This window comes from Calidris pugnax, unplaced genomic scaffold (genome assembly GCF_001431845.1).
Source record: "Calidris pugnax isolate Ruff unplaced genomic scaffold, ASM143184v1 scaffold183, whole genome shotgun sequence".
In the NCBI taxonomy this organism is placed as follows: Eukaryota; Metazoa; Chordata; class Aves; order Charadriiformes; family Scolopacidae; genus Calidris; species Calidris pugnax.
Window position 1 is genome coordinate 920156 of NW_015090930.1, and position 72089 is coordinate 992244.

The following is a 72089-nucleotide window of genomic DNA, read 5'->3' on the forward strand; positions in this document are numbered from 1 at the left end:
TGCAGCATCCCAGCCTGTCTCACGGCTGTAGTTAACGGTGTCGTGCGTTAATTCTGCCCAAGTGGGAAGTCGTCTGGGGGGGAATTGCCCTGTGCATTAAATTCGGTATCTCTTCTAATCTCATCCTGTTTTTCGACTTGTCGGAATTTAAGAACTGCGGGGGCTCTTTTAATTAATGGTTTTAATATTTCAAAATTTACTGTAGCAGAGAGTAGAATATCATGTTGTCCTTTTTCATGCATGGCTTGTATGCAAGCAGCTTTTGTGATAGCTGTGGGTAACTCACTTAAAGATTCAATGGGGATTAGGGAGGGCTCACCCCGCTCCAGAATGTCAACTCCTCCAGCCCAATAAGCTACTCGGCTGGTGATAGAATGGGGTGTATCTGCCAGCCCTAGATTTAAGATAACTCCCTTATCTTTTCCATCCTTTGTATGGCCTCTAACTTCTTTTAAATGCTCTTCAACAACTTTCCAATTCTACCAATTATCACGAGCCCATTCCTTTGAGAATTTGGGACTTGGGTTTACTCCATGCCTCCATGAATAATCAGTGATAAGGTCTGACATCCTGCCAACTACAACAAGTGTCACGGGCGGAGTGATTAACTTCACTAGTTAGAGTGAAGCAGTGAAATATTTATTAAGGTGAAACAGTGATTTAACAAAACCAGCAGTAAGTGCGATAAAACCAGTAGTAAATGCGATAGTGTTTTATGAGATTTGATGTCAAGGCACACTCTATTACTTACTGCATAGAGGACAGGGTCAGAGAAGCTGTCAGGGTCTTACTTCTTTCCCTTCTTGAAAATTGAGGCAATGTTTGCCAGTGTCCAGTTGACTGGGACCTCTCGGGATTCCCCAGACCACTAAAAAATAATGGAGAGAGGTCCCACCATAACATTAGCCAGCTCTTTCAGTACCCTGAGATGAATCCCATGCAGCCCCGTAGACTTGTAGGCATTCAGCTGGAGCAGCAAGGCTCAAACAATTTCGGCGTTTGCTGCGAGTTACAATCCCCCCCAGTCACAGTCTTCCAACACAGGGTTCTGGGGGTACCAGGGCTTATCATCAGTTGTTAAAGACAGAGGCGAAGAAGCCACTGAAAACCCATTCTTTGTCTGTGTCCCTGTTTGAGAGGTGACCAGCCTCATCAAATAACAGACCAACGTTATCTCTGATCCTCTTTTTGCTGTTAACATACTTATATAAGCCTTTTTTGTTACCTTCACAATGCTGTCCAGTTTGAACTCTAATCTTTGGCCCCATGAATTTGCTCCCTACAGTGGCAAACATCATCTCCCATGTCACTTGTCCTTGTTTCCAATGTCCATATATTTTTCTTTTTAGAAGATGATCCCTGCTCAGTCAAGCCAACCTTCTGTCCCACTTGCTTGACTTCTGATACTTTGGAATTACATGCTCCTGCATTCTTAGAAGCTGGCTCCTAACAAGCGACCAGCCTTCGTGGATGCCAATACCTTCAAAAGCAGATTCCCAGGGGACCTCACTAGCTAGCTCCTTCAGCAGCCATAAGTCTGCCCTCCCCATATCCAGGCTCACAGGTTTTCTGACAGTTTTTCTCCTATTGCCAATGATTTGAAACCCAGCTACTTTATGGTCACTGTGACCAAGATAGCCATCAATCACATCATTTGCTTTCCCCTTAATCCCCTTAAGTTAGCTCTCCCTAAGGGTTTCTTTTATCAGTGTAGGGGCTCATCAGCCACTCTTGTGCAAGCTGTGGGCTCCGGGCAGGTGTCACCTGGCGGGTGTCAACCCAGTTTGGGTGCCACCAAAACATTTGAATGTCTTCAGGTTGCTTTCCAGTCAGAAGCTGTAATCCAAAGTGAGTTAGTGGGGAACCTGCTCCAACACCTGGATATGAACAAGTCTATGGGGCCAGATGCGATCCACCCGAGGGTGCTGAGGAAGTTGGTAGAAGCGCTCACTCAGCCACTTTCCAGCATTTACCAGCAGTTCTGGCAAACTGGGGAGGTCCCAGCTGACTGGTGTCCAGCAAATGTGATGCCCATCCATAAGAAGGGACAGCTGATAGTAGTAGTGAATTGAGTTAAATCCTGTCAACAGCTGACCAGTCAGGAGTGGTGTTCCCCAGCACTTGGTATTTGGGTTGGTTCTCTTTAGTATCTTTATAAATAATCTGGACAAGGGGATGGAGTGCACCCTCAGTAAGTTTGCAGACAACACCCAAGTTGGGTGGAAGTGTTGCCCTGCTGGAGGGTAGAAAGGCTTTGCAGAGGGATCTGGACAGGCTGGATGGATTGGCCCAGGCCCATGCGATGAGGTTCAACAAGGCCAAGTGCTGGGTCCTGCCCTTGGGTCCCACCAACCCCCTGCAGCGCTCCAGGCTGGGGGCAGAGTGGCTGGAGCTGCCTGGCAGAAAAGGCCCTGGGGGTGTTGGTGGCCTGTGGGCTGAACATGAGCCAGCAGTGTGCCCAGGTGGCCAAGAAGGGCAATGGCATCTTGGCCTGTATCAGGAACAGTGTGGGGAGTAGGACTCGGGAAGTGACTGTCCTCCTGTACTCAGCACTGGTACTGGTGAGACTCCACTGCTTTCATCACTGGCTGCTACACTGAGCAGACTGTCCGGAGGATGATGTTGCCACTCTTGGCGTTCCCTTGCCTCGTGTCCCGTGCAGCAGCCTCTCCAGCCTCACGCTCTCTTTGGGACTCTCTCTCTTTGGCCACCTCGTGCCAAGTCCGATAAGACAGACTTCTGCCTACTTCATGGTCACAAATGGCCACCTTCACTGCCAAGATCAGCTCAACATAGAGGAATGTCCCAACGCTGTTGGTCAGCCTGAACTTGCAGAACTGTGTGGAGGGCAACACAGTGAGTCTGCACGGGATGTCCTCAAAGAGATCAATGCTGGCTGCTGTCATCAGCCCCTGGAGCCAGAAGGCAGTTTTCTGCATGTCAAAGTACGAGCCGCAGAGGGTTTGAAGGAGGTTGGCTTCCTGCCTGGTCATCAGCTCGTCCTCAGGGTGGTGGAGGAAGCAGAGCATGTCCTCCAGCCGCCGATGCCTTAGGCACGTGCACTCCAGTGTGACGCGCAGGCAGCTGTCCCTCACCAGCTTGTCCCCTTTGCTGCCCCGCTCGAGGTGGAAGGAGTGCCCAGGGGGTGGCTTTAGGGGCACAAGCAGGCGGTAGACAAAGTCTTCACTGGGAGCCTGGGCTCCTGCAAAGCCACCCATGCTGACAGCTGGCTTCATGAAGCTGTTGCTGGAGAGGATACGGCAGACACAGAGGAGGTCATTCAAGAGTTCTTCCACCATCGTGCCTTCTCCTTCTTCCCTGTCTGGCTGGGACCACAATGGGTGCTCATCCAGAAACCTGTAAATCTGTAGTGGCTCGGCCCAGGCCATTGCCCCAAGGCAGGAGCATGGGCAGGAGGGGGAGCCTCATCTACAGAATCCGAGAAACCAGAGCCCACCACCTCAGCTCTTCAGCAAACACTCCCCGACTCCGGGGCAGCTGAGCAGTCAGCACCCCATGCCTGCCTTCCCCAAAAAGCTGATGCAGACACTCGCCCTTTGTTCAAACAAAGACAGTTTATTAACAACTTTGCACAAAGGGAAGCTCCCAGAAGGAGTGGACTCTCTTGAAGACGCGGGGCAGCCGAGGGGACACAGGCACGGCTCTGTCCATGAAGACCTCTTTCAGACTCCATAGAAGAGCAGTCTTCTGAGCTGAGCTTGCACTTCCTCAAGCTCACGCAGTGCCTTGGCGTGGGCAGCTGGATCCTGCACCAGGCACTGGAAGAGGTTGAGGGGCTCAGCCGCCTGGAAGGCTGGGGGCAAGGCGATGTCCTCGGGCATGTTCTCATTGCCAAGGAAGAAGTGGTCGAGGCGTTTCTCCTCCAAGCACTGGCGCAGGTCCCACATGATATCCTGCATCCGCGAGACGAATTCCCTCCTTGTCCAGCTTGCCGGGGGCAGGGTGTTGAGGAGGTGCATCCCAACGGTCTTCAAGGTGCCGGTGGAAAAGCTTGTGCTCTCCAGGATGCCGGCGCAGAGCTGCAGGCATGTGAGGTGGAAGCTGTCCTGCGGGGCCTGCTTGGCCATGTGCCTGAAGAACTTGGCCTCGGCCACGGCATAGCTCTCTGCCCACGTTGTGCCCGGGATGAAGCAGCCGGGGTGCTCTGCAACCTGGCTGCTCAGGAAGATGTCCGAGTCGCCTTGCTGCACCCCGAACATCAGCTCCACAAAGAGGGATCTCCCGCAGGCATTCGTCAGCTGCAGCTTGCAGGAGCGGCGGGAAGGCAGCACCTTCATGCTGTAGTGATGCCACTGAGCCATCTCCCCCCAGGCTGAGCTCACCAAGGTCTGGAACCAGCGGGCAATTTTCTGCACGTCCAGGTAGAAGCCTGGACGTGCAGCGCTGGTGCAGAGGTCGTTTAGGAGGTTGGAATCCTGAGTTGTCCTCAGCGCCTCCTGGGGCTGGTGCACGAAGCAGAGCATGTTCTCCACACCTTGGCCCCTCATGCAGGTGCATTCCAGCTGAACGCGGATGCAGTTCTTTGCCGGCATCTTCTCCGCAGAGGCCTGCTCCAGATGGAACGTGTGCCCACGGGGAGGCTTCAGGGGCACAAGCAGGCGGTAGACCGCATCATGCCCCCGGGGATTCCAACCTTCAAAGGCGCTGCCCACCCCGATGGCTGGCTCCAGCACGGGGAAGAAACTGTTGGCCAAGCGCGCTTGGAAGACGCCAAGGAGGTCGCTCACCAGATCTTCCGCCACCCGGCGCTTGTAGGCCACGCTCTTCATTGCCCCACGGACGCGCTTTGCCAAAATCCTGACCAGACGCCCCTCATCGTCAGAGTCCTCTCCTTCGCCTGCTTCTTCCTCGTCCTCTCGGCTGCCGCAGGAGGTGATCTCCTCTTCCCAGCTGCTCTCTGGCTGCTGGCTCCTTTTCCTCAGCCACCAGCAGAGCCCAAGGAGCAGCACTAGGACTCCAGCGACCGCCCAGAACTGCCAGTGCTGCAAGGCAGCCAAGAGCAGGGCTCCCGGGGCAGAGGTGCTCTGCTCCAGCTCCTCCATCAGCTGAGTCATCTCCTGATTGAGATGCTCCTCCCGGAGCCACATGTGCTCGTGCGTGGCCTCCTCCAGCTCTTTGCCGACCATCGGCAGGCGCAGGAAGAAGCTCAGCAGAAGCAAGATGCGGACCGTCGTCAAAGCCATGGCCTTGAAGCGCACTCGCCGGTGGCCCAGGCCGTACTGGGGCAGCTGCCTGCTGGCGCCCTTTATAAAGCCGCCCCCATTGTGACGCGTCCCCTGGGGTGTCCCAGGCGATGGAGGGCATCACGGGCATGCGGCAACCGGCCATGCCCTTCGGCCTCCCCCTGGCTCAGCCAGAGCCTTTGAGAGAGTGTTCTGAGAAGATGTGATGGCAAGGTGCCCTTGGTTAGTCACTGCCTGGAGGACAGGGTCAGGCAGAAGTGTCCGGGACACCTTTTCCCATGGAGTCACGAGGGTCAGAGAGGACCACCTTGCTTTCTACGCTCCTTCCCAGAGAGGAGTCTCGGGGCGGCTGGAGCCAATCCTAGTGCCAGACTTGGTCGAGGCTTTGTGTCTGAAGGATTAGATCTGTGCAATCTATCCTTGTAGCGTATGAAGGCACGGACCCCGGTTGGTGATACAACCAGAATCGTTTATGATAACCAACAGGCAGCTTATATAGTACCAGTGTGTATTCTTTCCCAACTGACACACCCCTGCAACCCCCCAACTGCCAGGCGGGTGGAATTCCCCTCCATCAGTCAGGGGCGCCAGGCATTGTTTACAGGTCCTGTTTACAGGTCCGGAGATGCTTATGGGCCATCTTCTGCCATTGTTCCTGCTTCTTCTCCTGGTCTCTGCTTCTTCCACAGTCCTGTTAAGCCCTTGTTCTCCCACAAATCCTCTCTGTCACTGAGCTGAGGTTTCACAGTATAACACGCTCTTAGTCTTCTAAGACTAAGAGCGTGAATCTTGAGAAGGAATCTCTGAATCTTGAGAAGGAATCTGGAGGGGCGTCCCTGCTCAAGGTAGCTCGCTGCTGCTGCTGCTGGAGAGCTCCCAGGGCTCTTGGGCTGTTGACTGTTTAGAGGGGTAAGATGGTTGACTTCTAGTCATATTTGCATATTGACCACAGTGGCAGCATTGCTCAAGTTCAGATCAATGATGGCTCTTGGCCAATTCTGAGGCAGCATAGAAGGTGAAGGAAGACCAGGCTGTAGCACACCCGTGGGCTCATTCACACCAATATGATTTAAATTGCCTGCTAAGTTATCCAATGCGTTAGCAGTCGCGAGATCACGGTACTCAGTCATGAATACAGCATGTTGCATAGCCAACAAAATCATACGCAAACAACAGTTTCCAATCATGAGGAGTCACAACATATCCATCACCAAGAGCTGTTAATAAGTTCATGGTATATCCTGATTGGAGACCATCATCTTTTACCGATTTCCTCAACTCTTTTAACATGGTCATAATCCAAAGCCTCCCACGCTCCGGGTCGATTTCCGCGATCAATAGCAGGAAACGCTTGCAAAATGTCTGTGTCACCCTTAGCTAAGGCTTCTTTTCGACATTTGTCCCACACACGGTGACAACCATTCAAAAGGGTTAGGTTATTCCCCACTGCCTCTGCCTTTTCATTATCCAAAGGAGGTAGATTAGGTTCTGGGTCTGGGTCTGTTGGCTCAGGATGGAAGGAGTCTCCTGAGAGACTCTCCTCTGCACCGCAGGTGTTGTCTGCGGGTGGTGGTGGCAGGGCAGAAGGACTCGTTAGGCTCTCCTCAGAGGTCTTTTCTGTCTCTTTGCGGAGCTCCGCTGGGGCTTCAGATACCAGCCGCCACACTGCTAAGTGTTGAGCTGCAGCTTGATCTGTCCCTGCTGCAGCGTCCCAAAGCTTTTCACCAATTTGCTCCCACACCTCTTTGTCAAGGGTACCGGTCTTAGGATAGCCCGGAACATTTTTTCGTACCCAGTCTAAGAAAGTTATTAAGGACAGGGTAGGTACAGATCGGTTTTGAGCTTTTAATACTTCTTGGTCCCTTTGCTGCTCTGTGGGCAGTGTGCTGCCCTGCTCCTCTCTCAGCAGAGTGTTCCCCATAGTTCCCCATCGCTCACCTCTGTCCTGCAGAAGGCGATGAGCCGGCGGTGAAGAAATCCTCGAGGTAATCCCTGGTTCGATCGGGCTACGCTACCGCTCCGGACGGCTTGTCCGTCTCCTGATTAATGCCCAACATTGGGCACCATTTGTAGCGTATGAAGGCACGGACCCCGGTTGGTGATACAACCAGAATCGTTTATTATAACCAACAGGCAGCTTATATAGTACCAGTGTGTATTCTTTCCCAACTGACACTCCCCTGCAACCCCCAACTGCCAGGCGGGTGGAATTCCCCTCCATCAGTCAGGGGCGCCAGGCATTGTTTACAGGTCCTGTTTACAGGTCCGGAGATTCTTATGGGCCATCTTCTGCCATTGTTCCTGCTTCTTCTCCTGGTCTCTGCTTCTTCCACAGTCCTGTTAACCCCTTGTTCTCCCACAAATCCTCTCTGTCACTGGGCTGAGGTTTCACAGTATAACATGCTATTAGTCACTGGCTGAGGGTCTGTTGCGCCAAGGAATCTCTGAATCTTGAGAAGGAATCTGGAGGGGCGTCCCTGCTCAAGGTAGCCCACTGTTGCTGGAGAGCTCCCAGGGCTCTTGGGCTGTTGACTATTTAGGGGGGTAAGATGGTTGACTTCTAGTCCTATTTGCATATTGACCACAGTAGCAGCATTGCTCAAGTTCCCCCTTGGGTGATGTGTCGTTAGCTGATTCCCAAAACCGCCTTGGAGCTCCAGATGCCGCCCTCAGGACCAGATGCACCCCTTGTGACCCGCCACGGGTGGTTATGGCTTGGGCAGGGATAGGGGAGATAAAGGTCAGGTTGGTACCTCAGGGGGAGCACAGCATCACAGCAGCACCCCCAAACCTCACCAAACATAAAAGGGGGCCTTGTGGCCCGTGGATGCTTTGTTGCTCCTTGAGGTCCCACCCCGTGGGATGGAATCGGCTGCCTTGGCGCTGGCCTCAGAGCTTGTGGTCGTGGGTGTACTTGGTGCCTTCATGATGTAGATGGGTGGGTGGTGGTGTCTATCCTGGCGGGCGGATGGGGCCTGTCCACGGCAGGGTCTCTGCTCCGGCCGTTCCACTGCCAGAGGACATTGCTTCCAAGGAGACATTTCCCAAGGGTAGTGCTGGAGATGCAGGTGGAGATTGCCCAATGGACAACCACCTTGCTTTATAAACCCTTCCCAAGAGGAGTCCAAGGTCTGGAACAAGCGGGCAATTTTCTGCACATCCAGGTAGAAGCCAGTGCAGAGGTCACTTAGGGAGGCTGGAATCCTGATTTCTCCTCAGCGCCTCCTCGGGCCGCGGCAAGAGGCACAGCATGTGGGATGAGTCGCCTTGACCTGTGCAGATGGTCACAGGACAACGCCTGCTCGCTGGGCTGTGTGGCCTTCAGGGCTCCCACTTGGCCAGTGGAATGCCCCTCCTTCCAAGAGCTGCCCTTCCATGCCCTGTTGGCCCGCACTCCCCTGGCTGCTTTCTGTAGGCGTGGGGCTGTCACTGTTGCTCTTCACTGTCACCATCTCAACTTCAACCCCCCCCTGGACATCGGCTGCAAAAGCAGCACAGCCAACTGCAAGCAGTCCTGGTGCAGGCGATGGAGAGCCTGACCGGAGGAGAGGCCTAAACCCCAGCAAGGTAAACTTTCGGGTGTTCAAGGCGCTAGTGCACGGGATCCCTGGGGAAACTGCCCACAGAGGGGAAGGAGAGAAGAAGAGCTGGGGGATACTTAAAGACATTGTTCTTAGGGCACAAGAGCTCTCACTCCCAATGTGCAAGAAGTGGGGCAGGGGAGGCAGGAGGCCAGCTGGGCTAAGTCAAGACCTCTTAGCCCAACTCGAACACAAAAGCAAAATGCACAGGCTGCGGAGGCAGGGATAGACATCCTGGGGAGATTATAGGCATGTGGCTGGTGAGTGCAGGGAGGGGGTCAGGGAAGCGAACGCACAGCTGGAGCTAAACTTGGATGTGGATGTGAAAAATAACAGGAAAGGTTTCTTCAGGTACATAGGATAAGAAAGGTAGATGAAAAAAACTGTACCCCTCCTGAGGGGTACACTCTCTCAAGGGAGAATGTTCTAACGCACCTTTTTCCTCTGTTCTCCCCTCTGACTTGCAACGTGACAGCACTAATATTGGATAATTTGCAAGAAGATGGAGGTGTGGAAAAGGTCGCACATTCCTTGAGACATTACCATTTCACCTGCTCCAAATGCTCCAAGATTTACCACATTTCTTTAAAAATGGTAGGTTGTTTTACAGTTTCATTCTACTTCTAGACATGAGAACCTCAGCATGTTTTTAACAGCATGCATAAGGAAAAGTCTGGGCTGCTTCCTCTCTCTCTCTCTCTCTCTCTCTTTCTTGTTTGTTTGTTGTTGCTTTAGGTTTCTGGGGGGTTGTGGTGTTTGTCTTTTAAATCCATGTCAACTGGCACTCCTGCGTGAACCAAGCTTGCTCACCTCTGAGAACATCCCATAATTGCTGCATAATTTCTTCCAGTAGAAACTGCCACCTCTGGCCAGGTCCCAGCTCAGCAGAAGCTGCTGAGGAAAGCAGTGAAGGAAAAACCATAAATCAGCCCCGCTCTCCTCAGGGCCTCCCACCCCTTACAGCTCCTCAGCACTCAAGTCTTTCGTGCTGAAACTGGAAAAGCCCCCCCGTCCCCGGGATGTGGTCCACAGCAGGAACACATCATCTGAGAGAGGCTGTAGGATACAGACCCACGATAAACCCAACACTTCTCTCAGGAGACCAAGGTGCCCTCGGCCAGTCGTTTTGTCACACAGCACCCTGTTTATAATCTGTGCTGTTTTAGGGATGTGCACCTTCTCCTGACCCAGATACCAACCCAGCCACATTAATCCAGAGACTTGACAGCTATTGGCTTTTGCCCGTTTTAAAACACTAGGAGTAACTTTTAATAAAATTATGTTCAACAGGACAAAAAAATCTGATAAATCACATAATTTTCCTAGTTGCACTGTGGTAGCAACAGCAAATATGAATCACACACGTGGCACAAGTATCATCCTTTCACAAAGTCAATCCATTCAGAAATTAATTTTACAATTTATACCCACTCTTTCCCTTTTGGTTTTTAAGAGGCTTGTTTTCAGGATTACACATAAATTCAGCACTTCTAAAACAAACCAACCAAAAAAAAAACAACCCAAACATTTCTTTGAAAAACTGTATTAAACAGAAAGATTACACATGATAAGGAAAATTAGAAAACAATACAACAGGCATTGAGGCCAGAAGGTGATCAAGCCCAACAAACACTGAAACATATCTGTTTTACAGCAAAACTTCCCCCCAGAATTAAAGTACCAAAGAATTCCAGACTCTACTCACATTTTTTCCCTTTTTTATAGTGAATATTACGCTTATTTAAAGGGCACTGCCATATTACAAGTTTTTAAAAACAATAAAAATGTAGCTAGTAAAAATTTAGACCAGCAGCAGCATCCGGTATAACACCGGATCAAAACAAGACAATAGATTTGTGTAACTCACTGAAAACTCTTAATGCTCCTCCTGTAAAAAACATTGTCCTTGGCTTTGAAAAAACACCAAGATGAAAAGGTTTGATGAATTATTCAAACTATGCAAATGATATACTAATCAAAGTCCCTAATCCAGAAAACATATTGGCTCAAGACAGCCTTTAGGTGTGATCCCAATTAAACTTCACCAGACCTGAAATGCCCAGAACATACATGTATTATATTTAACCACATCCATTTAGAGTGATTCTAGCTCATGTCAAACTGCAACACTGGCAGCTGCCAGCAGCAGTGACACCATCCCACTTGTCGCTGAGGTCATTGCTCAGGCTATTTCCTCTGGTTTTTGGTTTTGTTTTTTTTTTTCCTAAGTGCAGCTTAAACACATGCAGAAATCAGCACGACAAGGCGGGGGGGGGTGGTGGTTAAACCCACATCTTCAGTGAAATTCAAATGAGTCATGGAATGTGCAACGCAAAGGAAGTGCCAGAACCATCATTCCCCTGCTCTTTGAGGGATCCTGTACAAGATAAGGAAACCACAGCATAAGGTGCCAGGCGTTTTGGAAGCAGGCAAGCAGCAGAGGCGAGGGCAGCAGGCACAAACAGGTCCCAGCTTTGGTTCCCTGCAAGGCGGGCGCAAGAGGTTTCGGCTTTGGGGGGACCTAATTCCACACACGAGTCAAAAGGGGTGGGAAGATGGTTTGTTTTTAAGCTGATTTCACATGCCCTGATTAGCAGCTCATATTCAAATGCACACAGTTAATATTCACAGAGAGCCACCTCTTGTACCTAAATATTATAATAGATTTAACATCATTAATAAATATATAAAACAACATGTAAATCTCACAGACAAAACACATTTCAAAGGTCAGCATTGAGTGAAATATCTAGGCATTTTGGTCATTGTTTAAAGCACTGAAGAATTATATATAGATAATAACGTGAGTGTTAAGAACAGGCTCACAAAATACAAACTTAAGCTCGGTTTAACGTTTCTGAAGAAGCTCTGAACCAGCCCTAGAAGCTGTTCCCAATGGCCTTCAAATAGCGGCTCTTGCAGCCATTGCATATTTAAGAATAAACCCCTTGACACTGGACACGTCTCGGCACTTCAGAACAGCTGCCAAGCAGGTATTCCCCAGGGACCAGCACACACGGGTAAGTGGATCTGTCCCAAACCACCCTGCTCCACATTTCATACAATCTCCCGCCGAAAGAGGAGATGTCCAGTCAGCGCTTAAAAGCCTTGGTCTGAGAGACGGGGACCTCAATACTGACTCCTACCCTGACACAGACTTCTTCTGTCATCTCAAACTAGGCTCTTTTCTCTCTGTCTCGGTTCACCTGCCCCTCAAAAAGGAGAGGCAGTAATTCCCCCTCTCCCAGTACTGTTCCGAGGCTTGGTTTCATAAGGTGCTTTTGAAGAGTCTCAGAAAAGGCACTACAGAAGTGCGGCGGTTACAACGTCAGGAGCACGGACAGAGGGTGTGCATCCCACAAGCCTTTCCCGAGATGCTGACGTGCAAATGCAGGAGAGAGGAGGGCTTGCACACCAGGCCACACTTCAGCAGCCCCATCACAGTAGCTTTGTTTTCTCCCGTAACTTTGAACGACCTTCACATTCCAACTGAATTACTGGGATGCCCCGTGCCGCAGCGCGTCTCCGCTCTCCCTTTGTTCTAGTGGGCCAAATTCGGGATGTGCCACCGGGGACTTCCGTTGGCCTCGCAGGGTGTGCGCGTTCAGCATCTCCAGCAGCAAGTCATACACCGGGACCACGTTTTTACACTTCATGCTCAGGAGGTGCTCCATCCCCTTGTTACTGTGAAGGAGAACAGAAAACAAGTCAGCAACCTGGATCTGACAACGCAGAGAAGAAAAACACACTAATGGCTTCAAGAGACTCCTTTTTTTATTAGGAGTTAAGGGGGTTTAGCTGCCGTAGCCCCTGAGATCACCCACCACTATCAACAGTTAACAGCATCCCAATACTTTAAAGCTGAATGTTTTACTATTTAGAGAAGCAAGACTTGTGTTTTGCACCGCACAAAATTCAGAAAATACTGCAGATGTACCAACCGCATTGAAAACAAAGAGAAAAACCTCTGATGCTGTAAGAGCAGAGGCCCACACGCTGCAGCTTCATACCAAAGGTGAATTTACAGTGGGTAGCTCTAGTGACTGCCTACCTCTCCTGCCTGGTTGAGTAGGAACACCAAATTACCCTGGCTAACTCCAAGCAGTTTGTTTCCTCTCTGCTTGTCCAGTGTCAGATCTTGCAGTTGGCTACAGACTTGAATAGCATTTTTTTTCATTATGCAGTAAGATAACGATGACACCTTGTTATTTTGGGTGCTCAGTGGCTGTATCGTGGTTTGGTAGGACAAACAGGAGAGAGCTGTTGCAGCTACAGTTGCACATAGGTATAAGTCAGATGCATTCAAGTTTTTGGGGGTTGAAATCTAAAGCGGGCTTGCTCAACACCCAATTTATCACAGTGGAAATAGCAGCAGCCAGCCAACACAGAGATGACTTGGTGGATTGGACTGGGAGGGGGCAATGCTTCCAGAAAAATGAGGTTCTGCTACAATCTAAGAGTTATGAATATGTTAATGGCAAAGAAGAAATTGTGGCCCCCGCCTCCTACACCCGGCTCTTTAGAGTCCTGCATCATTTGGTAATCAAGGCTGAGAGCATCAATTATTGTCAGAACAAACTCTAATTGACTGACCAGCACTAAGCAACGTAAAGGAGACGGGTCACAAGGAGCCTCCAGACTTCGGCTGAGGCGCAGCATAAAAACTCTTGTTTCAATAAGAAAATGTAAAAATTTTGCAAAGATTCATAGTGTTTATTCATGCTATGCCAGAAGAAGAGCTCCTGTGATGCTGGGATGCAGTGTCACACTGCAGTGGGAAACCCAGGTGACAGCAGGGCATTAGAGCCAGGAGTCTGCTGTACTGCAGCCAAGGATGAGCAGCTCAAGGAGGTCCAGAAACTGGGAGGGAGCAGAGGAGCTGCTTCCCACGGGGAAAGCGAGAGCGTGGCATCGCTGTAGCATCAGTCACTTGGTAAAAATGCTGTGGGTCCAAAGAAAGACAACAAATTTGGTCTGGGAGAATACACGGCACCCACTTTGCTCCGCCAAAGCCCGCGCTGCAGATCAGTCTTGAAAGAGACTTTTGTATTGAATTGATGAGTTTTCATGACTGGGTGGGGTTTTGTTTGAAAGGCTGAATTTGTGTTATTATTGTTAAACATTTCAGGCAGATAGCATAATGAACAATTTAATGTAACCCAGTTAAGACAACATTTTACTATCAACACAAAATTTTTGAGTGCCAGCAAGCACTTGAGTGTGTCGCCTGTTTAGTTCTGCTGGGAAAGCAAGCCTTACAAGGAACAGAGATGAAAAGCAGCATCAGGATCCCCTCAGGAGTGCTCTGGAGTTCAAGCCTTGCTTTGTTGCTAGAATAAAAATATAATACGAACACCTTATGCGTTACCCACATTCTATAAAATTTACCTTGCGTGTCTGACGTGAGAGAGGAGCATCAACAAATTGGCCAGACGGGTTGTCTGCTGCTGCGAGGGGATCCCGCTCTTGGCAATAACCCACACTAAAGCATCTGTCACGATATTCAGCAGGTGATGCAGTTTCCTGTTGCTTTCAGGTTCTTCTGCTGACAAGGGAAACATGCCTAGCCAGAGGAGAGAAAGAAATAACTCCCTGTCCATGAGGAAGGGGAAAAAAAAAAAAAAGAAAGCTGCAACTGTGGATTTTTTTCTGATGTAATATTTTACCAGGATTAGAGAAGATACATTTCCTGACAGCCCCCGCCTCAAGACTGTACAAACAACGCCCCATGTGCTACACCAAGCTCCAACTTGCATTCCTTTGCCAAAATTTGATGGCCACATCATTTGCAAATTGAGTGATTGTCCCAAATCCTACAAGGAGAAACGTTGAAATGAGGAAGGGGAAAAAAAAAAAAGAAAGCTGCAACTGTGGATTTTTTTCTGATGTAATATTTTACCAGGATTAGAGAAGATACATTTCCTGACAGCCCCCGCCTCAAGACTGTACAAACAACGCCCCATGTGCTACACCAAGCTCCAACTTGCATTCCTTTGCCAAAATTTGATGGCCACATCATTTGCAAATTGAGTGATTGTCCCAAATCCTACAAGGAGAAACGTTGAATATAGGCCCTCGAGTCCAGAGAAGGGACATCCTCTCCATTCTCCATTAGATTTTCCTTTGATTCACTCTATACCTTGCCATTCAGTAACTATTATGAATTACAGCATTACACTTGCTCTAATACCTTCTCGCTGAAAAAAAGACACCCTTTTTTTTCCTAAGTACGTCCTAGGGAAGGAGGAGAACGTGGTGAGAGGCACTGCTCATAGATCCAGCCTGCCAAGGTCTCCCTACAGCTCACTAAGTCTGCCATAATACAGCATTACCTGGGGGGAGAAATCTTAAAAGTCAGCCAAAGTGAAAAAAGGGGACTGGTGGCATGGAGAGGGAGGAGAAGAAATCACCACTAGGAAGGTCTGAAGACACTCAATAACGTTATCGATAGAGCAGAAGAGACCTGGAAAAAAAAAATCCTCCCAAAGATACTTATGGAAGGACAGAGCTCTAGAACACCTTGAAAATTAGAAGTAAAAGATTAACTTTGACAAAAAAGGAGAGCAGGGAGAGGTGAAAGGAGAGATTTTTATGAGAGCTGAGGCTTTGAAAAAAATAGGGCTGATGAACATGGGTCTTTGTTGGGTTTTTGTTGGTTAGTTATTGTTGTGGTGGGTTTTTGCAAGAAAAAAAGAACAGCTTTGGTTGTCTGTTGAAATAAACGTGGGATAACAGCTGGACTATTCTTCAGCACTGGGCTGAGAATTACGCAGCAGCTTCTTGCTGAAAACAGGAGATGTAAATAGTTAAATGTTATTTTTTTGTTGGTTTTTTTTTTGACAAGATTAATTACAGTTTGTCCTGGGGAATGAAATTATTTTACTGCAGACTACCCTAAACTAGCAAACACACACTCCTATTTGCCTTGTGTAAAAGGCTGCAAAGCAAAGCTCCTGTACTGAAATTCACCTTGCAGAACCATTGACTACTTATAATCATTTCTACCAGTTAATTATCATAAAATAGGAACATTAAAGCCCAATTAATCGTAACTCAGTTAACTAGTTTTACTAAAATTAAGAATTGACAGGTTTGTAGAGCTGTACAGCAACTTTACACGTGACCAGGATCCACAGAGATACGAGGAAAAGGACATTGAAAAGGACATCCCCACAGCCTGGGCCATCAGCCCCACCTTGTGAGAAGCTTTTAGACTTTGGGTCTTTCTTACAACCCTTACAACAGGACACAGACCTTAAATCCAGCAAATGGTACAGTTTAGAAGTTTCTTGAGAAAAATCCTTGCAATCTGATGGTTAGAAGTCCTTTCCTAATTGTTCTCTTTCAACAGCTTTATCTCATTCAATACTTCAGCCATTTTCAGAGGCTGATCTCCCAGCCTACCCCCTGTGGGTGAACAGCATTGTGGAAGAAGCAGAAACCAGAAAAAGAAATAGAAGAAGCAGGAACACTGTCAGGGGAAGGCCCGTGATCAGGTCCTAATGACTCATAAACAGTACCTAACGACCCTACAGTTGGGGGTTGTGGGGGTGTGTGGGTTGGGAAAGAAGATCCTTTAGTACTATATAACCTGCCTGTTTATTAGAGTAAAGAATTCTGGTTGCATCTCCGACCAGGGCCGTGCCTTCATAAGCTACAACCCCAAAAATAAAAAGTACCATTTGGTGAGAATCAGAGTCAACTGTGTACTCACTGGAATTGAGGAGGATCATTGCCTTGACACAAAGATACTCCTTGTGCTGCAGTTTCAGCTCTCGGAACCTCGAGGTCATGGCCAGGAGCATATCAAAGATCTCCAAAATTCCCTCTACGCATTTTCCCTCATCCCTATGGAAACACATTTAAAATGTTACTGAAAAAGTGGAATTAAGGAACTCTGACTCAGCCAGATACAAGTCAGAGCACAAAGTAGGCTGGAAAAGGCCTGTCCATCTCATCTTCAGGAGCATTCCAAAGGTTCCATCACGAAATCTAAATTGAAAATTACGCTGCTATAAAAGGTCAGCACCTCTAAGAAACTGATTTTCTCTTCAAAGCGCGTGCAGGACTGACCGCAGGTAAGTGTGACCAAATTTCTGTAAGAGGCTGCATCCTTGCAGCCAGTATAATTCTGCATCATCAGTTTGAAACTCTGCAGAGCAGGGCACAGACCACCTTGAATCACCTTCCAGATTTGTTTCACATGGAGTTAATACCACGACCAGAGACATCCCTATTTGTACCTGACCGAGGCCTCAGGACTTGGCAAGTAAGAAAGATTCCCTAAAATAAGTTTCTTGGAAAAATTAAGACATTTTTTAATAGTAAAACAACCTCTACCCCCAACCCCCAGCAGCTTTTTCTTTGATGGTGTTTAAACGTAAATAGATTTTTGGTTTTTTAGCTGGTTTGTGGTTTGGTCATTTTTATGCTTGCAAGTGTTTGCTGAATACAACTTTCTCTGTTTTGGATATTAGAAATAGTCCCAGTTTCTGATCTGAAAAAAACAACAACCCCAAACAACCCCAAACCATTCCAATTGTTTTAAAATTAAGCACCAGCAAATTTCAAACCACTGAAGTTACTGTTCCAGTGTTTTGGTTAGGTTTTTTTTTTTTTAACATGTACTGGAGTAAAAAAGCAATTAAGCTCTATGACATGGTATTCAAAGGGATGCTTCTTACAATATCTGCAGTATGAGATTTTTCCTCTGTAACGTTTTTAAGACGAGCCAGGCCTAAGCACAGCAGTGCAGGAGAATTAAAAGACCTTTACTCTTCTACTGGATCCCAAGAAGAGGGTGCTGAGCCTTCAGGCTGCGAGGCTGGCACGGGCAGGTAACACTATGGAGGTGCAGCGAGTACTGCCTGCAGAAAGGCAGCTGCCTGGATGGTGCCCAGTTTCCCCTGTTCCTCACAGCAAAGGAGAATTCTCAAAAAAAACCCAAAAAAACAAAAAAAATTCTCCAAAGGAGAATTTTAAGCTTTGGAGGCAGCTGCCAGTTTCAAAACAAAGACACAAGCATCAGAGAACTAGTTGTCTAAAAGACCATGTAGGAAATGTATCTGAAGTTCAGCTAAGATAGGAACAATCAAGTTACAGACCAGTTTCATATATGCATCTCTTAAAATAAAATCACAGCATGCCCAGATGCTTGTTAGCTCCCACTCTGCCGTATCTTGTGGAGATGACGGAATGCATCAAATAAGCTCACTCCATTCAGCACGTATTAGCTCCCAAGGAACTAAATGTATCATACATTTTCAGCAATTTCTTATCATTGCATTGAACACCCCAGCGTGTCCTCGCATTGAATTTCATACGAGCAAACAATAATTTATTTCATATCTCTTATAAATTAAATTTATTTCCCTTACTAATCCATTTTGCTTTCTGTATCTAAGATGATGATTGTCACTGAGCTCAAGCCACATAACTGGTATAGATCTCAATTTCCACAGGTTGAAAAGGTTAAGAGACATTTTAAACCTACCCAAGATTGTTTCCCTGACTTTTTACCAATGTGAAGCCCGGGTCAAATCATTCTAAAGTCCTGTAGAAAAGCACCCTTACTAATCCTTATTCTTCCCTGCTGGTACATGATGTTAGGGAGAAATAGTTTTTAATCTCACACACACCCTGCTTTAGCTTGAAAAAAATACTTTCGGTATTAAAAATCCTTTTTGACTAATTCTGCAATGTTCATTATTATAGCTATTTACTAGGGGCAGAAAGAAAAACAGGTAGAAAAGCTGCTTAAAATAATTAAAATATCGCCTGCCACTGTGTCTGCTTTTCCTGAGGGCTCAGGGAAGAAAATCTGTCAGCTGGAAGGAACTGATAGACAATGTGTTGATGTATCTACAATTTCAGCATCTAGAGACTCGGGCCAAAAGGAACAAAACCAACAAAAGAAGTGAAAAATACAGAGAAACTGCACGCTGTCATGTGCTGGAGGAATTAAGGAACTGGCAAGATCAACAATACTGTTTATGCTTAGCATTTCTTAAGCTCCTGTAAGGATATGGAGCCTCAAGACATTATTGTTACAAATACAAGTGAATTATACTGTTAGATAAAATATTAATAGCAACTCCCATACTTAATCCTCTTCCTCTTACCATTCACCTCACCTTCAAACATGATAATACCAAGTGTTCTAAAGAAGTTTATTCCTCTTACCTGTCTAGTACAAGGTCTGGTGCAAAAATTAGTTTCCCAGGATGGTCAATTGATCTCCACATCAGACCAACCATTAAAACTTCCATCCAGCAGCTCTCCAAGAGTCTTACTTGGTCATAAAGGCTGAGATCGATGAAACCTAAAATGATGAAAATGACATAAAATAAGTCAATCTGTTTAATTTTCTGTTTTGATAAAGAAGACTAAGTGTACGAGAAAGCAAAAAGAAATAAAAAGAATTATGGGTTATGAAGAAAGCCAGAAAAGGAACAACTGGCATCAGAAGGACCATACTGCCATCTCAGACAGGAACATGAATATTTGTTATTGTCATTATCAAACCTTCCACAAAACATTTGAAATAAAGCAGAGTGATGTTCAAGTGCAATTACTCCCATACAGCTGGTGAAACTCAAGTGACTGCAGAGAACCTGCCTTATGCTTGGCCACCTCTTTAGATGGTGGTCCCACAGCCTCTTGAGATGCACCTGGGGAAGATGCACCTGGGAAATTCACTTTTGTCAGGGATTACTGCATTGCACTGCACAGGACTCCTAAGAAAATAGTCTGTTCTTTCCCCAAAATGCATATAGTTGTCACTTGCAGGTGTTTTTGTTTTTTTTTTTAATCTCATTAGACAGGCATGTTTCTGAGTTAACTGGGTAACAATGAAAGAACCCACATCTTGGTGCCTCTGTTATCATTCCCTTTTGTAAATTAGATGTTCTGACCCTGTCCAAACCAATCTCAACCCTTCCCATTCCTGCTGCCCTCTTCCCCAAAACTGTAACAAACTAGAAGAAAAGAAGACAAGGGTAGTTGATGAAGGTCATATTGTCCCCATCACCTCCATACACAGCATCCCAGAAGCAAGAAGAGAATTAATGCAATTGTGCAGAAGCCTCTAATTAGCATTTAATAAATTAGCATTTAATTCTCTCCAGAACTTATAGCAAGGTGTCAGATAGGACTGCAGCACAGCCAGAAGGGAGAGACAGTCATTTCCCTCCTTTTCCTGTCCTCCGCAAAAAAGACTGGGGCAAAAAGATGCACAGAAGCCAAATAAAGCCAAATAAAAATTTACATGTTGAAAAAAACAGCAAACAAAACAAAACAAAACAAAAAAAACCCCAAAAACCAACCCAAACCAAAAAACCAGAAGTGTGAACTGCCAAAATTCAAGTGGGAAAAAAGCAGACTGCTCAGTCAAGGAATAAAAGACAGATATGGTGAGGACCACTTTCAGAAGTGGTCACACCATGCCTGTGTTTAAAACCAAAATCAAGCCCCAGTTTTTCAAAGCAGAGCTGCTTTAGACAGGTCTCTTAGCAGAGTTGTTTCTGTTTTAGACAAGCTTGTCTCTATGACTGTACCTGGGGAAAAATCATTACACAGCCTAGACACGAGAGACAAGCTCCCCATAGCTCCTTCCAGTTGTCTGAGATCTTAAAATGCACGTTGTATGTTTGCACTGTCAAAGAATCTGCTGTCAAAGAATCAGTAATTTATAAAAATGCTCCATGTATTTTAATCTTATTCAACTACTAAGCTGGAAGACAGTCGGTGACAGCCTCTGGTTGGCATAAACTGAGTAAAATACACTTTTTTACCATTGCTAAAAGTGCTGCCTTTCAAAATCCATAGCCTTCCTCCTTATTTTGTGAGGAGGGTAAACAGGAGCCTCTGAGCAGTACCTTCCCTCCTGGATTTTGCTGTCACAGAATTTACTACAGAATTCCCAGCCAACAACAGATTACCTGCCAGACAGAGTCATAATTTTAAAAGTGCTTTTAGAAAAATAATCGTGGAAGCGTAAATAGTATAAACTGACAGTGGCAGTTTCCTGGGAAACAACAGCCCAAAGACATTTTAGAAGTTTATTTAAATAAAAACTTACACAGGTGTTTGCTGATTTCTCTAACACATAAACAACCGATTATTTGGTTTACAAACTACCTCAGTTGAGTGAGGTGTTGGACCAAGTCCCAACGTTCAATCGACAGATACTTAACGATCCAGTCGTCTGCTGAACTCCCATGTTCAGCCCCAGCAGCATGATTTGTGACCGTTGAGAGCAGCTATTAGAAGGACTATGCCTTCCCTTTTCTTAACAATTTTATGCTATAACGACCAAGGACAGCATGTAACCACCATAGCTTCTATGGCAGTGTCAGAAGTCTCGTTTCATTTGATGCAGATTACATTAAATTACTTATTTTTCTATTGCTGTAGTACGTGCCCTTTAAATTGTGTGCTCTATACCTAATAGTTTAGTTATAAATTGCAGAGACAGACAAGAAGAAACGTGCACTAGATGTGTAGAAACTAGCAAAGGAGACACTGCTCTGGCCAGCAACACACTAGATTGCATAATGAATCCAAATTTCAATATTATGACAACATCCTATCGATTAGCAATACAGGTTCAGCTATGAACCATGTTCAACTCTCTTAGACAAGGTCAATAAAGGTAAAAGCAAATGAGGTCAACAAACTAAAAGGCAATTATAGAAGTTACGTTCTGCTATCCGACAATTTAGATTTAAATATTTGGAATTCAGAAGGAAAAATTCCAGGTGTCAGCTTCTATTTTACTGAGCAACAACAAAAATACAATCCATTAAGCTGAAAGTACAGACAAAAAATACAGTCATAGAGTAAAATTCCTAACAAAAGAAGGTTATTAAATATTAAATATGGGAAAAACCACATTTATCTTTCCTATTTAAGCAAAAAGCTACCATTAACATCAGCATCTATATGGAAAAAAATATTTTCTTTCACTTTTGGTCAATGTCAAAATAATACTCAATAATAATGTAGAGGTGAAAATGGGCTTCTTACCCAACTACACAAAGGCAAATATTCAGCTTTACAGAAAGTAAAATTACTGTTCACTGGCCGTTAGTCAAGAACTCTGTATTTTTTTTCCAAGGCCTTACCTCCAGGAAGCAGAGCGTGGATCTAGATGACTAACCTCAGGCAAGAATTATTGAAAACTGTATTTCTATGTCTTAAGCTTTAGTCATCACAGTTATTTTAATGGAAAAAATAAATAAATCCACATTCAAGCTCTAACTACCACGTAATATGGCAATCTTACTTATAATTCGGTACATATTACACATGACATCTATTGTTGGCATTGTTGTAAAATGGTATTTACTTCTGTTCTATGTAACAGGAGAGATAAGAAAAAACAAACACACGATGAGGTGTCAGCATTCCCAGGACTGTGCTGAAGGGGTTTGATGGCTGCAGTGGGTTTTCTTCATACAGTTTTCTTATTGCCAAGAAAAGGTTTTTATTTCTGACAGAGGGTGAAAAGAAACTAAAAGTGATCAATGTCAGAATTGGGGTTGGTTTGGAAACTAATCTTTTAAAAAATTCAAAAAATTAATCTCAACTGGCTGAGGTTTTAGGTTTGTTAAATTAAGAACAGTCAGAAAATGGAAAAGGTTGCTCTGGGGCTTTTTCCCATTCAAATATTGCTTAAAATGAGGTGGTTTTCTAAGACTTTCTCTGTTTTTCCTTCACAATTCACTTCCTACTGGATTAACATAACTATATGGTGTCTTCTGAAAAAGTACCTTTAAGTTTTTCTGATCAGACAAGAAATTACAGCAATAGACAACATTTAACCCCTTATGGTTACTTACTTCACTTGCAATTATTTTCAGAGTTTCTTAAAGGAGGAAAAATGAGGATTAAGGATTAAGGTTCTCAGTTTAAAACATTCCACATTCATGGCAAAACCACTATCATTTTGCAAATAGGTTTGTGATGCTTGTGCTATGGAAGCATCTCCTCCCCAGCAGCTCAGCAACTGACCTGGGATTTGCATACCCTAAAACCATCCCACCTCAAGGCTCCAAGACAGCGGCTGAGCTGTGGAGACTGCAGTTCTGCAACTAGGAGATGCGGTCCAGCAGCTGAAGCTGGTAGAACCTGCAACCACTCCACCTAGGTCTGGAATAGGATACACTTCCCTTATCATAGAATCACAGAATGGTCAGAGTTGGAAGGGACCTTAAAGATCATCCAGTTCCAACCCCCTGCCCTGGGCAGGGACACCTCCCACCAGACCAGGTTGCTCAAAGCCCCATCCAGCCTGGCCTTGAACCCCTCCAGGGATGGGGTGTCCACAATTCATTTTAATGCAGCCAGAGGTGAGGAATTGGGGATGCTCTACTTCCAAACCAGCAACAGTGATTAATAGAGCTGTTAATGACCTGGAACAGCAGTATGAGTGCAGAATGGGACTGGTAGCAAAAAATAAACTTAGTTTCATAAATACTGGGGAAGACTGGGGGGGCTTCAGTGCTAACTGGGAAAACTAGATACACAGCACAACAGTCCTTTTTGAGATGCACGCGGAAAGGGATGATTTGAAAGTTTTCATCATATATGGACCATTTGTCCTAGACTAATTCAAATCGCTTTGACCCAGGCACCACTGCACTTTGTTGTGTTCAATTACCTGGCCTCAAAAGAGACAGCAAATAGGAAAATGTACAAACTACTGAGCATCTTTATCAATATATTGAAATACTCTACAGCGTTATTAGCATGCCATTTCACAGTGGACATCAGAAATAGCAAAGTGAGCGAGAGACAAGAACGAGAAGGACTAGCGATAGACAAAACTTCTGTAGTCAGCAGTGAAAAAAAGTGAGAATTGAGTTAGAGAAGAGACTAATACAATGAGAAGAAGAGGTGAAGATGTGGCAGTCAGTGAGTCAAACAGTGAATCATGGAATCATTATCCTAAATTCTTACTTTAAGGATTATATGAAATATTCAGCAAGGTTGTTTCCTGTACTGTGTACACACTCAGTTTATTTCTAGAAGTACAAATTACTGTTATGTCTTCCTGGGTGCATATTCAAGCAGCAGCAAGTGCTGTTTATACTGCACAGTTGTGACAAGACCAGGGCACACACAGCATGTTCTGGTTGCCTTCAGCACAAATTCCAAGGGATGAGCCGTGGTGTGCTGGCTCCTAAGTCCTGATGAAGGTGGGGTTAGGACTGCCAGACGCGCTGCAAAGTACATTAGCCATGGGAGGTAAGCGCAGCCGTAGGGATCACTTCTAGCAGAGCACTATGTCTGAAGTTAAAGATTAAGCCCCATGCTGCTGTACATCGATCAATTATTCAATGCTTCTTGCAGACCACTATTATTAGTTGGTCGTCCTAGCTCTTGCTAAAGGGCCACAGTCTGCAGTTTAGTCTGAGGCAGCCAGCAAGATTTTCTGCACAACATTGCCAACTACCTTTTCCAAGTGCTGTCTGCTTTTATTCGGGCTTTTATTATTTATTCTGACTGTTTGAATTGTGGCTGCCCCATGGAGAAGGAATTGCAATTGTTCACCACTTCAAGTCTGTAAGAAGTGAAATGGTACATTGCCACGGTGCCGCGGTAGCATTTGAGGCATCCCAGGCAACAGCGCATGTAGTTGTACTTCAGTGCATATTCTTTGTGCTGCCAACAACCAAAAGCATCCTTATTGATTTTTGTTTTGAAGGAGAGCACACAATAATTCTGAGATCGATACAATGCTCACTTGGCAATGTGATGCTCTTGTGTCGCTACCATGTTGACGGAAGCAATTGCAGGCACTCGGTGCTAGGACACACTTCGGTTTCATCAACCGTATTAGAAACCTTCTATCAGGATTCAAGGAAAGAATTTGGTCTTAAATTCTTTTTTATAGCAATCTAGTTAATACCCCTTTTAATGAACCTTCTAAATTAGATTAATCGGGTATGTATAGTTGATGAGGTAGAAATTACATGCAACACCAACTATGCATGTAACTTTCATGGCAAAATGTTTCATAGCAAAAGGAGCAAGTATTTGACTAACAGCAGATAGCAAATCACGGGCTAGGTGTTATCTAAATCAAAATACATCCAGGTGAATTCCTGAGAGCAATAAAACGTCCATTACTTTATAGGATAAAAGCTTCAGATTTTCATACGGCACATTTGCTGTGCTATTATTTCAAGGTAGAGAATGATAAATTAGTGGTAAAAGCATGGAATAAAATAAACAAAAATGAGACTGAAATTCTTACCAGGAATTTTTTTGGCCCAACCAATCATGTGAACCAGCTCCTTGTCGGCCAGTTTTGTCAGGGACATCATCATGGAGGCCTCTGTGAATGGTTTGCTGGGACGGCTCACCAAGACGTTGGGAGGCTCCGCTTCCAGTAGCGTCAAAACGAACTGCTCTGGGCTGACGGTGCTGAGCAGGATCTCCTTGACGCGCGTTGCCGTCTCGTTGTATTTCTTGGCTTTGCCGATGCAGTGCACCTGATCCTCTGAATTACGATGGCGCCGCAGGAGCCGATAGCCACAGCGTTCTCTTCTCGAGCCTGACACGAAAGGCACATCATTGCATTGAAGTATCTTTCTCTCAGTGTCACATTATGTAAATCCAAATGTTTGGGAAGAAGGGGAAAAATCCTTTAATATCGGATGTTCTAATATTCAACATCAACTTTCAGAATTTCTAGAGCATTCACCATTGACTTAACTTTTTTTTCCACTGACTTCAGCAGAGGCATTTGTTTATTCTACCAAACAAAAAATAACATTAAAAAATGTTTACTGTTGGGCTTCAGTTAACTCACTTTAAAAGTCCATGGGAAAATGCCCATTGACATCGAAAAGAAATAAATCAGGTCTTTAAATCAAATAAAGATAGTTGTTTGTAAATTCTGTTTTTAAATTCTGTTAGGGACGTAAACTGGCAGAAGAAAATACTTCTGAATAAATACCTCAGGCAGAAGCACAGCTGGGCCTCGCTGCTGGCTGGGTGGTCAGTTTGGGACTCTCTGAGATGCAACCCGTTTTCTCCCTACGTCCCCTTAAGCCAGCAGAAGTCTCCCCAGAGCAACCTCCGGTACCTACAACTAGAAGGAGCGAGCCCCCATTTGGAGTTCTGAATGCAGAACACTATTTCTTTTGAAAAGGGCAGTCCTTTAAATTCCTGGAATTAATTTACTGCTGATTCTAACACCACCAAATAGTCTCAGATTCTCTGTCAGAGGTAATGGTGGGGCCACTGTTACCTGCTCTTCCACAACTGCCATGGAAAGAGTCTAAAAGCATCTCCAAAAACATGATATGGGGATTTGCTAAAACATTCAGCCATGGCTTCAACTTCTCTCACCCCCTTCAGCGTAACAAGGGACTATGTTTACTGATTTACAATTAATCCTTGGCAGTAACAAATATGCAAGATTGCACCATACTAAAAATCAGGATACTTAAAAATAAGTGTTACCAAAGACTGGAATCCTCCAGCACTTCACATTTCTAATATCACAGCTAAATTGCCCTCTAAATCTTTTAGAAGTTAATTTTTTGTGCTGGTCATTAATACTTTTCCTGACATATGATACTCAAAGGTTGAATTTTCATAGATATGAAAAAGCCTATGCTAACATAAATCTATACCAGACCAAAATTTATTATTGCATACGTAGAGACCATAGAGTATTAAAGCATAATAAACTGTCTCATTTGGTTTCAGTCCCACAACAAATTTGACAAAAGCATCAGCTCTACTACTGCTACCGTCTTGACATTACTTAATTTATGAAGTCTTTTTAGTGTGTTGCCTAAAGACTTCTTGCCCTGGTCACAGAGTCTGGTTCTTTTTCATAAGGATATATGATTAAGGACTTCATAAAGCATGTGAAGACAGAGAAGCAAAGGAACAACGGAAGAATTCTGAGAACCGGTGACAACAAGCACCTGGGCTCGGCTGCTCTCAGGGCTATCAAAGAAAAACGATCAGCCTGTGGTCTGGGCATGACACCCAGCAGATAAGTCAATAGAAAAGGCTTTTCAGTTCACCTGGAGGGACGAGGCTTTCCAAGCCTCTAGAAAGACCAGAGGATCTGAGTGTCAGCTACCAGCAGGGCCACAGCTTTGGACCAGCTGCCAGAGACGTAGACGTGTGCGTGTGTGCACGCACAAGAGTTTGTGCACAAGGTACCTGGAAGGACAGAGAATCCAAGAGCCAGCTACTGAACGTTGACTTTCTAAAGCCAGTTACTGGAGGGATCCATAGCATGCGTGTTTCTGTGACCATTTCTATGGGAGAAGGTCTGAGTACCAGCAACTGGGGTGAGGCTGCAGACCTAGAGGCCATGCAGTTCTGGCCCGGGGTTTCGGTGAGAAAGGAGGGCCAAACATAAGCCAAATTAAAAATAAAGGGAGTAGGTACACAAAAAATTCATTTCAGATGCTGTCTTGCTAAGTAAGATGTTGGGTGAATGCAGACTCTTAGGGGTGGAGGTTCCTCAGATGAGGAAGCTTTTCAAGTTATAGTCCTCTCTTGCCTTCAGCAGCTATCAAGCATCTCACCCATGAGAAAGGTGAGACGCAAAGGGCAATTGGTACAACCTGGAGGCACTAGAAAAACTGGATAAGGACTCACAAATTCTGCCAGGACTTCAAGGATGTGGAACTTTCAACTGTGCGCCGCTATCATCCTCAATTGCTGTCTGTTTAGTAAACCACCTCAGATATCAAAGAGAGCAGGATGACCACTAAAGAAGTTCTCAGTATTGGAGAATACCCTCTATCTGAAAACCCAAGAGACTGGAGAACACAAACAGGCAAAGCTGGTTCAATGAAACATATCCTCTGGCATGGAGGAATCCAAGTGGAACAAGGCATTTGGAACTGGAAGCATTATCAGCTGGAAGTCCCGCTTAAAATCTGCACCATTTGAGGCAAGGATGGTTTTGCAACCATGGGTAGGATGATATGAGTTGAATACTGACAGGATATTTGCACAAATAATGGGATGAAGGAAAACAATCAGTGATTTGCAGAAACAAATGCTTAACTGAATGACATCTAGCTAGAAGTTACCAGAGCAGCTGAACAGCAGTTAGGAGAAGATAACACACCAGCAGAGACAATCAGAACTGGAGACCTTATCTTATGGTAGATCAATGAAATCGGACTTGATGATATCCAGAAGAAGGTTACCTGCAGAAGTACAGAAGTCACAGAGCAATTTCTTCAACCATCTGTCTGTGCAAATCCTTTTCTTCCTGAGAGTGTCAAAGGACAGTGACAAATAGGCTAATTTCTGGAAAGACCTGCAAAGGATGATGTAGGAAACTCTGTGCTAAGCCTCATTTTGGACTAATGCACAAAGGTCAAGAGGAAAAGCTTGAAGTGCTTTGTCAGCTTCAGAAAAACATTAGAATGGCACAATGGGCTCCAGACTCTTCTGAAGTCATGTCATGCACAGAAAGTATGTAAATATTTTCCACCACAGAAGATAAAGAGGAAAGGTTGACAGTGAGCTGGAACAAAAGTACAACTGGAGACAGATGAGGAAGTGCCTAGGTACTTCCTAGGGTGATCTACCTACAGCAATCTCCATGGCTCTGATATCCATATGAATGTGCGTGGCAGAGATCCTAACCACCAGGAGAGAACTGAACTAAAGCAAGAAACACCACCTCACATCATTTCCACTATTTAGAAAGCTGAAGCACATTGAACATGGTCATCTTATAGAATCATAGAATCATTCAGGTTGGAAAAGACCCTTGGGATCATCAAGTCCAACCATCAACCCGACTCTACAAAGTTCTCCCCTACATCATATACCCCAACACCACATCTAAACGACTCTTCAACACACTTAGGGATGATGACTCAACCACCTCCCTGGGAAGTCCATTCCAGTGTCTGACCACTCTTTCTGTGAAGAATTTCTTCCTAATGTCCAGTCTAAACCTACCCTGATGCAGCTTGAAGCCATTCCCTCTTGTTCTATCGCTAATGACCTGTGAGAAGAGACCAGCACTGACCTCTCTACGATGTCCTTTCAAGTAGTTGTAAAGAGTGATGAGGCCTCCCCTCAGCCTCCTCTTCCTCAAACTAAACAGTCCCAGCTCCTTCAATTGCTCTTCATAAGATTTATTCTCCAGACTTGAGAGAAGAACAAGAAAAATCTTCATCTTGAAGGAGAGAACAAGAAAAATAGCACAGAAGGACTAAAAGCCATAGGGAGATGCAAGGCAGAGGAAAAATTTTCTTTGGGCTAGCAAAAAATACCAACTGCTCCACAACATGCATAGTTTTTACTCTCCAGTACCTGGTGGAGCTGTGAAGCCCCAAAAAGATGACACACGGATAGCAGCCTTTTAATTAAACACATGGAAAAGTTGTTCAGTTAGGGACCATATCTGAAAAGAGAACATCAGAAGAACTACTGGTTTAAGAGGGAGCTGGGGAGAGGAGGAGATGCCTGATGACACAATCAGGAAGAAATTCCAGCAATTCTGACACACCTGCCAGAAGCAACATGTGGTCAAGCAAGCACTTACAACCAGCTCATTGTCCCTGGTTTAGTTACTGGCACTGAAGTGAAGCAAGTGCACTCTCGTGAACCTCCACATCCTGTGATCAGCTGTCCCAGCTCTATCATACTGTCACCCAGACTTCTGTGTGGCACGGAAAATATTGAGGCCGAGACGCGAGTTATCCTTTCCAATTAGCTGTTGTAAAGACTTCTAAATTAACAGTTTGTAGCCTCTCCAAAATAAAAACACACGTTAAGCAACCACGTAATTTGAAGAAAAACAAAGAAATCAGTAAAATTTTAAATATTATTAAAAAATAGTAATCCAGCATCTGTTTGAATTGATAAGTCTTGTACAATTTTCATCTGTGCAGCTGCACTCCATGCTCCATCTTAAAATAATTCAGTCAGGTTGTGATATTATTGACTGTATTAAAGGTCTCAATACTTGAGGAGATTTCTTACTGGGAAATAGCAAGCCCCTTTAAGTTACTTTATGTTATTTAACTAAATCAAGTTTCATATATAACCATATAACATAACTTATTTTTAAAAACTACTCCATTTAAAACACAGAATAAGTTTCTGTAATCACAATCAGAAAGCCAAACAAAGAGCGTTAAAACATTTCTGCATAAAAAAAACTTGATACTAAAAAAATACAGATGGTGATGAAAATAAAGGAGGGGGAGGGAGGGAACCAAACCAGATTCTGAATTATTGTTTGTCACTATATATTGCCAAAGCAGGCAAAGGCTCGTTCACTTGTGTGTGAACAGTAGGCATAAAAGAGCTCATCCCTAACTACAAGAGGTACCCTGTGTTTCCACATTAAAATTTATTCTGCTTGTATTAAAAAAAAAAAAAGAGTGCATTGTAAGATTACACAACTAAAAAAACAATATTTAAGCTTCTCAGTCAATTGACACATCGGAAAGCAGCAGCCTTTGCAGTTAAAGCAACATTTCAGCAACATATAGGAAATTCTGTGCTTTTTATTCAAATCCAAAGTTCAGACAGGACTGAGAAATTTTACCTCTACATCTATTAGCATCCAACAGGCATGTGTAAGTGCTTATAAAACTATATATTATAAATAATTATAGACCAGCTTAATATTTGGCTTAACTAGGTGGAGAGTTGTGGATCAATCCGTGTAAAAGCACAGCAATAAAACAATTGCATCTTCCCAGATTAGGGATTATTTCTCACTTTACCCCAAACTCTCAACTATACTTAAGAGCTAATATTCACTCAGATAAGGGTAATTCAGGCAATTTGAAAAGTGCACAAGGTGATCAAATCCCTCAGTCTTCTTACAGCAGTCTCCTTATTCAGAGCTATTCTTTGTGCAAGAAAAGAGCTGTATTCAGCCGAGGATGCTGAATCAAGGGCAAGACCTCGAGCCACAGAACCACTGACCACATGGGTAAATGATCATAAGAAATATGACACATTGGAAAAAAAAAAAATCATTAAAATGAGTCTGTTGTTCACTCGCCTGTGACCAAGCCACAGCAGGTATTATTGGCAGTGAAACACACTATTTTTAAAGCAACTCCTGCTTTACAAATTCTCCAAAAATTGCAAATGCCTCTGCTGTCTGATATGGTGGGCAGTTATACAGCACACTGCTCTTCAAATTGATTTTGGTCCCTGGCAACTCTCTGTGTAACTAACCAGTTCAGAAGCCACTGCAGATTCTACCATTGAATATATTATAATGAGTTTTTCTAAGTGTTTGAGCTTAAAAACTTGCTCAGGTATACATTAGTATATATACGTATATGTGTGTGTATATATATACATATATATACACACACATATACATTATCACTCCAGTCACCTTTGAAAGCAAATGCATATGTTCTGGTGAGTGCATCTTTCTTCACAGAGTAGACCTACTGACAAAGAAGCTGCTGTCTGCCATACACACATGAGAACATGAGCTGAAATTACAGTAATTTCTATAATACCTAAGTACAATTAATACATCTGACGTCTACAGAATTTCATTAAACATTTTCCCCCCCCTTCCTTTCTGTGTGAGATGTATTTTGCAGTATTTTTAAGGTGCTGTCTAGAAACTGCACGTGGCAGCCAAGCACAGGAGAAAAAGAGAGCCAAGTCCTGAACCGTATCAGCCCACAGAAAAGTCTGGTTTTCTTTCTGCAAATTCGTGGAATTATGCCAGTATTCAAGGACAGTGTCTATCCATCATTTTTTAGTATGGCCCCTCCGTCATTTGGGGTGGGAAAGGGGCTGAGAGGAGCTTTATCTCTGGATAATTTTCAACACATTGAGAACTGGCACCCAGGGAAAAAGATACAGGAGCAGAGTGGGGGAAATAAGTAAGTCCAGCACCAAGACAGAAACTGAAAAATCCTTATGGAAGGTCTATTTGCTCCTCAGGATGCAAAAAGAGAAGTATGAGCATAGGTGCTCCCAGAAGGTCTAGAGCTAAACCATAAAGCAACTCCCCTCTGCTAGACTGCCTTGGGCAAAGAGCCCAGACCATTTCAGGCTCCCTGGGTAAACACCAGAAAGCTCCAAGAGAAGATCCATTTTATCCTGATGTGTCTTATTTGAGTTTGCTGGGCAGAATTTACTTTTAATATATTTGCAGTAATTCTGTTTTCCTTTTTCCTGGCGACAGCGCTTTGCAGTTATTTTTCTACCATTGATAGCAGTCCTAGTGCCAAAATTTAGCAGTAGCTTTCTTGATTGGAACAGCAGACAACAAAGACTTCCTACAGAGAAATTTGCAGATGCAGTGTCTAAGACCTTCATTGTGCTTTTGGCAACGATGGCATATTTTGTAAGAAAATCCATTACCACCTTAATACAAAGCACCCCCAAGCCAGCTTCTGCTGAAATAGCTGCGGCTTGTTGGGTTGACTTCTCAACGTTTCTGAATGCAGTGACATCTAAGAGAATTTCAGACCAGAAAACTCCAAAGCAACACTTTCCTATTGCCTCTTACTGTTTTAAAGGCAGTGTGTACTGCCCAATCACATTTACACACAGAAATGTATGTTACACACACACACACACACACGCATATATTTTTCCTCAAGGTGACTATTGATAATATGCAAAATGAGGATTTAAAGATTTGATGCAAACAGTGCAGGTTTTTTATGAAGAGCTTTCATAAACTACAAAGTGGTAATTGAGGTTCTTTTATCACTTCTGCTGGACAACAAGTCTCCACTGAGCAAAAAATGCACTTACAAACCCTTCTATCCCATCCAGGGTTTTAGCAGATGTGAACCACTGCATTCACCAAGTGACCTGGCAAAGAACCGGAGATAGGGAAAAGCCTTCATTAAAAAGAAAATGTGCTCTTTTAATGGCTTTTTACAGTAAAAACCTGGTATTAGAGCATGGCTCTAACAAGAAAGAATTTGAAAGATAATCACTGCAGTCTGCAGGAAATGGCATTTATGTTTCATGCAAGAAATACAGTCTTAAAATCTGCCTGGTTTAAATGTCTGTCCCTGTGGGTCCATGCATCAGTTTTACTCACAGGTGCCTCTTCACTTATCAGGCAACTCAGACAATTGTGAGTAATCTTTATATTCCTTTTTCTCAAATTAAATTGTTAAGATTCTCAAATTAAATTAAGATTCTCAAATTTCACTGCTACTATTTTAAAAACCCCTGATCTTTAAAAACTACAATTCCTGTTATTTTACTACTATAGTTTCAAAGTAATTTTTGGCCAGGTATAGTCATTAACGTCTTATAAACCTTTACTATTGTATGAAAATATTGTTTATGAATATGTGACAAGACTAAAAGGAACACAGTACATATTATCATTATTTATTAATTGTAATACCATAATGCCTATGAGGTCTAATCACAGACCAGAACTTCCTGGACATTTAGAATAAAAGGAGTAATTTAAGGAAAGCGTCATGGAGGATGACCGTATAATATCATAGTGGAATCAGCATTTACAAAAACTCTCCAACTCCAGAACTGGTGTTGGATAGAAACCCCTGTTGGGAAAACTTACACATTGAGTAAAATTCTCAGTCATAAAGATGAACAGAAGACAGTGACACCATTCAGAAGATAAAGTTTCAAAAGGAGTTTCTTTTGCAAGCATAAGTAAGTGCAAGCTTCTTCCTTTGCCAGACAGCAAAGGTAGCTAAGACTGTATTAACGAAAAACACCGATAAAATTGAGATGCATCATCACTGCAGAGGAAGACAGGAGCTTCATATAGAAAGAACTAGCTGACTTGAGTAACAGAAACTAAACATGCTTCAGGAATACAAAATTAATACAAGGTACAATTTAAATTGTAGCTCTAAGCTGGGAGTTATCAGCAAGAAATGAACAGAGAGGCTGCAACCGTAACAGCTCGTAGAACGGTTACAGACTGTTTGCCTGATGCAACCATGAAAAAGGCAAATAGGATCTGGGGTTGCACGCAGAGAAAAGCTGCTGCAGCAACAGATCGGTATTAATGCCACTACGGTGAGGGGAGTTCACAGGAATACTGTCCAAGATTCTGGTCATCCAAGTGCAAAACAGATTATTTGAGCCTGGAGCAGATTGAGGGACAAGCTACCCCGACGACATCCAGATTCTGTCTACTCTTTTTTTTTTTTTTGCAAGAGTAGGAGATTTCTTGGTCCATTTAGCCTAATATGAGGCTAATATATGTGAGGGGATATGATGCAGTCCATAAGTACAACCAGACCAGACTGCTACCAATAAATAGAAGTCTCTAAGCTAGAAGACAATGTTGCCATGAGAACAAACGGGCATTAATTGTCCAGCAATAAATGCAGGCTTGGATTCTGAAGAATGTTCCTAATGAAAGAAATAATATTCTGCAAACAGCCTTCAGATCAAAGCAGTGGGAGGATGAAAACACCACCTCGTCTTGAAATAGAAATAATCTACATTAAATAGGATGAAATGAGATGAATGCCCACAAATCAGAGAGGACCAAGCACAGTGACCTTCTCCTTTCCCCTCCAGTGTTCCTATGTGATGTTTTCCCAGCCTATTTCTATCATGTACATTGGTGAATCTATAAGAAACAACAACAATCCTTGGCTGTGAGTGTACATTAGGCATTGAAATACTGTTTAAGTTATTTTCTTCTTAAAAGTAACCTTTAAAATATCATCTATAAATGTACAACTACAGGGAATTCACATCACTGTAAGCACAAGACGGGAATAAGAGAAAAGGCTGGATAATTCTGAGCAGTACAGTGACAAACTGTGGTTGTTCACTGCTTCTTGCCTTACATTCAACCAGCAGGACATGGTGCAGGCTCATTTATCCCATATTTGAAGGGGTTTCAGACTGGCTTGAGGTTCAGGCAGCAAGTAAACTGCCTTCACAGAGCTCTGCAGAGGTACTATAGTTTTCCTGTCCTGAACCTACACCTTACACCTTCCTACAGTTTTTTTTCTCAAAATGACAAGTCATTTTCTACTTTTATAGGAAGAAATGCATTGATTCTTAAACAAGCTTAAATCTGTTATGCCTTTTTAGGATTTCAAGGGGAAAACAAGAAAAGCTGTACAGAATTGACTGAAAGGAAATAAAAAGCCATCAAAACTCAAGCAAACAACACAGACACACAAAACTCACCACATTTCATCATTCCGACTTCATAGCATTTCCGTAGCCGACATGCCTGGCAGCTTTTGCGCCTGTTTTTGTCTATTGTGCATTGATTGGTAGCTGGGCAGATGTAATCATTGTGTCCTGCAGCAGAGTATAAAACAGGAAACTGAACATCTCCAACAGCTTCTCTTGGTCATTTCCCTAATCAGAACCTTCATAATTTTAAGCATCTCAACTTTTTCTTATGAGAATATCTAAACTCCGTGGATTGAACTCATTCCAAAAAATGCGTATTTATCCTATACTGAAAACATTAATCTGTGACCTCAAAAAGTAACCAGACAACACAGACCAGCTCTTAGTGATGACTAAGATAACCAAGCACCTTCTAATGCCAAGTCATTTTTGAAAATGGGACATACAGTCTTGTAGAAATTTGCCTTGTAGAAATTTGCTCCCAATCTCCAACTTCTTACTGTATACTAGTATTCTACAGGTGGCAGATAGTAGATTTTTTTTTTTTTTTTAGCCTGAGCAGAGTTGAAAAAAAAACAATAGACACAGCTACATTCCTGAAAAGATTTAAGTAAACTGCAGATCTATTTACTGAACTCTCTCTGACGTGGTGAGTTCCAGGAATGAAGAAGCCTTTGGAGGACTGACCCTGGATCAAAGTCAATTAAAAAAAAGCAGCCCAAGAGAGAAAGAATTATAGTTATATTCTAGATATATTCTATATATTCTAGAATTATACTAGAATTACTAGTATAAAGTAATGCATACTGTATAGTATGGAAAAAAGCATGAGCATGAGATCTAACATTTAGATATTTTGGACAAATGTTTCTCTTATTTTCATGAGTTTCTATTTCAGCCTCTTCTGTTGTCTTCTCCTCCTCTCCCACCTCACTTTGTCCCCAGCCAAACCCCTTTCTATTATTGTGTTTCATTAATCAATACTCTGTTTCAAAGGTTTATTACTGTAAACTGGACTTGAGTATGCTCTTGGTGTAAGTACAGTTGAATCACCTTCTGCTAAATACTGGAAATCTCTCTTGCAGTAGTTACCACAGGCTGCAAAAAATATCCACTCATTTAAATTTCTTAATCTCTCTTCTCTTGTTTTTTCAAGTTTGTTTTGTTGTTGTTTTTTTTTCAAACTTTAAGAATAAATCAGGCAAAGTTAGAGCTACTAGAGATTTTTTTTTTACTTGATGGCAGTCCAAGAGTTCATGTCCCCAAGAGTAATTATTTAACTGAACCATTGTGACTATTTCCTTGCAAAATTAAAATAATTTTAACCTTGAATTTTTGAACCCACAATTTGAAAAAGAAGATATCAGGTTACAATTTGTCCTGTTTCCTACTGGCAGATATGGCTGAAAAACAAATTACTGTTTATCACCCTTCACACAACATGGGGGGAAAGGAGGAGGAAGCTCTCTCTTGCACTATAACCCAAGCACACAGGACTATAAAGTAGTTTAAAACTCCTGTGGCCTTGGGATAATTTAGCTTGCAGGCAGATGTTCAGAGATGTGGGACAAATACACCACAACATAAACTTGGACAAGCAGAATAGACCACACACAGTTTCTCAGCCATACCAGCAAATTTTCCTTAGACATTAGCCCAACATTTTTGTCTATGGTAGGCCCAGTTGTTTTATTTTTATAGGCAATATCCTTCATAACAACAGTTGCAACTGAGTGCTTGATGGTGCTTTTTGCCAAGAACTTACTTTCACTTATTTGAATTACAAGCAAATGTTACCTGACAGGGTACATTAAGGTGTACAAAAGGCCACAACAGGTAACTTGTTCATGGCCAAAGCACGTGTGAGCAAAGTAGAGCAGGCAAATAATTTTCCTGACAGAAAACACTTTGAGACCAAATTCAGTCTCCATTTGTGACAAACTGGAGCAAAGCCCTCTTCAATTATTTTAGAAATCAAAAGAACTTGCACCAGTTTACAGTAATTGTTATTCAACCTTGCAGAACTTGCATAATAAATTGAAAAGGCAAACAAGTTCTGAATTAACTTTGAATCTAATGGTGACACCTACTCTGCCACATTGAGTCAAAAAGAAAGTATCTCAAAATTGCCAAATGCTTTGTGTGCAGAAGAGCAAGGGAACATTATAGACCAAAAAGTGACAAGAGTTTCTCTGTTAGTATCTGCATGGAGTATCCAATGTCAATCCAATTAAATTTCTGCCAAGAAACCCTAGATGAGGCCAAAGAACATGATAACTAGAGCCAAGGTTAAAGAAATTAAGTGGTCCAAAGTTGCAACGCCCATAGGTTGTGATAACAAACATAGAGACCTACCTTTCATACTGCAGCCACTCTGAAAATTTGAACTAAATACTAAATATTTAAGAATTTAAACACTGAAGTGGAAATCTTACATAGATCTAGCAGATAAGAAATATTGCAATGTAGGCTCTGGGGAAGGAGGGCTGAGAAATAACAATAATCAGATTTGTACCTAGTATTTACAAGACATATTTTTATATCCTACATACTGTGTAGATGTTATATGCTGTGACTGAACAGCTCCAGGCAATATATTATTGTCCAGAATAGTTCCTAGCAAGCAAAGTCTCCAGACAATCACCTACTCTGTGTCTGTTGTAACAAATTCACAATTACCATGTCTACTTTGGGACACTAACTGCACTCAGATTCTCAGGTCTGCAGTGCCATCCCACCGAGACCCTACTGCAGGGCCTTCCCATGCTATGTATTCCACCTCTTCTCTGAAGAAATCAATTGCTTACTGTGTAGTGTTTCCAGATCTCGATAACACAAGAGCCAAAAGATAAAGTAGTCAAATCATGTGTTGCTGTTTTCAGCAAGCAGCACCACATGCAGGGATTTTAAATCAACTCATTACTAGATCTACCACCGCAGCCCCTTATCATACGAAACAACTTATTTGAGCAAAGCTCTCAAAGGCTGGTTCTCCTACCTTGAATACTTCTTTTAAAGAACGCTTTGCAGCCTTCACATGACCAGACCCCATAGTGGTATCCTGAAGCGTAGTCACTGCAGACTGCACAGAAGTGGGCATCCCTTTTTGAGCCAGGATTATTTGCAATTGGGCTTGCACAGTCATTCGCGTTAGTTTTTCTTTTTAAAGTCTCTCTGATAGAAAAGAAAAACATCTGTTATAACAGGAAAAAAATTAATCCAGATTGCAAAGAGTTTCATTATTTTTCATTGTCTTCAACACTCTCTATATAGAGTCATCTTGTTACTGAACACAGGACAGTGTGAAACGCTGTTATGCCTTTTTCTGATAAGGTTATTGAAAGCACATAGTCTGATCCCAGGGCTTTCAATGATGACAGACTATAAAGTTTTAATATATTCAAAGGCATAAGACTCACTTGCTGATGTGCCATTCAGACAAACTCTGGGAAAAATCACATGGAACGTTAACGGATCTGGGAATGTACAAGTCTGGGAATTTGTGAACAGAGTGGGCTTTACCTTTGGAAGCTTAGCATGGAAAATACAAGCTCAGACAGCTTGAACTGACATGATAAACACTACCACAAACATAGCTGCAGGTGCTTTGCACTGTTAGCAAAGGTAAATTTTAGCTGAAGAAATACATTATCTAGTCTCAAGTATTTCATCCTTTCAATGAGGCTTTATTCCTTCAAAGAGATGCTGGAGACAAACATATTGAGATACAAAATCTAAGCCTGCAAGATCAACTCACAATGTTAGACAAAGTTTTCTGTTCAAGGTGATGACCCACGTTGATCACCCTAATGCTGTATCAAAGTCTGAATACAAGAAGAATGGAGAAACACGATTAATAAAATGCTTTCGTACACAAAAAATTATTGCTCCATATAAATTAATAAGATATATTAATTTCTAAAGCAGTGCAAAATAGTTCCAACTTACTGGAACTATTCTTAGCAGCTGCATTAAAATTAGAACAGGATAAAAAACATGAAATAACAGCCAATTCCTGACACCTAGACCCTGTAAACAAACAGCAAGAGGAAAGGAACTTAGATTATCAGTAAAGTGGGTTTTAGGTATAGGAAACGCACCCATTGTGTATCTTTTCTCTGGACCTCATTTTCTTGGTGGTTTTAGCATGTTTTACCTTCATGGTCAGTACAATTTCTAGATAGACAGAATACAGTGTCACGTGCAAACTCTCAGCAGCAGTTTGACAAAAGGAAACCTGTAAAGTCAACTTATAGGTATAAACTTAAGCACAGAGGTAGAAGTTAGAAACTGTAGAATTTTCCTCATCCCACCTTCCAGCAGGTTTAGGGAGGAAAAGAAGAATCAATGGGGCTAAGACAGCAGGTAGCAGGGTTTACAACTTCTAAAGAACAAAGGTACATTGCCAGGGCAGAAGAAACCTGTTCACCAACAGGAGCAAGTTTAAAGAGAACAGTAGAAATGCGCTGAAAGTGCCGTCAAAGAGGCCTTAACTAACATATTAGAAGTAGACTTTGTGCTGGTTTCATTACAGCAGGTAAGGACAAACACATCCACATGCCAGCTAAAAATCAAGTTTATATACATTTGAGGAGAATGTTGTCCAATTTCCTCGCAGAAAATTTGGAAAGGAAAAGGGTGATCCTCTGAACAAATTCCAAAATAGAAAAAATTTGTTTTGGAATTTAAATTCTCAATTTAAGGTATTTGAGTAGAATTAAATAACTGAACTGCCAGCTTTTAAAAAAATGTAAATTCATTGAGATATTGCAAGCAATAAAGGTGTTTAGATGTTTAACAAGCCCAGTTTCTGATTACACACACCTATTAATGGACTGCTGAGCCACTGTTACTGCCCCTTCTGCCACACTGGGGAAACTCCCCTTAGAATGAAGGGACTGCATCACACGTGCCTAATGTGCTGCCAACGCAAGGAGGAAAAAGCATGACTATTCCTTCCTGCTTCCCTGTATTTGGAATAAGAAGCAATTTGGCATTTCACACTAGTAGAAGAGGTTTAAGCTCTACTTGGGAATCAAGATCCAATTTTGAGAGTCAGGAGAGAATCAAAATCAGCTAGAGAGGATCCCAGGTAAAACTCACTGATATGCTCTAGAGCGTGATGTTTATTGTCCTCATTAAAGCACCAAGATGCTACGGAGGAAAATGAAGGAAAAGCACACCCATAACATTTCACTGAGGAGTGTTGCTCTTTACTTTCCAAGTAAAGTGACAAGTGTTTTAAATAACACTTTTTTTTCCTTTGCTTGCTTAAAAGTGGAACGACAGTCGCCCCGCACACATGCGAGACACGTGACTTGCGCAGGCTGTGGCGAGCAGCTTGCACACTGAGCAACAATCTGGAACCAACTCCTCCTGCAGGCCTAACGGCCATCAAATCTGTTCATCCCCAGTCCCTGCGGCAGCACAGCAGGGGATGCAAAACCAATCATTTTGTTACTGTTCTCTTAAAGGACAACAGAACTAGGAAATAGCCAAGAGCCTTCCTTACCCTGAGGATCCTCATGTGGATACGCAAACAGCAAACGGGAGCAGGTAGCCCCACATGTGGTCAGAGATCACCTCCCAGCTCTCTTGGGACTAGGGCACTCCAGCATGTTCAGCAGATGAATGAGCTGCCAGGTCCTCCAGAGGAACTGGCGGTAGCTGGCTGGATGCCCACCACACTCCTGCACCAAAGGATGCAGGAAAATGGGGCATGTAGCCTGGCTGCTACCCAGGAACCAGATGGGCAAAGATCTGTTGCTTTACACCTCCTGATAGTCCTTTCTATTTTATGATCATGGTTTCTATACAGAGATATTCTGTTTCCATAAAAAGAATGAAGATCTTTTTGAAAGTAACAAGTCATTGAATTCCTTCTGGTCATCAACAGGGATGATTACTCTACAGAGAAGGAATCAGCAAGACTATTTAGGTTATTCAGTATCTGTCATGCCTCCTAATTACCTCTAGCTTTGCCACAGCAAGTAGCGTATCCCACACCTGGAAAACGTGAACATAAATTCACCTTTTTATTAAAAATGAAGTAGGGTAGCAAGATTTGACTTAGAAAGTAGCAAGATTTGCTCATGGCATTTGTTGTCTGTCAGGCTTTTTAAAAACCTAATTACTGTATATAATAAAAAGAAAGAGAGAGAAAAAAATCCACTGAGAAAATAAAACTAAACCCCAACATTAAGTCAGAAATTAAAAGTCCAGATTTTATAATACTTACAACTTTTCCCTCCCTCCCACGGGCCACTGGCTCATTCAGTGCCCAGAGATAATTCAATCCAGTGTAACAGGACTAGCACACAGTGAATAAGACAATGAAGTTCCTAAATAATTTTCATTAAGGAAGCATTGCTATCCTATGCACCCAAACCCCTTTACTTACATGCCTTACCTACAATCAGTCAGAAGTACAAGGAAAATAATAGAAGGGAAGAAAAAATTAAGTTCCAGAAGCATCACTCCGGCAATTTCATTAAAGTTTCCTGATACTTTTTAGAAAGTAGTATATCTATTCATTTTGAAAATAAACCTCATGTTTCTTTAATTAAAAACCTTTTATTTAGGGGATGAAGACAGAAATCAATTTCAGATTGCTTTTAAATATAACACAATTACACTGTCACATTCCTTTTCTCTTCATGTCATTTTGATATAAACGGAGTGATCCTGCACTAATAGACTATTGTCTTCACAAGGTACAGGACCTATAGTGCCAATAAATATAGCAGAGTCTTTATCAGCAAAATTACCATTTTACAAATAAAAGTACTCCAAAAAAAACCTCAAAAAATTGTCTATTTTTACGTGGAATACAATTCATTTTTGTTGAACTACTGGTGCAAAGTAACACTTTGCTGCAGAGTATCTGCATTTAACAAAGTTAAATAAAGTTAAATAAATTTATTCTGTATTTGTATAATGAGACTATTTGTGAGGAAAGGGAATGCCGAAAATCCTTATTTTAAGCAGATCTACAAGGAGATCCAAATTACACATTGATCAACTTTAGCTAAACTGATGTGGTCCACTTCACTAATGTGAACATAAATTTACACCCAGGAAAAATAAACTCCTCTCACAGTGAGACCCTTGCTTTATTTTGAAAGGTAATATAAACTGTGCAGCGGGCCTGAATATGTAGTAATGTTTTCTTACTCATTTTCCAAACAAAATCCCTTTTGTCAAACTACAATGCTGTTTAAATTTACTTAGAGTTTATCGATTTAGTCTCTCCCTTCCCCCGGAGCTATTCCTTTAAGTTTCAGTCCCAACAACTCTTCCTTCAAGATATAATCTACAAATCTGTAGTATCATAGTCATTGTTCCCATGGCAATAAATATGATGTTCATGGCATTAATTTAAGACCTCACTAAAGGATAAAGCAAAAAGAAACACTGGTCTTTTTTCTTTACAGCCTTATTTCAGGACAGATATCCATAAGAAGGGAATTATAGCTCTTGCTTTTCGTGTTTCCATATATTTTTTTTTCTTCCTTTTTTACACCTTCAATACACAAAACGGGGGTTACCACGCATCATACTGAGGCAGATGAACCACCGAGGAGGTCCAGCCACCAAGCAACACAGTAATAACTTGCTGCTGAACTATACCAATTTTACAGCCCACATTTAATTGATTTCTCCCCTTTAAATTATGTCCTCATCAAGTACGAAAGCAATAGTGTGTATGAGTCTATACAAATGGCAGAAGACTTATTTATTTGAACTCCAGGGTGGTGGATTTGGCTTCCCTCTTGCCTACAGAGAGAGTCAGTCACTATGTAGAGAGTCACCGCAGAGCATCGGATGGGGTGGTTTTGCTCTTAGATTATTCCAGCTGCTGTCCCATCATCTGATGGCTTCAAACATTAACCTGCAGCTGCTTTCCCAGGGCTGTCAAAGTTTTGCAACATCAATCAAAGTGGGAAGAGTTTGGATGTTAGCCCTATTCACATTAGGCCTGCTTGGGGAATCCTTCTGTGTGTCAGCGCTCCCCGAATGGCCTCTCACAATCCACACGCCTACACTTAAAGTAGATCTGCATGCCAGAACTCTCTGCTTCTCTCTGCCAACTCCAAATACAGATTAGTCAGGTGGCAGGGCGGAAAATCTGTGCAGCCTACAACTCTGAAGTAGTCATAGATCTCATGCCTTAGCCCTTGAGCAGACAACATAAAGGCACACCCTTTGCAGACAGAACGTGGGTGGTTTCAAAAAGACTACAAATCCTTTATTAACAATTGAACTAAAACTGCTGCCAGGACACGCTATTTTTCATACTGACAGTGACTGCTGAAACTAAATAACGAGCCTTACGAATAAACATCCAGCTACTAAAACGGGAACAGGACCTGCAACACCCTGTGCTTTTATCCATCCAACAGCTGTTGCACCCATGAATGGAGTAATTTCACCAGCTGATGATCTACACACCGCTTATAGTTTGAAATATGAGTAAAAGTGTAGAATGGGAACATGGTTTTGCAAATACAGTTTCTTTAGAGCTTTAGAGCTGAAAACATAGCCCATTAATCTACTGTTCACAGTGCCTTCAGGAAGTCAGTTGAGAACATCAACAAGAAACAATGTCGGACTTTTTCAGTAGCAGCACCCTTTTGGACATGATGCATGATGCTGTGTCACCATTAATATTAAAGCTAAAAACCAAAGAACACATTTCCTTTGAATTCTAAGTTCATTAAAAACGTTCACAAGCATTAGATGTGGTTAAAAAAAATATTCAGACAAAATGGTATTCAAACAATGCTGTATGAAAAGGAAAAAAGAAGGAACCTTTACTTCTTTCTCTCAAAGGACTTAATTTGCCAGAGAAAAATTCATTTATTACGTAAAGGAATACGCAGCAGTCTTGAACTTCTGTTTATACACAGCACACAGTTCCTCCATTGAAAGCATTTGTGGTGCTTTGTGTTGGTGTACAGCTCTCTAACGGGCTATTGAAAAAGAAATCCTATTTCAGAAGTTACATTATAAAAACAAAACAAACCACAAACCCCAGGACTGATGTGGTGTTTGGTGAAGGCTTTTTGGTTTGGTTTTGTTTTTCAGAGAGACCAACACACAGAAGTTAAACGTAAAAAAGATAAGATGTAAAAGAACTAAAGGGACTGGAAATAATTTTCAGCAAGGTTTTAAAAGAAATGAGTGTTACTGACCTGGTCACAGGTAGCACCGGCTCCACCGGTCGTGCTTCGCACCAGGGACTCTTTGGCTGCTCGGCGTACAGAAGCGATGACTGACAGTGCAGTGTCAGAGGGGAGAGGTGGTCAGGAGCAGACCATAACACACTGGGGCTTGATGTTTGCCTCACGGATGCACTCTCCGAATCCCCAAAACTGCTGGTGATGTTATAATTCATCACAGCGGGACTGCAGAACGCCATGGCGGAGTATTCATGTCTGTTTTCCGTGTAAGAGGAGGAAATACAGACCGGGCTGTGTGCTGCTGTCAGCGTGGACTGATTGCAGCTGTAGGGAACTGGAGAGACGAGACCAGCGGGCGAGTTTTTAATTTCTGTTTTATTGCATCCAATATCCTGAAGTGGCAGCAACTGAGAAAAGTCCTTGTGAGAAGATGCACACAGGGACATTTTGAAGCAAGACTGAAGATTGTTGTTTAAATATTCATCCTAAGATGTTAAGGTAAAAAAAAAAAAAGAAATTGAGTTAAGTAGTAAGAAATCTCTGTAATTCTTTTCTGTAAAAGAAAAAAGGAATCAGTAAAACAGAAAATATAAAAATATCCTGTTATAACACATTATGTGCCAAATGTACAAATTTACTACCTTTAAGAAAAAGAAAGCTTTCTAGAACTTCCTTAAAAATAAAGGCTCAGACAGATGTTGAGTTCAGTCTCCCTTAAAAAATACTAATAATTTTTTAAAAATCCCTTGAAGTCTGAAACAAAGATGCTGGTGACAACTTGGCACCTAACAAAAGTAACCCGTTCCAACCACTGTAGAAGCGCTCTCTGTCAGAGGCAAAATTACCCTATAGTTCTCAACTGGGGTGTGAGTGCCCTGGAAATCAATTCTCTTTGCAAAAGCTCGTGACCTCCTGCTCTCGCCGCAAGCGTACAACTTCAGTCTTCCCTTTATCAACACAAACATGTAACAGCAGATACTTTGAAAACACACACACATGTATCTCCTTTACCTTCCAAAACCAGAACTCCACTGCACATCCCTCTCCAGAGAGGAGGAAGATGTGTGATGGATGTCGGTAAGCAATGCGACTTCATCACTGAGAGGTCCCTGGATACCACACTTCTGAACAGAGCCATTATAAAAGTCCAAGTCCCAAAATGCAGGTATTTCCAACCAATTTCATGAGACCCGGAAGTTTTATAATTTCCTGCCACTCTCCATCCTTCCTCCCATCTGAATCAATGATCAAAACAGAGACCTTGATTTTTCCACAGTAAATACTCTTCCTCAGGTTAAGGGAGAAAAAAATCTTGAAAAGAAAAAAAAAAAAAACAACCAACACACCAAAACCAACCTCCCAAGACATAACCCCTGTCCTCGAAGCATTACTTTTACAGTAGCATTTCAAAATATTTCCTTTTTTTTTTTCTTTTTCTTCACTAGAGGTTTCATCTGCAATTCATTCCAACTTTGAAGACAAGACATTCAGTCCTATTATGGTTTGCAATCCAAAACAATTCTGTTTCCAAAATAGCAATTCCAGCCCCCAGAACTGATAATGTAGTTTACTTTTACAGACAGTAATAAGATCTTAACAGGAAAAATCATGGGATAATTGAAAAGCCACCCACAGCTTTCCTATTCCAGAAGCAGCCAAAGCATTGATGCTAAATATTCTTACCTTTTTTCACCTCATGTGGCCAAAAAACACGGAAAATTCAAACACAGATTTGCTGATGTACCAGCAACCTCCCTGTCCCAAAAATTCTCAGCCAGATGGCATTTCTTGTATGCCATCACGGGGCATTCACATATTTTACTCCCCTAGGACCAGGACTGAGGGTAGAAGCATTAACAAATAATGGAAGAAATAGTCTTTTTGAAGAAAATGGATAGTCTAGGATCCTTCCTTCTCACTTCGCACTCTGTTGATGAAACTGAAGATAACTGTAGAAATAACCAGGAAATAATTGAAATAATCTCAGGCTCTTCAGACCCAGCTGCTGTTTTTTCCTTTGTGGGAAACAGGAAAATGAGATATCTCAGCAGCTGTTTATGTCCAGCAGTTGTTGCACTGGAACCGTGATGCAGCCAAAGCAGGAGAATCTGACCTCACTCCTCACACGATCTACACACTTCATTTCCCGCAGCCAGATGCTTCACAGTCTCCTCTAAGAGAAACCAAACATGGTTCAAATTTTCACTGCAAAAAGCACTTAAAACCCCAAAAGTTCAATTCCAGATTATGGGGTGGGTAGCCCAAATAATTTTTAAGCAGCAAATGATGAAACTAAGAAATTATCTTAAGACTATTTTCAGTGGTTACTACAAATGCTTATAAATACTTAAAGGGAGGGTGTCAAGAGGATGGGGCTGGTCTTTTTTCAGTGGTGCCCAGGGACAGGACAAGAGGAAATGGGCACAAACTTGAACCTAAGAAGTTCCACCTAAACATGAGGAGGAACTTCTTTCCTGTGAGGGTGGCAAAGCCCTGGAAGAGGCTGCCCGGGGAGGTGGTGGAGTCTCCTCTGGAGACATTCCAAACCCTCCTGGACACGTTCCTGTGCAACCTGCTCTGGGTGGACCTGCTTTGGCAGGAGGGTTGGACTAGATGATCTCCAGAGGTCCCTTCCAACCCCGTGTGATTCTGTGATTCTGTAAATGGGCCCAGTGAGCAAATGAATTAAAAATGCATTTAAAGATTCTGTGTAGGTAAAGCTGTGTAACGTTTGCAATCTCAGAGGCTGCACGTGTTCGAGGTGTGTGTGGAGACTCTGCAGGAGCATCTGGGATGTCCAGCAAGAGCTGACTGCACTAACTGCTGTGTCCCTCTGCCCTCCTGCAAAGGGCACACAGCACAAGGTAATCCCCAACCCTTCTGAGAGAAGGACCTGGGAGGCCTTACGACAACATCCCTGTTAAAGTCAGCTAGAGACATTCTGCTGTGATATTTGGTTAGTTTTTGCACTGGTTGTGTAGTTGCCTTCAGACATTTAGAAAGATATATGTACACGTATGCTGTGGAAGCAGAGAGAATACAGAGCTGGGACTACACAATGTCATGAATTGAAATCAGTTGAGCTTTCATGGAATCACGGAATTGCTAGAGTTGGAAGGGACCTTCTAGAGACCATCCAGTCCAACTCCCCTGCCAAAGCAGGGTTGCCCAGAGCACATCACTCAGGACGGCATCCAGGCAGGGCTTGAAGATCTCCAGAGAAGGGTACTCCTCCCCCTCCCTGGGCAGCCTCTTCCAGGGCTCTGGTACCCTCACCCCAAAGAAGTTCCTCCTCAGATCTGAGTGGAACTTCCCATGTCCCAGCTTGTTGCTGGAACTCATCCTGTCCCTGGGAACCACTGAAAAGAGTCCGGCTCCATGCTCCTTCAACCCACCCTTTAGATACTTGGAAGCATTAATAAGTTTTCCCCTCAGCCTTCTTTTCTCCAGGCTAAAGAGCCCCAGCTCTCTCAGCCTTTCCTCATCAGGGAGATGCTCCAATTCCTCCATCACCTTTGTTGCCCTACGCTGGACTCTCTCCAGCAGTCCCCCGTCTCTCTTGAACTGGGAAGCCCAGAACTGGAGGCAGGATTCCAGTTGTGGCCTCCCCAGTGCAGAGCAGAGGGGGAGAATGACCTCCCTCCACCCACTGGCCACGCTCTTCCCTACGCAGCCCAGGATCTCACTGGCCCTCTTGGCCACAAGGGCACATTGCTGGCTCATGGAGAGTTTACTGTCCACCAGGACCCCCGGATCCTTCTCCTCAGAAGTGCTTTCCAGCAGGTCCACCCCTAACCTATATTGGTGTCTGGCAATTTTAAGTAGCTGTTGGGTTGTTTTTTTTTTTTTCTGGAGAGGTAATCCAGTAGAGTGGTATGCAGGATAACTCCCTGTGTAGCAGAAGAACATGCTCTCCCCCAAAGGGCACCACACGGTATTTAGAAACATACACAGAAGTTACAAGAAGCAAGAGTGAAGCTTGTTTCAGAAAGAGGTGTCCATGCAAGCATGAAAAGTCAGTACAGCATTCCTCAAAACCAGACTGCTCATAACTTATTTACAAGAGAAGGGACTCTGGGTTCCAGGAGGTTAAAGAAAGCTGTACTCATAGCCTTCAGCAGACTGCAATATAGTGAAAAAATAACAGCATTGGCTTAAGATAATTAACTTGGGTCATAGAATTAGTTTAGGCACAGTAGACTATGGATCTACATGAGATCATGTTCACATTTCCTTATATCTAGAGGTATATTGTGAGGCCCAGAGCCTCACAAATAAAATTAAGCTGCTGAAATTATCCTGTATTGTTCAGAAGGTCCTATAAACAGACTGCTGGATTGCGAAGTTCCCAGGACTGTGAAGTTAAAGAAGGACTGCAGATTCAGGGAACCAGATCTTAAGATTTAAGGCTAAAGAAAACAAACTCCACCAACACCAATACCGCAGAAGAAAGCACGACCACATTTAACTAAAGGATTAGGAAAGCAGTGCAACAGGCTACTATATTTGTTCCATCCTGGTATAAAGTTGTTATAGCTTAAGCACCATTCATTAAACAGAAACAGACTCCTACGTAAAGCAAACTCCCATTCCAACATCCCTCCCTTCTCTTGAAGAAAGATTTTAAAAGTACGATTCAATTTCAAAGTATGTGATTTAGATCTAAACTATCAGCACTGCACTAGATCTGTACCAGACACAAACAAAACAGGTATCCGTTATTTTTATACTGCAGTCTTCTGGGAGACTGCAAACAGTTCATTGAATCATAGAATGGTTAGAGTTGGAAGGGACCTTAAAGATCATCGAGTTCCAACCCCCCTGCAGTCCACTTTAGTCAGTTTAGCTTAGCAAGATACTCAACAACTGAAATGCCATCATTAAGTAAATAGCCGTTTTTGTCCAGTTCCTTGAGTAACACTTACCATTCACAACTCTAAGTCACTAAGGGCAGGGTTCACATCTGGCATAAAATAGTTCTATTGGCTCCACTACACAGAGGATGACACCGCTATCCATGAGGACGCAGGAACGAAAATGTGACATTATCAATGTTCTCCACAAAAGAAAAAAAAAACCAACAAACAACAGTTTCTGGTCTTTAAACAGCTCTACATGCTAAACTCAACGTATCTTGAGAGTCACCATGCAAGACACACCAGATCAGGCACAAGAACTGGTTTAGATGTCATAGTCAAACAGATACACAGGTAAATAATTAAGCCATCTGACCTGTTTGAACAAACTCAAAAGCCAGTCATTGCACATTACCTATACCAAGCATCTTTTTAAAAGCCTTGTATAAATAAATAACTTTTTTTTTTTTTAATTTTATTTTGGAAAGGGGAAAAAAATAGGCAAAGAGGGCAAGCTGCCATGTTTTAGAGTCTGCTTGGAAACATAATACAATAGCTTTTCCTAGAAAAAAGCAAAAGTCTGCAGAAAGCAACAGAGTGATGGATATTCTCAGGCACCGTTCCATCAACATACACTACAACATGCTTAGAATTTGAGGCAAGTCATATATTTTGAGCAGACTTTTTTGCAATAGAGAATTAAGATGACCTTTTTTTTTTTTGCTAGATTTAAAAGTGCAATCATTCCTCCTTTCATTTTAACAGAGGTGATTCAGCAAGCATGCATTCCACTACCCCGCAGTCCCTCCGTCATCTTGCAAGGCACTCTATTAATATTCTGCTAAGTTAAACTTTACACAGCTCACCGCAACAATGAACTGAATCATCTTCTCAAAAAGTGATCATTAAAGGAAAGTCATTCCTGAGGCATAAAATAGCGCTCGCGCTTCAAGTTTTGTGAAAAACATTACTCATTAAACACAGCAGTGCCAGATACTGCCAACAGAAGGCATATCAAGTAAACAAGTTTATTATTACCTGAGAAGGGCTAAAGGCAACAAGTAGGGGATAGATAAAATGAAAATAAAGCTGTTTGTCTAGACCTCAGTAGTTGTTCACATTCCTGCAAAATTAATAGCCTGTTGTCAATGAGATCAAGACCCCTTCTCAAAAAAACTATTGCAGATTACAAAGCACACGGGGAAGAATGCTTCAAAACATTTAACCAAAATGAGTACTCTTTTTGGCCTGTCTTAGCCTCTGTGTTACTGAGAACACTGACAACTTCTAGGTTAAGTACAGGAACAGGATACCTAGAAAGGCTGTGAAGTCTCCATCTCTGGAGATATTAAAAAACTTGACTGAAAATGGCCCTGAACAACCTGACCTCACTTCAAGCAGGATGCTGGATTAGTTGCTCTCCAGATATCCCTTCCCACCAGAATTTGTTTATGATTATTTTAATCTACTACCGGAGGCATTCATAGCACAGGAAATTCCATTTTACCTGTGCTGGAAAGAGAGAAGCATATCAAAGGATCACTAGTTACCCTGGACACTGGCCACCCTGTCAACTTTGTTCAAGAAGATAAGAGCTGTGGGTCTTGACCAAAGACAGCCAGCATTTAACACTTCATGGTACATGAAAACACGTGTCTGGCATATGGCAATGGCATTAGTTCACTAGAAGGTATGCAGACAATTGGAAAAGATTTTCAGATCTCAATTCAAAGTAGAGTTCAGATTGACTGCAGTGGTTTTTAGCCTTTCCATTTGTAGACCCTTAAAATGTTATCAGACCTCAGAATGTATTTAAGCTTTCTATGATTTGCACATCTTACTGTATTTCATAGGCTTAAGGATCCGGAGGACAGAAATGGAAAGCAACTGTGCTGTTGAAGAATACAAATGCAAACTGAGAGACTTAGCTCCTTTTCTCTCCATGTCATTACGTCAAAGTACAGCACGGACACTCAATACATATTCCATCAGAAAGAATATTTGAATTTCAGTGCAAAAATTTTACCGTATTCCACTAGAAAAGAAACATCTATTAAAACTATTACAGAAGTAGCAATTACATGGATCTATCAGAAGAATTTGTAATCACACTTCAATCCACAGCAGTATCATGGCAGAAGCCAGGGCGCAGAATATCACCCTTGTCCAAAAAGAACTTTATTATTAAAAAATTATCTCCCTTTGATGCAAGGAAGGGCAAGGAAGAGCCATACAGGCTGGTCTTTATCGGGGACTTGGATTTTCATGGAGCTGGAATTTGCATCTGTATCCAGCATCTGTGAAGCCCACATGAGTCTTTCAGCACACGCTAATTAATTAAGCTAATGCTTAAGAAGTTAATTCTGAGAAGTTAATTCTTGGTTTGATGATAAGAGCATAGCTCTGTGCCAACAGCAGGGAATACACCAGCTCCTCGGGTCCAGGAGGAATGAATTTCTTCGACCACCATTTCTCTCTTAATGACAGTGAAGAAGGAACATAAAGGAGCCTTCCTCCACCTCATTCCTCTCTAGGCATCACAAAAGCCAGTATTGAGGGACATATTCAATTCGTATGACTCTGATGAGAAACAGAGCACCCCACTCAATTTGCCTTCAAAAAGGGCCAACATATGTGGAGAAACAACATCTTTTTGCCCAGTAGGACTTACACACAGCTTGGCAGGTTACTGAATAACTGTATCTTAGTTATTGGCGTGCTGTAGGCATATGCACGGAGATTCTTTGACTCAAGTTCTTTCTGTTTACTCTTATAACAATCCAGCATCTCCCATCTTAGAATTAAATAAATTGGGGACTGAAAATACCACTGCATTTATTCCCTGTTCCCACAGCAGTTCCCTAATGCAAGTCTGTGAGGATATACAGCAGGCACACGCAGGGCAGTGCCAGCAGCAATGCACTCATGCCAGACAGACATTTAAGAGAGAAAAGGGAGGGGGAAAAAAGTCAATAAGTGAAGAAAACCAAGTAAATCAGTCAATAGGAATAGAGCAGAAACTGAAACTTCCTGTTCTCTCAGGGAGGGAGACTGTCTGTCTTGCTTTCTGAGGAAAGCAGAGATGAGACATTTTCCCCAGCAGCAGCTGTCCATCACTGGGCATAACAACCTGTGATGAGATTAAGAGCCCTTTGGCCAACAGACAATACCGTAAGGTCATAACTGCCCCTAAAACCTAGACCCCCCCAGCAATCTACAGGCAACAAGATTAGAAAGGTGGGGTAGACAAACAGGACATATCCCAAAATGACATGAACTACTTTATTTGCTGCAGCCACCTGAGGATCTGACCTGCCATGGCTCCAAAATGCGGGGTGGGAGTTTCTGTTTGGTACGTGTGTCAGTGAACGCAGGATTTAATTTCTCCCGGCTAAACAGCCACGATGCACTGGCTGTTCCTTTGAGCATGCCATGCCTCCAGCTCCTCAGACGACCTCTTGCTTTATGAGGCTGATAACCATAGTTGTCTTTGGAATAAGAAAATCTTCATGGCAAACATGCTGTCAGGGGATCATTTTTTCACATCTACCTGACCTGAGGAGTGGAGAAAAAGCAGCAGACTTTTTTCTGTCACAGACCAATGTGCAATATCCCTTATTCCACTCTCTCCTCCCCCAAATGAAACCAACTTTTTTACCGTGTTTTTTTCCAGGCAGCTTCTTTACTACACAAATTATTTATGCTGAGAGACTGGCTTCATTTGTGTGACCATGACAGCAAGGAGTGTCCAGTTTGCATCTTGCTCTACTCAGTGTCCAAACAACACACTCCATACACACGGGGCTGCCTTCCCCCATACACGGTTGCCTTGCCTTTTACTGCACAACGCAACCTTTTTGTCCTCTTTTTAGTCATAAAACTTGAATAAACAACCTTTTTCTGTAATTGGATAGAAACGAAATCTATGTATGAATGCATAAGAAATGCAGTACGGTTTTAGCTGGTTTTCTGCTTTTAGCTATAAGACAATTTGTTTCCTTATTGGAATTTATGTAAAGTACCATTCCACTTGTAGTCATTTTGCTATGCATCTTCACATGGACAGAAAATTCAAGACTAAATATTTTCCCCTGCAATTTTATTCTAACTTCTTAAAAAAAAAAAGCTTTTGCAATGTAGTTATTTTGATGACTTACAACTGCCTGAAAAATCAGAAATTACACTGTAACTTTTCCCTCACCATCATTCCTTCACTGAAGTAACACAGAAACCAAGGTATTGCTTATTCTCGCTGTTCAAGCTATGAAACACTGTTATAACACTGCACGAATTCCCAGAACAGATATGTTTAACATCATCCACAGGTAACAAAAGTTTCTGTATACGTTGAAGTCCCTTAAACAAAAAAGCTGTTCTAGATTTGTCTCGTCATTAACCTGGAGATGAAAAACTGTGAGTAAAACCCTGTCTCAACTGAGTTAGCCAGAATTTTGTTCTTGATTCACACAGGTGGACGTTTGTGTAATATATTAATTTAGAGAAAACTTGAATGTTCTCCTAGTCTTATTAAAATCAAATCTGAGAAATTATTCTCTGAGCTTTATATTTCCTGTCTCTGGAACGAAATCTTCTATGTGAATATTTCTTGCTGCTAGCAAAAGCATGTTGCAGATAACTGAAGAAGAGCACAATAATACAGTGGATATAACATCTGTTCAGCCCCCTGAATCAGTGCAAGTTCTTCACTACTTGTCCCTTTAAGTCAATACTCAAGAACCTGAATGAAAACTAAGTGTATTTAAGATCGTATACTAACATGACTTTATAGTGGTTTTAATTAATATATTTTAATCCATTCTTTATCAGAATATCATCATAGACACTCACAGTGGCCGATTTATTAAAGGCAATTCTGCAATTGCAACATTTTAAGAGCATCCCTAAAACTGTGGGTATTTTCTTCCTATGATATTTCAAGTTTGTCACGTTACCAACTAACAAACTACTAGGATATAAAATATTTTTTGTGATTCCACTTTCTCCAGCAACACTTGAAGCTCCATTAACTAATTATTGTAATTTAGGGCACTTAAGAGAGCAAGTGTAAAGCAGCATTAGATTTAGTCCGTACTTTCAGGTGTAAGATTTTCATTGTTATTTTTCCTTTGAAAGGCTGAGGAAGCTGAACTGTTCACACACACACACAGAGCCACCAGCCTGAGAATGGAGACACTACAGTTGTTTTCCTCTAACCCTGTGTTACAGTCACTGTGTCTGCAAAATTAAGTGACATCTTATTTAAAAAAGATATAGAAAAGCCAAGAAAAAAAAGCAAAAAGCAGGATAGCGACAGAGGGGTGATTCTATGTTTAAACTTTGTTCACAAACATAAAGAGGAATTTTGATAAAGTTCTGAAATAGCAAATAAAAGTTCTAAAGCTTTAATTAGAAATACAAAATGTATTTATTGCTTCCCTAAAGGCACCATACTTTGGTCTTAGTTTTCTCCCCCTCTTGGGAAGATAGCAAATGAGCAGGGAATCTCAAGGACAGGGATGAAGACACAGATTGCTGGTAATACTCAGCACATCAGAATCAAATGCTAAATGACTTTTTGTTCAAAAGTGGTTTCTCATACAACTCATAGACACATCAAAACTTTCTCTGCACATAAATGGTAATTTTGCAGTATTCTCCATATGACAAGGCTGAACCCTTTCCCAAAAATAAACAGCACATTTATCAAGTACTGCAAGGTCTAACATGTATAATTTGTAGTTTCTCCCATCCTTTCTCCAGATTGAAATGTATACCTTCAAGGAGACCAGATCATTCTTTTCAGTGCTAGCCAGAAGTCTTTACTAGCAATCAGGCAGATGGGTTCTGATGGGTCTGATGCTGGGTGCTGTCCAGTCTTCAGTTATTGTTAAATATACCTTGTAGCATTTCCAAAAGCACATGTAAGAAACAGGCTTGTATCTTTTCATCTAATAAGGAAGATCCTTGAAAAAACTGAAGTTCTCATTAAAAGAATGTAAACCTGTATCATTGACTTTAATATGGGAAAACTACTTAGGTAGACACAGCAACTGTAAGAACAAAACCTGAGACATTTATCAGTATGAGACCTGGAATTTGAAAAGCCTGATCCACAGTCCAAGCAAGTAAATGAGGAAACTTTCAAAAATTTCAATTAGGATCAGGTCCTAAAAAATACTATGATGCTAAGAAGTGGCTTTTAGCCTTTATTAGCATATTCATTTGTGCAGTTGTCCAAAAACCTTAAAAACCCCAAACTCCTAAGTTATGTTCAAAAGTACTCCTTCTGCTTTTAGTGCAGCAATCCTACTCTAATTAGATTCTTAAGCCAAAGTACTAAGATAACAGCAAACTTCCACAATTTTCTCTGAATGCTCGAAGAATTTTTAAAACAAGCCTGTTGAAAGATCATTTTATCTGCACAAACTGATTTAAGAACAAATGTGCACTGGAACTAAAACAAGAATTCTCAATAATTTAACTACCCCATTTCACTTTACAGAGGTTCATAAATCCCGAAGTTATCAATTGCAAAGCTTTGGTAACATTTAAAATAAGAAATATTTCATTCAATATAGCACGTACCTGATTGACACTGAATAGGGTTTCTGCTCTTTATAAACGTTCTGACAGCATTACATTGTCAGCAAGGTTTTCACATAGCAATTCTGGATTTGTTTTCCTTCTTGCCTTTATCTCTTGATTCTAAAGCAGCTGTGCCCACCACCACTTAGTGATCACATTTCAAATATGAATCTTTTCAAAGCAACGTGATGCCAGCTCATCAGTGCAAGATTACACGGATACTATCAGTGTTTCCTTTCCCTGTGAAGGCAAGACCTAAACAGAAGTTCCTCCTCCTCCTTTCTGACATAACAAGCTTCTGAATTTGTCGTTCACTGCAGTTAAAGCTCTTACATGATTGAATCATTTTATAAGCCAAGCATTCTCATATTTAGCACAGAAATATGAATGATTAACTAACCAGCAATTTGGGAAGCAAATACTGAGATTTAAAAAAAAAAATAAAAATAATCAAACTTTTTATATCTTTGTCACAGGAAAACCTGAAACATAACATTTGCTCTGAACTAGCAATGTACTCTTCTTAGACATTCTGGGCAACATAATTAATAAACTACTTTGGCATTGTTTTTAAACACTAGATGCATAAACACAGAGGAGGAGGGATTTTTTTTTTTTTAATGTAACTCCATCCTTTTTCAAACAAAGGAAATTAACTAGAAGCCATTGAGGCGATATCTTTATTTTACCTAGTTAACATTTATTAAAATAAAAAAAAAATAATTGAAGATAGGCAGCAAGGTCCAATTCTCAATTATACATTGTGATTGCTTTCAGAACGCTTGATTAGCAGCCCAGCATTAACCTCATTTACTCTAGGGAAGCTGACATGCTTGTAGATATGCTTGAATAAAGCCTGAGGTTTTTCATTCATTTTAGACTTCAAAATACCTCCAAGTCTACACAACCTGCTGAAATCTCCTGTCTGAGTTAGGAGATTTTCAGCATGCAGCTGAAAGAGTCCTGCCCCCTTTGCTATCAACAGCTTCTCTGCAAGCACAGCCACCACCAAACCAAGGCAGTATCACTATCCGCTGTCAGCCGTTCCCGTAATTACTTCATGCTAATGCAGTTTTCTCACAGCATCAGTTTTGCCTTTCTATGTTGTTTCTATGTTTTTTTTTTCCTTGAGCCTCCCCATCTCCTCTCATTACTATTTTGCAGATCCAAAGACAGCTTTTCTTTTAATCTGAATATCCTTTTGTTTTGGCAGATAGAGCCTTTTGCAAGCTACAGGGGTTCAAATCCCTACTACCAGCACTTTTTGATGATTAGTTCTTATACGGAGTCAGACCTGGGTCTGTCCAACCCCATTTGTGCCTGTAGTAACCCTTAAACACTGTTTAAGGGCAAGGTCATGTTCTCTACCATCCTCAACACTAATGAGATATGAGCATGGAGGTTTACTGCTAATACTAGAGAAGTGCACCTTAGTTGTTTGCACGCTGCTTTCCCCTCACGTCCTGATGCAGCCCCTAAACCATCTGTACCAGGACCTGGCCCTGCAAGTCACTTCACTCTAAACACCCAATCCTTGCCAAAGCTCCTCTCTATTTTTAGCGTCCTCCTGCCCCTTTCATAAACCAGTAACAGAGACTCTACTGAGAAAAGGCCCCTTATTTTCCACAAATGGATGGCAAAAGCTTTTAAAACCAGCAGAAGTTAGACTTGTGAGGACATCAGTGGGGTCAAGAGATCCTTTGGCTGTCTTCTCCCCATGAAAACCCAGGGAAGTCACCTAGTACAACAGACACCTGCCTTTTTGGGGGTAGATCTACTAGAAACTGCAGCAATCCCCAGCATCACTCACTTTACAGCACGCAAGGTTTCTGCGGAAGAAAACTGTTCTGCGTTTTTACTGACTTCAAGAACTTCAAGATGTGTTGCCACAGGAATATCTAAGAGCTAATATGCATGTTTTGCCTGGCAGACAGCCCTGGCTAATATTAGAATAATACAATGTGCCCCCCTGCAAAAGTGCTCCTAAAATGCAGATCTAAGAGAGGAAAGGAGAACAACCACTATGGATACCAAAAAAGCATCAGGAGCAGCACCAAGTAGTTATCTATGATTTGTATTTTTCCTCTCCATTCTGATCTTCTCTCAGTTAGGAGCCACAGCTATTTGGGGTAATATAAGCAAAAACCTTCAATCAAGGCAAATTAAGATTTTATTAAGGATTTTATTTGTTAGATAAGCAGATGGAGTAAAAAGTAACAGATAAATGATCAGGAACAGGTTGGCAGTCAACAAAGAAAAACAAGTCAAGTTCTCTTCTCTCTCTTTTATATATATATGATGTATATTAATGTTTCCTAAAACATAATATAAAATGAGAAGGCCTTTAATTAATGTACTTTCCTCATAGCTTTTTTTGGGAGGTGAGCCTCAAGTTCTCATGCACAGAAAGGGATGATTAGATTCAGAGCTATAGCAGTTTTTAACTGGAGCAGTACATGTCTAGCAGACCTGTGGAGCAGCTACGAGGAGCCTTGAGTCAATATCCAAGACAAAAATAATCCAGATAAGATGTAGCTCAGGATGGTACACTCCCTTGTGTGCATGAAGGATGCTCCACAGGTCTGCTACGAGGAGCCTTGAGCCAATATCCAAGACAAAAATAATCCAGATAAAATGTAGCTCAGGATGGTACACTCCCTTGTGTGCATGAAGGAGAATACATTAATGCCAATAGATTCAAAAATCAGTTTCCTTAGACAAAGGTGCTGTAGTGAATAAAATTTGTATTGTTCCCGATACACAGAGTTACATACATCATTATCATCTAAAACTGTTCAAGGTTGAGCAGCTGCTGGGACCACAGGCTTCACCATGCCAACTGTATGGTGTATATTGTCTGTATACTCCCCAAGTAAAGTGGCAAGTTTTCTTCTCAGGATTCCTGCTGTACATAGTACCCCAGGTCTCACAGCCATGACTGGGCTTTCTAGCAAATTCACGCTATATAAGCAATTTGAAGAGTGGTTTGAATTGAGGATTCACCTAACAAACAACCTTTTTACCACCTCCCACAACTTTTGAAGGTATTATAGTAAAAGGATCTCACTGAAGGAAGAGTGAAAAAAGAGGGTCAGAACAGAACTGCAGAAGGAATTTTTTTGGGTAGCATTCATCAGTGGTTACACATTCTTGCATGTCTATTATTAAATTGCTGTGGCAATCTCTTTAAGGACACCTGCTGATACTTGTGAAAAAAAAAAAAAAACTACACAATTTCATCTCAATGTCTCCTATATCCATAAAAAGAAGTAAATTTTAAGGAAAAGAAGAATGCAATATTAATTTGCAGAAATAAATACCACAATTACTCCTAAAAGAATTCAAAGGAAACTACCCATCCCTGTATTATCTGGGCAAAGGTATATTCTCCACAACACCTATGGGTATCCAGTGGGTGAATACCTTGCTTTGCTACCACAGTTTCCACCCCAGCACCATACTCTCCATTCCCTAACTATTGCCAAAATAAATGAAAACTCAGTATCACAAGGGAAGGCTTATTTCCACTCCGTACAGAAAAGCTTCTGTGAAAAATCACCAGCTTTACGTCCATCCACCTGATTCACAGCACTTCCAAATCTGACAAAGCTTTCAGCCACGATGCTAGACCCTCTCCTTGAGGCTCCTAGCTCCAAGCTGAGCAGTGGGGACACGTGACACATCTGGATGCTGCAATATATTCAGATTGCATCCAATGCTAGCTGCAGGTTCTGAAGGTCCACTCTTTGGAAGCTCAGCTCTAGTGACAAGCAGCTCTGCCATTGCGGTAGGGAGAGACCAACAAACATTTGGAGTTCACACTGCTAAGGATTCTTTCTTGCTTGCATTCCAGGGAATCCCATTATCCAGATCTCTTATCTAGTTGGCTGGGATTAAAAACATTTCTAAGAGGATCATCCTTTAGAGAGGACAAAAAAAAAAAAAAGGCATCTAAAGGTGTAAATGTTAAATATTAAATTATTGCAACATACATCAGGATTCAAGATTGCTGTAGTATTTTATTCTGTTTTCAATTACTTGCAGTCTTGTCAGGAGACCCTGAGGTCAAAGGCTGAAAGTCACTTGCTGTTCATGTGGAACTTGTGTTTCTTGATTCCATGCAAGAAAGAATTTTCTCTTTCTCCAATTTACTTTATCCAAAGATTCAACAGAGGTGGTTTTGAATTTAACTTGGTTTTTGAAAGTAGGAAATCCAGATTTCCAGATACTCAACATGGATCCAGAACTTTTGTATAAATCCTACATGAAAAATAAGCCGTCTCCATATCACATATACAGTGTAGGGTATTACTCAAGAGGAGATTTGATCTGCTGAGTCCAAAGGATTTCCTCTACTGCCACAGCTCAAACTCCCTTCTGCCCTCATCAAGGTCTTTACAGACACAAGCCATGATTCATGGTCTTGCAGCATACTCCTGTCACTTCCCTTGGATGCCTAGGTCTTGAATATACTGCTACAGTAGAACATGTCTATTAGGACTTGTATGTCCTGCAGTAACAATTAAGTTACTGTAAATAAATATTCATTTTCTTCTGAGATCTTAACTTACTTGCTGATGCTGTGAAGTGGCAACTCTGCTCCCCCAAAACCAAAAATATATCTTGTTTCTCCAGCCTTTCTGCTTCCAGAGAAGGTGGCCTCTAGAGATGACAGAAATAAAGTCCTTTCCATAACACAAGCCCTTTCTTACTCATACACAACTCCAGTCAGGTCACAGGGCAGGAATTTGTTTATTATTGTTCAGGAGATAAATATTAATTTCCCTCTTCTCCTTTTCACTTCCTGTGCTCTCCGGGGACCCAACCTGTTACTTTTTCCCCCCAAGGGAATTTTTTCCTATGCACTCCAGGGCTAAAGGCAACAGAGCAATTTCCCATTTACTCTACTGTTCCACTAGCCAAAACTTTCTTTTTAGGAGAGTCTTAGCAAGTTCAAGTTCTTCATTTAATCTAGTTACATGTAGTCTACTAGACAAGTTCAGAAAAAAAAAAGAAAGAGATATAATCCTTATGGGGTAGGAACCCTTGGAGAAGGCTGCTTTCCATAAAGCCAAAGAATCAGCAGAGAATTAACTACCTTACATATATATACACTGGATAGGCGATATAAAATGTGAACCATGCAATTATGGAAAATAATGACTGCTTTGAAGGACATGACTGTTTATTAGATTTAATCAACCTAAGATTACAAATGATTGCTGCCTCCTTTTCTTGCTATGATTGTACAAGAAAGTAGGCAACAGGAGTGGGGAGAATAGATGGGCAAGACAGAGAAGTTCTGCTAGCTCAAAGCAATCACTAATGAAGTGGCTTCGGTACAGAGATGAAATGTAATTGGTCACATCCACTGCTCTTCAATAGTTTTTCAACAGATATCAAGAAAAGCTGTCCTTAATTCAGAGTCTCTCTTACAATACAGCTAATATACTCAAGCAAACTGATATATATTTTCTTTCCTCTGCAGACAACCTGAATCATCTAACTAGCAAAGCAAAGTTCAAGATGAAGAAGGTTCTGCCAGTGGAAGAACAAGAGAAGAGAGAGAGTTATACGCCACCTGAAGTGGCTGAAAGATTCCCAAAGTATTTACAACAATTGAAACAACTGAGCTTTATTCTTTGATCAATGCAGAGACTTGAAAACAACTTGTCCTTTAAGGAGTCTGTTTAAAAAGAAATCAAACCATCACAAACACCGCAGTGGTGAAAACTCCTGTTTCTTTTTTCAATGTCACCACAAAGAATTAGATACAAAAAAAATGGTAACTCTTTCCATATATCTTTTAATTCACAGTTTTCTGAATCAGACTTCATTTTGCAGCAAGTTGTAGTTCAACTTCTTCTTCAAAAATAACCAGTCTTCAATGGCAGCAACTACTGGCTGGGGTCAGATTGGGTCATCTTCTTTTATCTGACAGCTCGCTGCCATCTCCCTTGCTTTCTTAGGAGCACATGGTTCCTCCCTGTCCCTTGTGCTGGCTCTAGAGCTCACATGACCCAGGAGAAGTCCTTTAGCTTGTGAACTTTGCAGAAAACTATCCCAGCAAAAGGAGAGGGAGGGATGGAGGGAGGCAAAGAGGGAGTTTGGTGGGTTTTTTCCTTTATTTTTTCATCTCACTTCCAGGCTAGTAAGATGAATCTGCTTCTCGAGAGGTCAAACAAGTGGCAAACCAAGAGAAAAGCAGGGCTGCAAAAGCAGGAGTGAGGGAGGGAAGACTGCTCCTTTGCCTGACTGCAAACTGTGAGAACAGTTCAGTTCCTTTCTTCCTGCAAGAAGGACTTCTAGCTACGACTGAGGCACTGACTGGATAAAATCAGAGGGCGAAATTAGACTCAAGTCAGACCGCACACCCTGTATGCACCCCTCCTTCCCCATCATCCCAAACTGTGGATGAGTCAGCCACCTGCCCAGATTAAGAACTACTGGATATCCCTCTTCCCCTAGCTCCCCCAGCAAACTTTCCCTTGCCACCCAGGAAGCAAAGCTACAAATAAGATCCAGCAAGAGAACAGGATGACGGGCAGCAGGAGTCAGCATGAGGTGTCACAAAACCAACATTAGGGTGTTTTCGAGAGCTTGGAAGGCCCTGTTGCCACTTTGTGCTGGTGGGTTGTTCTCCTACAGCACACTCCTGCTGCACTCATGCTACCACCTCTCAAAACACGTCCCTCTCTTACCTTTCTAGCCAGCTGCTCCACAGCCTACATCCATCCTCCAAAGAGAAGCGTCTTCCCTCTTCTATTCCCATTACCCCACAGCACAGAGAATGAAACCAGATTAAAATGTGCATGGTGGGAAAAAATCAAACCCAATAAACAAAACAAAAAAAAGACATACTTTCTCAAGGAAACCAATAAATGGAAGAATTCTAACCTAAACAGTTCTCCATAATAAATGCAATAATAAAATGTAAACATCATATTCAGTGGAGTCATGAAACAACTGCATCTTATGTACATTGCTGTTTGACTGATAAGCTTTAGATCTGAGGTGCTGCCATGCAGAGACAAGAACATTTTGGAAGGGGTTGAATTCATACAGTGGGGCCATGACCTCTGCGTTCTCTCAGGAAAGCAGCTCCACATTTTCAACCAGGATAACTCTTGAGGGATAGAGGATCTAGTATATTCCAAGACTAATCAGGTTTGCTCTTAAGCCAGAATCACTAGCAATTTAGGCAACATCTTAAATGCAAATAGGCTCCAAATGGAATAGAAATTCAGAGAAAATCTGCTGCCAATGTATTAGCACATCTCAAAGAAGTCTGGCTATCCAGTTGAGGGGATCAACACGGATAATCAGCTGGGCAACTGGATGTGGTTTCACACTTGCTCTGTTGAACTCTGCCCTGTCTGTCACCTGGTTTCTCAAGGCTGGAAGAACTGGACTTAGATTCCCTAATAGAGGAGGGATAGCAATGGAGAAAGAGAGTAGCAGCAGAAAAGCAACTGGACCACTCCATTTAAAGAAAAAAATAATCACCTAGTGCTACATAATACATTGACAGAATAAAATATAATCTTCAGAGTAATTTGTCTTAACGGTTTTTTTTTGTTTTTTTTTTTTTTTTTCCAGAAGTAGCCTGATTTTTATGCTTTAGCACATTAACTCAATAAGGTATGAGGCCAGACAGTCTAGGCAACATCTTTCAGCGCTCCTCCTGTCTTCATTGCTGGAGCACAGTTCAGGAAGAGGAGGACTCTGAGGGTGAGCTCAGAAGTAGCTTCCCATGTTCCAATTATTGTTAAACAAAGGGGCATATCATTGTTCCCACTTTCAGCCAGAATGGAAAGCAACTAGCACACCCATCAGCTTCAAGGAGATTTTTACGCAGCCTTGAAGGCTGTGAAAAGCAAGAAGCAACAATGGTTAGTTTTCCATCTAAAAGTCCAATAATGCAGAGTGCACTTGAAAGGACCAGGGCCTGGACACATAAAATCAGCACCCAAAATTGAGAGAAACTTGACATTTTAACCTTAATCTCTTTCTGTCAATTTCCTCATCTACAAGACAAAGGACAAAGCTCTGAGAGATCCTCAGATGATACCAGGAGGCAGGAAAAAAGATAGGAAAGGACATTCACAAAATCCACAGGATTGTGAAGACCGAAAACAGCAGGGACAGCAGTCATTTACTTCTGCTGCACCAGTTCTGAATGTAATAAAGAGGGTGTTAGAGCCTAGTGACAGTGGCTGCAGGTGAGTGCAAACAGTATTCTTACTCATCTCTTCAGGTTATTTTATCCACAATAGCCAAAAAATTCATGAACATTGGAGATATTTCACCAATTAATTTCCTATTTTCTCAATCTTTGCCTGGGCAGCGTTATGCAGAGGTAGTAATAGTGACGGTATGAATAGAACCAGCCTCTCAATGCCTGAACAAATTTAACGCATAAAATAATGACTCCATTCAATTATGCCATGCAGATGAAACCTTTGTAACACGGGAACTAAAGGCATCTGGCTAGTTCATCTCTTTTAAGAGATTTAGAGAAAAAAGTCAGAAGTGTGCATATACGAAGACAGAGTCAAAAGAAACAACATATAAAGATGTCCAGTCTAGGGTTAACAGCAGAATTGCCAAGAAGAAAATACCAGAGTTCCCTACCTGAAGAAGAAAGAAAAACACCAGAAATGGATTAGGGAGAGAAATATAGGGATAAAAGGTACAGATATTCACCAGGTTGTGCCCTTTTTGTTGTTTTTTTGTGATTCTGTGCATGAACTAGAGAACAAAACTGTCTATTTCTCCTGTCTCACCACTCCCAATCTGCAGTATCCTCAAATTTATTCCAAAGTGTAGACTTTATATTTAAATTGTTTCTGGCAACATTTCAACCTATAGGGCACTGAACACACTGTAAGACAATCGTTAATTGTCCAAATGTCTTTAACATTTAACACATAGCTTGTTTTATATTAGAAAAGACTTTAGGACTTCTGCACAGCCCACCCCACTTCCTTATTCCACTGACAAAGAATGATTTCATGTAGTTGCAGTCCCAGTGGAGAAGAGCACACCACCAAGTAGTTGAAAGCTTCAACCAATTCATACAAGGGTGGCCCATGTGAGATGAGGGCAAAGGTAAAACTTATCTTCCCAGCAAGAAGCAAAAGGCATGGAAGGATCTGTATTTCATGGTCTTTACCCTCAGTTTCTCATCACATCGCTCATGGGATGACACTAGAGAGGCACCATCTAGCAAAGCTAAACTAGGATCAATATTTACAAGTGCTCATTAGGTTTTTAAGAAGTTAAAATTGAACACACTAGGTCCTTGAACTACTGGAAGTGCATATGCTCAAAATGGCTAAACAGGGCTCCTCAGAGCTGCAAAGTTTTAATAGTGACAACATTTGGGACAACTGAACCAGATTCTATGATTTATAGGGAAGAAGGAGGCTGGAGGGAAACTATGGTTTAGTGGTGGTTTTGGCAGTGTTAGGTTGATGGTTGGACTTGATGATCTTAAAGGTCCTTTCCAACCCAGACGATTCTATGATTCTATTCTCTTTTCTATTCTACAGCACATTTCGTGTTATAGGACTGAAGAGCAGCTGCAGCTACCTGTATATCTGTAAGTGACAGTAACCCATCTCCTGGGAGCACAAATAAAATCTAGAAATAACAGTAGTCTGTGTCCCATTTCATCTTTACCATGCTAGTTTCTATTTCAAGCATCTGCTGGAAGATGATGGCTTTTCATCAGTTGCTGAGATGTAAATATAAGAGTGATTTATTCCATTTCTGTTTTGCCTCTGTGTTCACTACTGAAACTTCAGTGGGTGCAAGAACCAGGAGATGTTTGTTTGGCAATTACTGAATTGCTTGTTGCTGGATAATGCACTATTTGACTAAATATTTATGACTAAAGTCACAAATTTGATCAAGAATCCACATCAGGGCTAGCAAGAGACTCTAGCAGGCCAAGGCAGCAGACCTTTCCATGAATGCCTTGAAAGATATAAGCTGATCTTTGGTAGCCACTCCTGAAGGCTGGTGACTATTGTAGAAGTACCAGGAGGAACTGACTGCATACTGCTGGTTAATCCACTCTCTTCCAAATGTTAAACTAGATTTTTTTTTTTTTTTAAAGTCTGTTCTGCACTGAAAGAAGAGCCCGTAGTTCTGAAGCAGAGATTTCTATACAATGAATTTGCAACATTCAAATTAATTCTGCCGATTCCTTTTGCAGTCTTGGAAGGAAGAGAAAGCCAGCACAATGAAGGGTGCTTTTGTGTAATTTACATAGTTAGTTTCTGGTTGATATTTAAACTATTTCTTGCACATGCATTGTATACTCTGCATCCCTGATCAGCAAATTGCATTTAGCATCTAACTTGTTATATGGTTTCCTCTGGCAGGAAAATGTTCCCACCATAATAGAGATATTTTATCCTGTCAAAAAAATGATTAGGCTAAAACATCTTAGTAAATACCATAAACTACCCAATAACATCAGAAATTGAAGATGTACAAAGGCTATTCTATTACTCAGGAAACTTCTAAATTTTCAGGTAACAGAACTCATTTTCTGCCTGAATGAGTAATCAAGAAAATATCCTTTTCTTTTATATTGATCATGGTATAAGGCAGAGTCTAAGGACAGGAACATAAAATGGTCTATTACATTTTCTTTATTAGTGTTAGAAAATCATTTTCAAAACTATTTCACTGATTTTTTTCTGGGAAAGGAGCCTCCTTTCTAGATATTTTTATGCCCTGTCTCCAAATTCTTTGCTGTGTGAAACTGTCGCTGGTGGAATGGCACAGTCTGTCTGAGAAGTTCTGTCCTTGCTGAAGTCAGTGGAAGTCTTGACATTAAATTCACCAGGGCCAGGATCTCTACTTCCATATGGGATTAAACTGCAGGGAAATTACCCTTCAAAATCCAGTTTAATCCCAAAACTTCATTGACTAGGCTTTAATTGCATTCTATGCCAAAAATAACCAAAGAGGAGCAAGCACAAACAGCATATTCAGATTCCCAGCATCTAAATGACCTGAAGCTCACCGCTGAGCTCACCGAAACAAGTGAGGTTTTATATCACCATAAGAGGTTTTGATATGAAGGCTGCTTGTAGATTATTTCTCTGCCTCAGGGAAAGTAAAACCACCCCTGGGCTGCTAAGAGCAGCCCCAGCAGTGCCAACCATCTTCTTTCTCTTGACTGTACCCACTTGCCAAGATCCGCTCGTGTCACAGGGAGAGTACCTCAAGTGTGGAGCGCTGTTAAGCCAAACTCCACTCCCATTAGTGTAACAGCCTCGTTTAGACATAGCTTCCAGAGCTGGGATACGCTACTAATACACATAATAAGAAACACGTCAGCTTGAAGGTGATCCAAAGGCAGCAAAAATATTTTTTCCCAGAAGTCACAATTCATAGCCTTGGGGAAACAGACTGTTTTACCATAATGGAGAATGCAGTAAAGTGGGATTTACCTCCTATTTTCTGAGTTGCAGTTTTGGGAAGAAAAAAATACATGTATTAGACCTACCCGCAATAGACCTAATTATCTCCTGACTCCAACTTGCACTCATTTTGATTTTGACTTTATTTTAGTTCCTTCCAATTTCCCATACTGTGAAAAGTGGATTAGGCTACTAGGACAATTTACACAATCTTAATTGGAAAAGCACACTGTAAATACTTTCCATGTTCTGGAATATGAAATGTTTGATCTAGATACAACTTTGTTTAAATGACTTTCTAAACTGCATTTGCTTGCTGCCCATAAGTGATCTTCAATTATTCCACACAGCTTTGGTCCCTAGGTTTCTCGCATGAAAAGCCTAAGGCATGTTGCTTAATATAAATGCATTTCCAGTGGATAGGAAGATAATAGCTGTCAATAATAAGTGAGAACCTGCCCACAGTCTGGTACTTCCTGCTTTTTCTTTCTTCCTTAGTAATAAATTTGAAGTTCTTTGGTCCATTTACAGTTACAGTAACTGGATGTTTCTCATCCAACAGGTGATGTTCCCAGAAGTATCATGAAGAGCATGAGAGATATCATGCAGAGATAAGAAAGATACTGAACATTCCGTTTCTTATAATGAGAAAGAAAATACTGGCCCTGAACACTTACAACAACTTTGCATCTCTTACAATCATTATTACCCAACTGCACCTAAAGATGCACCCAACTTAACAATAAGCCTGTTTCAAGCATAAAATTAAGCATATATATGTACACACACACATATATACATATATATGTATTTTTTACTTCCTTTTACATATAGTTAAATATATAATTCTAAGTATAGTTCTGCAAGAATAAAACAAAAGACATCCACCCAGACAATTCTCAAAGTTTGTGGATCAGCAACTGGTCACCTGTGGTAATTTCTTCTTATTCCACCTCCACTTCAGATACAAAGCAATGGAAGTCATGAAAATGTGCAGATAAATAGGCAAGAGGAGGAGGGCTTTTTTCTGAATATTGCTTGCTTTTTTTAACATTCAGCCTCCCAAAGGAAGGCTGGCAGTCCAAGAACTCAATTAAGGGTCCAAATGCAATAAGCAAGTAAGAGGTGTACTTCAAAAGAAATCTCTGAATCTACATCTAGATAAGGTTAGCACAGCAATTATAGAAGTACTATCAAGCAAACAACCATCCCTCTCACATTCTGTACTTCAAATGGCTTAAGGAAAATAAATATTGTGATTTTTTTAACATGCTTTGAAGTAGATATTTTTTAATTTGTCACACATGGAAAGAATGCAGATATTAATGAATGCATTGCATTAAGTTGGACTACTGGACTAAAGTATATCAGGAACTGCTAGAAGTCCAAAGGCTATCCATTCATTAAATTCAAAGCATGAGAAAGATGCGTGTAGTTCTTCAGGAGTTATATGACAGACAGCTTACCAAGCATATGTTCTCTCATGAAATTTGACATGCACTTGCTTATACTACCCTGGAACAAAATCATCCAATCACAAAAATACACAAGAAGAACTAACAAGCAGTACCTATACCATGATAATATTAACCACCATTGCAAATATTAAAGGCATATACGCTTGAGACCTCAAAATTGCCTAATTTTTCCAAATATTTGAGCCAGAGACCACAGAACTGAAAGTAGCGTGGAGTGTACCTATAATATGTCTCTAAGGGGGGGAGTGGAGCAGAATTGTAGGATTTCTGCAAGGCAACTCTCAGCGAAGGAAAACGTCAGAAAGTTAATTGGAATCTAATTAGAATTCAGAGTTCCTGATATTAATTCTTCCACTAGCTTTAAATAATGAGAATATATGGGATTAAATTGATCACTTTAAGATACTGTTTCCCAGCTTGGCAGCTGTTCCTCTGGAATACATTCTTTTTTCTTCCTCTGTAAGGCGTTCAGATTCAACAGCGATAATCACAGAATCATGGAATTGTCAGAGTTGAAAGGGACCTCTAGAGATCATCTAGTCCAACTCCCCTGCTAAAGCAGGATTGCCAAGAGCACATCACTCAGGACTGCAAACAAACCTCACTGACTCCCTGGTAATTTTTAAGAAAGCTGGCACACTTTGAGAAGACATCGATGTGGACCATAATATCACTGCTGGTGCTACCTGCAGTTTGCGGTTTCCCTCAAAAGTTAGACCTGGGCAGTCAGACAGAAGGAAAAGTTTAGCAAAAAAAAGGTGGCAACTACTTCATTTCCTGGGTTTTGAGTTAACTTCTCTGTGTTTTATCCCCTAGAACACTTCCTCTGACCCGATCCACAACTACACCTATTTATTTTATTGTATCTTCTCGGTAGATTCCTATCTTGACCATTCTCACAAGATATTTTTAACTTTTTAATGTTGTGCAAAAGATAAATGCTATAAAGACACCATAGCAATGGTTGTATGGATATAGAAAAATTGTGAGAGAATGAATTGGGGCAGAACACTGAGAATAAGACAGTTGTTTAGGATAAACATAATTTACAGAGACGTTCTAACAATCCTGCTCATGAGTTGTACCTATTTCCTGAACCTTTGGTCACTCTTCATCTCTCTACGCTCCACAGGAAAAGAACCTGTTTTCTCTTCAGCTTAAAACATTCATGATATTTTGAACATCTGCAGTATTGATAGAAATAAATAGAAAGGCAATGGGAAAGAGAGCTACTCTGTGTACTGCAAATAAGAGCAAAGCCAGACATAGAATCCAGTCTCATGTTTTGATCACTTGAAACTAGTACCCGATTCTGATTTTAGTGCAGATATTTCCTGACATCCAGGTTACTCTGATGCTAAAAAAACTTAATAACATGTTTTGAAAGTTCTAATTAATTCTTTAAGTAACTTCAACAGTTACTCTACTTATCTAATGTTTACAAATGATACAACCAGTGCATTTATATTAAAGCACATTATCTTCATAACATATTATGTGAAGCCAGCAAGTTGTAGTGAACCAGTGAATGTGGTTACTTTCACAACAATGTGCTAATAATAGCAGTGGTATGAAAGCAATAAGACAGTTACTAGAATGATTTTTAGGAGAAAAGATCAAAATAGTTTTTAATTAAACCTCTAAAATTGTTCTTTGTTCATTTTTTAGAAGTCTGCATTAACCAACTCCTGATTGCCTTTTAAAGAAACAATACAGTTCTTGTGACTCCTCTCTTACAAACATTACTTTTCTTTTGCAATGTATTGTATCTTTCTTTATGACAAAAATCATTCTTTCAGCGTGCTGAAGAAGTCTCTTAAAAACTCCTTAAGCTACCATCATATGATTAGAGAGTCAACTTGTATTAGCTGGAGCACCCAGAAACTGTGTAATAAGCTTTTAAAGAGCCTCTTACAAGACCGTAATGATTTGTTTTAATAGCAATATATAGAAAAAAAAAAAAGTACCTGGTTCTTTTTTTTCCCTCATCTTGCTATTTCTTCAAGTGCTCTTTTGGCTTAGAGCAGCTCATTAGTGACTGTTTCCAACATATGCTGTCTTCGTCTTTCTTATTTCACAGTCTGTGGAGACTTGTTCTGTTTCAAACTGACCATCTTTCCAGATACTTCTTTTTCTTTAATCTTCTAGAATCCTTCCAAAATATTTAAGGTTCTGCTGTGATTTTTTTCTGCAAAATATATTTCATAAAGACAGAAAATAAATCAAAAATTGTATTCAAACATTCAAATTGTGAATAAGGAGCTAAATTCCCCAAGCTAGCAGTTTTGTCAGACCCATCTCTGGTGTAATTAATCTAACAAGCAGTTTAAAGTGGAAATAATAAGATGAGGCCAATCTTCAAAGGATTTTCTAAATTTTAAAGAATATGTAAGTGCTAGAAGAAAAAAACATGTACTTACTGATTTGCTTGAAGCACCTATGGTCAAATGGAGACTGCTTGTTCCAGGTGATACAGATCTGTGTTTAAATGTTTAAGCTGCATCAGCTGATCACTTTTGCACACCTGCTGTCACTCAGTGCTCAGTCCTCTGACTTGAATTGAGCTGCCTAAAATTGTCTGCCTTGGTGCTACTGTGTTAGCAGTCTGCAGGAAATGTCCTCTACTTGACCTTACTGGTCAGTAAAATGGGATTGCTGTACTTAATGTTCAGATTGTAAATTGAGCCTGTAGCTGTTGACTTGGCATCTTCCTCTCACTGAGCTATTTCTGAAGTTCCTCAGCACCCATCTGAGTTTTGAGGGTCTGAGAAACTTCCAGCAATCAAACAAACTTGTTGCCTTTCATCTTTCTCCGGCTGCTTAAATCTCCTCTTGCATTTGCTTATCTGCTGTTCTGCCCATTTATGTCCCCACCTTCAGAAATCTTACCCATATTACAAGCATTCATTTTACACTACGAAAAACTTGAATTCCTCCTGTTAACTTTTGATGTCTCTTCCCTAAAACAAAGACAACCTGATGAACAGGTTTGAATGAAAGGGCAGGATGACACAGTTGCTTCTCGACATGCGTATATTACTGGTTTCATTACATTTATGAATTTACTGCTTTAGTAACAGCTAATGGCTTATATGATGCTTGTGAAGTAAACTAGAATTATTTCTAAGTACTGAAAATGTCCTAGTGCTCTAGCAATCCTTGAGGGAGAAAAGCAGCCCATTCCTGTGGAAGGAGACCTGTGAGAGATTTATGCATTATGTGCTCCCTCTCTACTCTCAGATACGATTACCAAAGACAGATTCCTCTTTCATCTCCACCAATCAGATTTTTCAGCTGAAGTTTGCTTGAAGAAAACTCGCCTTAATACATGGGACATCTTATAGCCTTTTTAGTAGTACTTTGACACCCAAAATTGTATCTGAATTACTTGCAGATTAAAGTTACGGATTTCTGTACCCTGTAGGAAGGGTTTGTAGTTGAAAGGGGAATATATTTTTGTATTTTTTACTTTAACTAATTCATTAGATTCATAATCCAGTTCTCACTGTATTATGTTTCTGCTCATCCAGTTCCCATGTGGTTTCCCATGGAATCACAGAAAGTAACACGACTACTGCAGCTGGGTAATACTGATTCACTGCCCTAAGACTGGAGGGATAGGGTTGAACTAGACTTTGCATGTGGAATGGAAAATCTAC

The 72089-nt window shown here is 41.7% G+C and overlaps 2 protein-coding genes across 3 annotated transcripts; both read right to left on the reverse strand.

Moving 5' to 3' along the window:
- Nucleotides 1-3598: 3598 nt before the first annotated feature.
- Nucleotides 3599-6494, reverse strand: LOC106893523 (inositol 1,4,5-trisphosphate receptor-interacting protein-like 1). The gene is made up of 2 exons (XM_014951572.1): nucleotides 6471-6494; nucleotides 3599-5297 (listed from the first exon to the last, which is right to left on the reverse strand). Exons 1-2 carry the CDS (start codon nucleotides 6492-6494, stop codon nucleotides 3684-3686), a joined length of 1638 nt encoding a protein of 545 aa, XP_014807058.1. The 3' UTR covers nucleotides 3599-3683.
- Nucleotides 6495-10126: 3632 nt separating this feature from the next.
- Nucleotides 10127-55650, reverse strand: ESR2 (estrogen receptor 2 (ER beta)). Of its 2 annotated transcripts, none has more exons than XM_014951587.1 (9): nucleotides 55512-55650; nucleotides 44083-44555; nucleotides 37887-38062; nucleotides 34937-35053; nucleotides 25047-25346; nucleotides 18968-19106; nucleotides 16500-16633; nucleotides 14174-14348; nucleotides 10127-12469 (listed from the first exon to the last, which is right to left on the reverse strand). In XM_014951587.1, exons 2-9 carry the CDS (start codon nucleotides 44514-44516, stop codon nucleotides 12280-12282), a joined length of 1665 nt encoding a protein of 554 aa, XP_014807073.1. In that variant the 5' UTR covers nucleotides 44517-44555; nucleotides 55512-55650; the 3' UTR covers nucleotides 10127-12279. The 2 variants fall into 2 exon arrangements, with proteins under 2 accessions (XP_014807073.1, XP_014807072.1); XM_014951586.1 differs by lacking the exon at nucleotides 55512-55650 and adding an exon at nucleotides 48996-49124.
- Between the last annotated feature and the right edge of the window lie 16439 nt (nucleotides 55651-72089).

Bases quoted from the DNA above. Each gene is read 5' to 3' on its own strand.
- LOC106893523 (XM_014951572.1), bottom strand. From the start codon at position 6,494: ATGTTAAAAGAGTTGAGGAAATCG. The intron at 5,298-6,470 runs GTAAAAGATGAT...GGGACACCCCAG, and splicing joins TAAAAGAGTTGAGGAAATCG to GGGACGCGTCACAATGGGGG.
- ESR2 (XM_014951586.1), bottom strand. The intron at 14,349-16,499 runs GTGAGTACACAG...TCCTCTGGCTAG, and splicing joins AATGATCCTCCTCAATTCCA to GCATGTTTCCCTTGTCAGCA. The intron at 12,470-14,173 runs GTAAATTTTATA...TCTCCTTCACAG, and splicing joins TCTCACGTCAGACACGCAAG to TAACAAGGGGATGGAGCACC.